General features: G+C 51.3%; 1 protein-coding gene and 2 pseudogenes across 1 annotated transcript; all 3 read left to right on the top strand.

Annotated features, from left to right (window-relative positions):
• Nucleotides 1-2,017, top strand: part of LOC132334742 (zinc finger protein 239-like) — a 2,130-nt pseudogene extending 113 nt beyond the window's left edge.
• A 3,071-nt stretch (nt 2,018-5,088) lies between these two features.
• On the top strand, nt 5,089-20,340 carry LOC132334617 (telomere repeats-binding bouquet formation protein 1-like; annotated as a pseudogene).
• Nucleotides 20,341-22,933: 2,593 nt separating this feature from the next.
• On the top strand, nt 22,934-57,168 carry LOC132334618 (hydrocephalus-inducing protein-like). The gene is made up of 16 exons (XM_059860720.1): nt 22,934-23,405; nt 29,058-29,074; nt 29,572-29,706; nt 31,163-31,362; nt 33,970-34,078; nt 37,174-37,273; nt 37,818-37,936; nt 39,067-39,290; nt 41,186-41,253; nt 43,419-43,651; nt 45,138-45,238; nt 46,483-46,618; nt 47,127-47,257; nt 50,224-50,367; nt 56,907-57,007; nt 57,098-57,168. The coding sequence occupies exons 1-16, from the start codon at nt 22,934-22,936 to the stop codon at nt 57,166-57,168; spliced, it is 2,361 nt and encodes a 786-aa protein (XP_059716703.1).
• The last annotated feature ends 12,499 nt before the right edge of the window (nt 57,169-69,667 follow it).

The following is a 69,667-nucleotide window of genomic DNA, read 5'->3' on the forward strand; positions in this document are numbered from 1 at the left end:
CACTGAGGAGAAGGGGGACCCCCAATCCAAGCATGACCCCGACAGCTGGGACAGGGGGGAAATCCTGAAAGCCACAGGGGAGGGACCAGGGATGGGAACTCCTGGGAGGCTTTTCTGGAGCCCAGATGGCCGGGGACTTGTAGAGATGGACTTGGACAGAGGGACCTTCAAACTCAATGTGTGTTGGGGAAGATGAAACAGGAAAGCATCATAAATATGATTATCTGGCAAAAGATTTTGAGAATATATAAAGTAGAAGCAAGATTGAAATGAAAGCAAGCTTTGAGTTACCTTATTTACTGAACAGCTGGAAAACAATGGTGTGGCCCGACTGAAGGTAATCCCTTTGTGATGAAACAATTCCCTCTGCTTGCAGACAGGTCCAAGGGCCAGAGCAGACCCTGCTAGCTCAGCAGAAGGGGTCCAAAGAGGAGTTTTTAGGCTTTGAAATGTAACACAGTATGGTGATGTAATGATTCCTCTAGGCTGTATGTAAATGCTGTAGGATTTGTATCTTGTACCCTCTCATCCTCTCTCCCACTCTCTTCTCTCGGGCCTGCTCTGAGCTGTGGCTGGCAGCTCCCAGCAGGGCCCCTGCACCCAGGCCCTTTGCAATGAACCCCAAGTTCCACGACCTGGCTGCAGAGATCTCTCGTCTCAGTCCATCCCGACTGTCCTACCCCTCCGACAATCCTACAACAGCTCATCCCTTGTTTTCCCCAAACCAGGATTTCCCATTGCCAACCCCTGGGAGGCTCCAAGGAAGAGGAAGATGCCCCGGGACACTGAGGCAGGTGAGGAGGAAGTCAGTGCCCCTTTCCCCCTCTGTCCTGCTCCATCTCCCAGCCCAGCATGGCCCCCGGCTGCAGGACAGCCCTGGGGGGATCTCCTTCCCCTTGCCTGTGGCACGGAGGCAAATCCCATCCTGTCCTTGTCCTTCCTCCCCCAGAGCAGGAGCTGAGCATGGAGAGCAGGGAGGACAAATCCCCACAGCAGAACCTGGCAGCAGAGGCCATTTTGAGCGGCTCCACGGCGCAGGAACCCAACGGGGAGGAAAAGCCCCGGAGATCCCGCACGAGGAGGGGCTGCAAATGCAGATGGCGGGGATCTGAGGGGGAAAGAGCCAGCCTGGGCCGGGAAGGCGGCCGGAGATGGAGCCAGAGCTCAGAGCTGGTGCTGCATGAGCAGCTCCATGATGGGGAGAAGCCCCACACGTGTGGGGAGTGTGGGAAGAGCTTCAGGTGGAACTCTGAGCTGATCAGGCACCAGAGGACCCACACTGGGGAACGGCCCTACAAGTGTGATCAGTGCAGGAAGAGGTTTCAGACCAGCTCAGATGTCCTCAAGCACCAGCGCACTCACACAGAGGAGAGGCCCTTCCGCTGCCCCGACTGCGGGCAGGGCTTCAGGCGAAATGACCATCTTGTCACGCACCGACGCATCCACACTGGGGAGAGGCCCCACGAGTGTGGAGAATGTGGGAAGAGCTTCAGGCACAGCTCCCACCTGATCAGGCACCAGAGAACCCACACCGGGGAGAGGCCCTGCAAGTGTGGGGAGTGTGGGAAGAGCTTCAGGCACAGCTCCACCCTGATCAGGCACCAGAGAACCCACACCGGGGAGAGGCCCTACAAGTGTGGGGAGTGTGGGAAGAGCTTCAGCCGGCATTCCAACCTGATCCTCCACCAAAAGATCCACACTGGGGAGAGGCCTGCCGAGTGTTCCAAGTGTGGGAAGAGGTTTCGGAGCAACTCCCATCTCCTCCAGCACTATCAGATTCACAGAGAGGAGAGGCCCTTCCAGTGCCCTGACTGCGGGAAGGGATTCAAGCACAACTCCACCCTCATCACCCACCGGCGCATCCACACTGGGGAGAGGCCCTACGAGTGTCCCCAGTGTGGGAAGAGCTTCTCACGGAGCTCTACCTTGACCGGACACCAACGGAGGCACCGGTAAGGGAAGTCCTGCGAGTGCCCCAAGTGTGGGAAGAGCTTCGTGTGCTGCTCCAGCTCCATCCCCCACTGGAGGAGCCACTTTGGGCAGAGCCCTGGTCACCCACATTCCCTGTGATCCATATTGGGAACACACCTGGCTGCTTTTCCTGTTGGTTTGGCCTTAATTTTCTTCTGATTCATCTTCATCCCTTAAAAACAGCACAAACAGGGTTAAATAAATGAAATTGATCAAAGATATCTAAAGTCCCACCATTTCTCAGGTGTTTGAGGGGGAATTTAGGATTTGGGGACACATTCTGTGTGGAGTGCACCTGTTGCTAAAAGGCAGGAATTTGATCTCACCCCTCTTGTGTTGCTAAGATCTCCTCCCCTGGCCCAAACCCAAACTCCACCCCTGGCGTACCCTATAAAAACCCCAAGCCCTGCCTTTGCCCTGTTTTTTGGGGTCAGAAATGAATTCTGGAGCTCTCTGAAACCAGGACCCGTCTCGTTTGTTCCCGGCACCGGCAGCTGCAGCCTCCCTGGGCACCATGAACTCTGGAGACTGGGGGCAGCCAGTGAGGACAGGTCCTGGATTGCAAGATAAGTGTGTGTTGTGTTTGCCATCTGTCAGAGGTGGGGCAGTTATCTTCTGGGCATTGGGCAGTTTATCTCTTCCACAAGCAATCCTCCCTCCAGGAGAGATCTGCTGTTAATGGGCCATTAATTTACAGGAGAGTGAACATGTTTTTCACAGGCAGCTTCACAGAAACTGGAAAACGTGGGGGTTCCCAAGAGGGGGCACCGCTGATCCAGGGCATCGAGGCACTGCCTGCAATTGTCCATAACCGCCCCTAAGGAGCCTCCAGGGCTTCACCCTCCATGAGCTGCAGCAGATGTGTCAGGAAAGGTGACAAGAGCCCGTGGAATGGTCCTTGTTGCAGGCAGATTAGCCACTTGTAGCTCTTCAAAACTCCCTCCTTTAAAAAAACGAAAAAACTTTACCCGTTCCTAAATTTGAAAAACACGTTCACTCTCCTGTGAAAATGTAAAAAGTTTAATAAAGGACAGTGGGAGACCAGGACCATGGAGCAAAGGTTATTATGGCTGGGTGCATCTTGGCACTCAGCCAGGAGCACCCTGTTCCCTTCGGGGATCCCCCTGAAATACCTTTTCCCTTACACCAGCCTGTTGCATATTCATTGACCCTCATGCATATCCATAAACTACTTTACATATTCCAGGAATGATTTTACATGGCCCCTCCTTGGGTCTGCCTTTTCAGAGCATGTGTGTTTCTTGGCTGTGGTTTTGGCTTCTTCTCTTTATCACCTCCAGTTTTGGGCCTTGGTCACTCTGTCTGCAGACAGGGAGTGCTGATAGTTGGCAGATCTGTGCAGGTGTCCTCATCCTGTGTGCATTGGATGTTATCCCATCCCAGCAGGAATTTTAACACAAGCAGCTATTTCATGAAGCTTAATTAACAACAGAAATAAAAGCTGTATCTTTACAACAAAGTTGCTTTAACATCACAGATATAAAATCCATTTTAACATTTGCTAAAAGCCAATATTAGAAGATGTATCTATAACATTGCCCATATCTTTCCTTACCCTTTTGTTCCCAAGAGTGCAGCAAGGAGTGAAAACTGCCAGCATGGCACGGGGTTGCTGCCATCTCTCTGTCACCCCGTGTCCCTTTCCTGTAAGAGCCTGAATGAGAGATGAGGGGCTCCAGGCAGCTCTCCAAAATGCAGTTTATTGTATCCAAGATGTTACAGCAGTCCAGGGTCTGGTGACAGAGCCTGTGCCTCCAGCTGTCAGCTCCAGCTGCAGAGAAGCCTGGAGACCCTTTAGCTTTGGTTACAGTGCATTAAATACTCTGCTTTGCTGAGCATCTTAATACAGTAGAACCAATCTTTACCTTTACTTTTATCTATAGCCTATCATAACTCCTGTAATTACCATATTCATATTACTATTCTTCAGTCACTAAAAGTTAGTACCTTACAGTTAAAGCTAGAAGTTGTTTTTCAGTTTTCTTGCAATGGAAAATTCTGAGACCTTTTTTCTATTTGCAGTATTGACAGTCTTGTTTCCCTGTGGAATCTTTTTGGTTGGGAAAAACATCTTGTTTGAGGTGGGTTTATCCTTTGCTCTAAGCCATAAAAAACCCTTGTAAGTAGCACACCCTTTGCCTTAGTTACCCAGTAAGACTGGCTCAACAATTCTTTTCTTCTTTATCAAAACTTGCTTTCATTTCTATTCCTTCTTCAGATTCTACATTCAAAAATCTTTCTGTCATGCACACATATCTGTTAAAGTTTCTTGTCGAACTTTCATCCTTCCCAACACTCTGTGCCACCCTGTCTCTCTTTTCCTGAGGGCAGAACAAGGGACAGAATCCATCCAGAGGTGACACGGGAGTGCTGCTGTCCTCTCTCCGTCCTGTGTCCTCCTTTCCCCCCCATCTTTCCATGTTCCCCTTCCCTGCCTGTCACTGCTGAGTCAGAAATGACACGGATAAATGAGTGACACACTCCATGCATCTTCAGAAAGCCAAAAATCATCTTTATTAGGAGACGCATTTTTTTATAATCAGTCCTGATTTCGGTGGACCTGATTGGTTATTTTACATTTCACATGATTGGCTAATTAAGAAAACCCCTTGGGGTAAACAATCCATGAGGAAAACAATTGTCACAAACACCACCTGCGAGGTTGTTCAGGATTCTTCATCTCCAGCTCCCTAATGTTTCCCAGACGGATCCATGGGAAATCTGACCTGGATTGTGTATCCACACCTACCCGGGAAGGTGACGGCCGCGCCGTCCCGGGCCCTCCCTCTAGAAATGGCGCTTACCACGCTGTTTAAGGTTCCCCTTTTTCCTGCCCAAGTCCTTCTTTTCCTGTCCCCAACCTCCCCTTCCCCCTGCTGTTGGAACCCAGGGCACAGGGAATGTCTCCCTGCCTGTCCTGAGAAATCCTGATCCCCAGGAGATCACTGCTTTTAACTTTTGTCCATGGAGAAAGCTTCCAAGACTTTGGGATGAATTGGAATCTATGAGTGTGTGAAATAGAGAGTAGTGTAGTTTATCACAGGGTGAAAAACTGAGAGCTTTGGGTGTTTAGTCTGAGGGTGGATAGAAGACAAGATGGAGGATTTTGGGCATTGCCTGATCTCCTTCTTGTTCTTCATCTCCTCCATTTTCTGCTGTGTTGGGAGCACAGGGTGATTGGTTGGGAAGAGCTGCAATGCAGATGCCGAGTGGCAGACAAAGAATTAGTTACTGGTAGAAAGGTAGAAATAAAATGTGTTCTAAGAGTTAATTGGGCAAAATGATATTAAAAGACCTTGAACCTGTGGGTCCTATGACTTCTGGTGCCTTCTCTTTGTATGCTAAGTCTGGTGTGCAGACGGCATGCTGAACTTTTGGTAAGAGAAAAATAAACAACAGCCTGAAGACTGAAAAAACCAAAGGTCTCGTTTTTTTCTCAATCCTGGCACAGAACTTTTTAGGGGTGTCCCCATCAGGGGATCCTCAGGGGGGGTTCACACCTCCCTCCTTCCCCCCCTTCCTGCCCTGCTGCTCAGCCCCACTCCAAGCCCTGCACCCGGGGCCCTTGCCACTTCACAAAAGGAACCAAAATTACCGAAAATCCACCCAAAATTACCTCAGAACCCATCCTGAGGGGCTCTGGGGGAAATTTGAGGGGAGTTTTGAGGGGATTTGGGAAGATTTTGGCTGGGTTTGAATCCTTCACCCGCTTGGGCATCCACAAGGTACTAAAACCACCCAAAATTTCCTCCAAATTAACCCAAAATCCACAAAAAGTCGACCCAACAACCAGGCGGTTGGGGGGAAAATTTGTGGGGTTTTGAGATTTAGGGGGATTTTGTCTGGGTTTGAATCCTACACCAAATTTTGTGTCCAGGAGGTACCAAAATCACCCCAAATCCACCCAGAATTGACCCAAAATTACCTGAAATTCACCCAAAATTATCTCCAAATCCATCCTGAGGAGGTTTGAGGTAGATTTGGAGGGATTTTAGGGGGGCATTTAGAGTGGATTTGAATCCTATGCCCACTTCAGCATCCACAAAGTACCAAAATCCCCCAAATCCATCCAAAATTACCTGAAATGAATGAAAAATTCATCCTGAGGGGGTTGGGGGGAGGTTTGGTGGGGGGGGTTTAGGGGTTTTGGGGGGGATTTAAGGGGGCTTTTTGGCAGTCATCATCAGCCGAGACCAAACCCTAAGGACTGTGCCCCTCGTGAAGAGGAGATCAAAGAACTGCTCCCCTTCTGAGGAGGAGATCAAAAGCCAGAGGAGACTGAGCTATTAACTCATTAGGTTAAAACGTATTCATTTAATCAAGTATCATCATTTCTGTTATTTTATCCTTTGTGATTAAGTCTCAAATGCTTTCCTATTCCTTGTTAATTTAGCTGAATGATATTCATTTTGGTTTTGTAAACTATTAAGTCATATTCTTCATGTTATATATGGGGTCCCATATGTCTAATTCAATAAACCACAAACTTAAAATTTAGCAGCAGTTTTAACTGAGATAAAACAATACAATCAAATAGAATCCAGTAGTTACAAAAAGAAATTTGGCAGTGGTTTGGATAAAGCATAACCAAAACTGCTCAGGGTACGGAGAGGGCTTCCCACCCTGCCTCACGTGCAAAAGGCAAAAGGATCCAAACACAACTTATGTACTGTGGGCTAATACATATTCATCAATGTTTTCCTGTAAATCTCCTTCTGTTTCTGATTATTGAAATCGACATCACCACACTCACAGCGCATGCTCCCACTGTGGCTAAGGGGGCTTCTGGCTCTCTGGGGCTCTCCTCTGAGGAAGGCCAACAGTCTTCCTCACTGTCCTCTGAATAACCTGGCAGGCTGTGCATGTGCCCCAAGTCCTGTGTTGTGTAAGTAAGCACTATGCTCCAATTAAGCCTTATTATTTTATAGATAAGAACACTCTTTTAGACTCCCTGTCTGGAATTGTCCCAACGTTATTCATGTCATGGCCGATCCTGTCCTGGGAGTTGTCTTAACTTCGTCTTGATGCCAATTCTGACTTGGGAGTCTTCCTAACTTTTGTTCATCAAGGCCAATTCCAATCTCCTGTATCCTGTTTCCCACATGTATCATCTACAAAGAAACCCATCTGCTTCATACTATGAATCACATATACCTTTCCAATTTTCTTCCCAAAATATTGATATAATTACAATTTTGTTAGCAAAACCACATCCATTTATCACAATTTCCCCCATCTTCTCTTTGGATAATATTAATTCATGCTTTTTATTAAAGACTGAATTTTGGTATCTTCTACATCCCACAAATCCAGGTTTTCACACTCCCTCATTTTTCTTTTTGATCAAATTTGATACATGGTATTTTACCTATGCAGGAAATAAAACATGGTATAGACCACAATAGAGTCCAGCTGGTATAAACCACCAGATTTTGTTAGCACAAACATATCCATTTATCACAACAGGCCAAAAGCTTGGAAAAGGATGAAAGAAATGCTCCGATGACGACGGTAACAAAAAAAAAACCCAAAATAATTTTTCTTTGACAGCAAATGAACACCCGCCGCCCTCCAGCCCCCTGAGCCTGGCAGGCCGAGCGGTGCCGTTCCCATGGCATGAGGTGCTGGCAGCCTGCGGAGAGAAACCAGAGAGCCACGGTCAGTGGCAGCAGGCTCCTGTCCCCCTGTCCTGCCATGGCCTGTGCCCGGGCCAGACTGCTGGCTGTGCTCAGAGCCCAAACCTCCAGTCCTAGTCTCTGTTTTTAGAGAAGGGCAGCATGGCAGGCCATGTTCCACCTCCTCCGCCTAATCACGGCACAGCAACTCCTCAGCAGCTGCAAGAGCGGGATGCCCGTGTGCCCACTGCCGCCTGCCCAGAGCCCTTCTGCCAGCTGAGCTATGGAGCTGGGTGCCCACCTCTGGAGAGCTGCTGCCAGGAGAGGAGCCGATCACGCACCAGGTCCTCATCCTTCTGGAAGGGGCTGTCCCTGCAGACCGTGGCCCCTGGGGTAGTGCTGCCACTGGACGTGCTCCACAGACGCTGCAGGCGCTTCCCCATCCGGTCTGGGCACCAGGTGTAATCCTCCTGGGAAAAAGAGAGAACAATTGCATGGAAGTCAATTCAAAACAAGACCTGGAAACAAGAAAAAGCACAAAGCCTGTCACCATTCCACAGGCCTGAGGAGGGTCTGACCACTCAATGAAAGAATTAAACCTGCCCAAGGGTGGGGAAAATCCCCACCTTTCCTCCCGTAAACGCACCCCCCATCCACACGGATGGATGCATTTGTCAGGCTGGCTGCCCCTGCCTCAGCCCGTGCCAGCCTGGCTGGCAGAAGCTGTCAGCAAGGCCAGCAGCCGGCTCCCCTTCCACAACTGCAAGCAAGGGATGTTGTTTCATATATAAATTTGTGTATGATTTTAACCTAATCATTGTAGTGCACATTACTAGTCTCCCTAAAATAGTATATAAGTGCTTTTATCCCACAATAAAATCAGATTCTGATCCCTGAGTCAGTCTCCCCGTCTCTCTCCATCGCCGACACTTCCCTGATAAAGAACTGTTATTCCTGCCCCCATGTTGTTACCTGAGAGCCCCCTTTAATTTCAAATTTTTAGCAATTGAGAAGGAAGGGGTTTACATTTTTCCATTTCAAGAAAGGCTCCTGCCTTCCTTAGCAAACACCTGTCTTTCCAAACCAAGACACAGGAGCCACCTGTATTATACATGCAAATACTTCACACGAAAAACCAAGAGCCTCAAAAAGGCAAAACAGCTTGGTAATTTGTAGAAAGTAACTCTGATCAAAAATAAAATGTGTGAATAGATTGGTCTAAAGATGACATTCACAATTTTCCTGGTGACATTGTGCACTGTACTGTAGCAGGGGACAGCCACTGGACATAGCCAGCAGGATAACTGGATATGCTTTTCAAACTTATTCTTAGTATTCATTGAATTATTCATTGAATTCTCATCCTTCTGTACACTTCAGCTCTGTTGTAAACTTCAGAGACATTTTTTCACAAGCTTCTAACAAGTTACTCTGGATCCATAATTCCTGAGACCAAATGGAGTCCAAATGTCAAGTGGGATTACTCTTTTCAAAGCCTGCAGTCACACAGAATGGAGCAGCACTTAAATCATCCTGTGCATCCCATACACATAACAGTCCAGTCACTGACCATCTGCAATAATTTTTTTTACTTTTGCTACAAATTACCTTCAAGAATAAGCTACAAATAATATCTTGATCTGGTTTAAATTCAGGGATTGCACTGCAATTGCCCAAAAAAATTCTAAGGGAACCTAGTGCTGTTGCAGTAATACAAGAGAACTGTAAGTGTGTATTACTAGTTGTTATTCATATTAGGCAAAAATGGCTCAGATCAGCTTTGCAAAGTAAGAAACAAATCATGGAGAGTTGAAATGATGGAGTTGGGACAGTGTAGCCAGTCTGCTTTTTGTGAGAGATGCTCTTAAGCAGTGGCAGTAGTAATGTACTCATCTCCTGTAACTTTGCTCCTTGTGATCTACTTTCCCCCTCTGCAATTTTTTCTGCTCTTTTTTTTTTCTTTATTTTTTTCAGCTGAGTACCAAAAGGAAACACAGAACTGCAATGTTGCTACCAAAATAATAGATTTTTTTTTCAAAATAAAAAATACTAACAGCTTTTAGAAAACACATCAGAAGTGTTGGAAAGTATAAACAATACAAGATATTGAACAGGATTTTTACATAATACTACATCAGCCAAACAAATGGATAGTAAGGCTTGAGGAACAAGGATGTAATTAAAGTTTTATTAAAAGCGCTTCTTTTGTTCTGTGTGTGGTAACTGTCATCACTCTGATGTAAATACTTCACCATCTATTAAAATTTTCCTAGGCTGTATTATTTTGCAATCAGCTATGATTTTTTAAATTTCTCTTGTACCCATCACTGAATTATCTGAGCACAATCTCCAAACAAGACAAATGGTAAAGTAGCAAAGGGCTGCAATAACTGAGCAGCCAACAGGATAAGCCACACTGGCATCTCTTGGCTCTGCCAAATCCTCTGTGAGTGCTTTCGTTTCTTTTCCACTTTGGTTTAAAATGCAACACAATTTCATTACTTCTGATGGCTCACCTCTGAAAGAAAAAGGCAGTAGCTGTTTTTGGCAGGGTAAGTTGCATTTGCAAATTGGCTCACCTCCTTGGCAGCAGAACTGCATTTTTTCTTATCAAAGCTGCTCCTCAGCTTAAATGGGGAGAAGGCGCAAAAGGATGAGAGAGGCTGGTGGAGCTCTGATGGTCTGAGGATCCAATGGTGCAAAGAGCTGGAAGGTGAAATACCTTTTCTTGAGTTCAGGGTCATTAGGGAAAGGGAGTGTGTGCCTGAAAGATCAGTTCTGTCAGCCATATTCACCTAGTAAAAGGCTTTTTTCCTGCACTTGTGTGTGTGGCCAATGCCAAGGGATGGCAGCTCTTTCTGTTGTGGGGGCATTGCAGCCTCCAACTGCAGAGTATGCAAACAGAGCTGCACTGAAATGTGTTCTCCAGGGCTCAGTTTTGGGGCTGGTCCTGGTTAACTTCTTTATTGCCTGGTTAACTTTTTTATTGATGATCTGGAGATGGAGATTGAGAGCACCCTCAGTAAATTTGCAGATGCCCAGTTGGGTGGGAGTGTGGATCTGCTGGAGGACGGGAAGGCTCTGCAGTGAGACTTGGACAGACTCGATCAATGGGCCAAGGACAAGGCCATTGAGGTTCCACAAGACCAAGTGCCACATCCTGCAGGTCACCAGCCGCATCAGTGTGAGCCAGAGTGTGCCCAAGGGGGCAAGAGGCCAATGGCACCTGGCCTGGATCAGCAGCAGTGTGGGCAGCGGGACCAGGGCAGTGCCTGCCCCTCTGTGCTGGGCACTGCTGAGGCCACAGCTCGAGGGCTGTGTCAGCTCTGGGCCCCTTGGGAAAAAGGACATTGAGGGGCTGAGTGTGTCCAGAGAAGGGCAGCAAGGCTCACAAAGGCTCTAGAAAACATGTCCCATGAGGAGTAGCTGAGGGAGCTGGGTTTGTTCAGTCTGGAGAAGAGGCTCAGGAGGGACCTCACCGCTCTCTCCAGCTCCCTGACAGGAGCGTGCACTGAGGGGGGGCTGCTCTCTTCTGCTGGGCCTGCACTGAGAGCCAGAGGAAGTGGCCTCACATTGAGAGGAAATTCAGGTTAGACTTTAGAAAAATATTTCACTGCTCAGGTGTTCAGGCCTGGGAATAGGTTGGCCAGAGGGGTGGTGCAGTTGCCATCCCTGGAGGTGTTAAAGAGACCTCTGGATCTGACACTGGCAAATGGTTTAGTGGTCTGTGTTTGAAGTGTCAGAGCTGGGCTGACGTTGAACTGATGCTCTTCAAGATCTCTTTCACCTCTGACGGTTCTACAATTCCAAGCGCTTCCCGCCTGGCTGAGGGGAAGGCTCAGGGCTGTCCCGAGTCCGAGGGCGGCCGTGCCCTGAGGCGCTGGGGCGGCGTCTCCTGAGGGGCCGGGCCGGGCTCTGCCCTCAGCTCCGCGAGATCCCAGATCAGCCCGGCGGGGCCTCCGCTGTCCTTCAGCCCGCAGATCCCACCCCTCAGCCCGCAGATCCCACCCCTCAGCCCGCAGATCCCACCCCTCAGCCCGCAGATCCCACCCCTCAGCCCGGCAATCCCACCCCTCAGCCCGCAGATCCCACCCCTCAGCCCGCAGTTCCCACCCCTCAGCCGGACAGCGCTCGGCAGCGGGCACCCGCCTCGCCTCGGGGTCTGCCCGGAGACACCCGCGCCACTGGATCACAGGTACCCGAGCCGTGCCCCATTTCCCCCCTCGGCACTCCCCAGCCTTCCCACAGAAGGCTGCTGTTTCATCTTTAGACTGTTGCCTTCCAACCCCCACCCCCCCACCCCGCTCTTATTTTAAATTTGTATATGTTCTTTCCCTTTTATATTTGGGCTGATCTGGAGTGCTTGCTAAGGCTTCAGAGTGGAGCTCTGATAACGAGCTGTAAATCACTCACGGCCCATCTGAGGGAGGAGGGTGCGAGGGAGCTGAAATAGGCCAGGAGAGCCCCAAGTCCTGTTCCACAGCGCAGCGTCCTCACGGCCTCAGCTGCTGCTGTGGGGTTTGGTTTCCACAGGACGCCAACAACCCGCACTTCTCCCCTCTGGGCTTTGCTCCCTGGGTTTCGAAGGATAAGTCCTGCCCAGGCTGGCTGGTCTACTGACCGTGCCAGCCATGTGCTCTGGTGCTGCTGAGCACACACATTGACAGATCTGCACTTCTCCAGGAGTGGTTTCTGAGATTTAAAGCAATGTTACTGGGTTGTTTTCCATAACTGATGGAGAAGAATTTTAGATGTAACATTTGCCAGCTGTTTGTTGAAGCAAATCTAGTTGTTTGTCTTTCCACCTTGCTCTCTGATGCAACAACCGAGGTGAGCTATTTGAATCTAATTAATGTATGCTGGTTTATAAATACTATTTTGCGTACCTCCTGTAGGTTGCAAAAGTCAAAAAGATGCAGGTAAAGGTCAAGATGTGTCCTTGTATACATCCAGTTTTAAACCGCTTGTGCTTCTTATATTGCATAATTGTATAAACATGTATTAAATGAAACTCTTCTGAAAAGCAATTAGCTCCAGAGCAAACTCATTTTTACAGGCTTCCTTTTGTTTGGGTGGGTTGTGTTTTTTCTTAGGCTGGCAGGGTGGTGGCAGTAGGACAAAACGAGGTGAGGAAGGCTGGCAAGCTTTTCCTTGTTGTGGCAGGGTTGGGTGTGCAGGAAATGAAATGCATGTCTGTTATAACTTCTGAAAGGCTGCAGGGAGATGACCTCTCTCAATTCTCGCTGTGTAAGGGAAGCAGCAAAGGAACGGGGCAATCAGTAACTCCCAAGAGAAAGCAGGGCTGGCTGCTTTCAATGGATGGATGCACAGTGATGACAAGGATTCTGCTTTGAGCCTTTGCTCCACTTGGAGAAGGAAAATGAATCCATTCTTAAGCTGCATTTGCCACTGATTTAAAGTTTCTACCTGAGCTAAGTAATTTTTGGAGAAATTGTAAGAGGTTACTGTGATGCTTGCATCAACCTTCTCTGTTTGGGACTTGGGGCATGTTTGAGGGAGCATCTTTGTGCCTCCAAAGCTGAATGTCACTCTGCTGCTCTGCTCTCAGAGGCTGCCCCGTGGGGTTTGAGAAGAAGCAATGCTGTGGGGTTTGGTGGGTTGCATGGTTCATGTAATGTGGCAATGTCTTTGGGGAATTTCAGTGGGTTCTCCCTGTAAGGAACATGTCTCTGTGCTCACTGCCCTTGGTTTGATCAGTGCTGCCAGAACAATGCTGATGGTTTGGTGGCTCCTTGAGCAGCAGGAGGCCGAATGTTTTAGAGTGTTCACCCCCTAAGTAACATGACTTGGTCTTAGTGCCAGTTGTTGGCTGATGGCAAAGGTGGCCACTCTTGTAAGGAAAGTTGGATCAGCTTTGTTGTGATCAGTGACACAGAGCAGGGGATGTTCTTTACTGACAGTGCCCCTCAGGGGTAACATGGAATGACCTGATTTCTGCAGAATGTCCACTCTCAAAAGATGATCACCTGGGAGTTACAAATGCAGGGCTGTCATAAAAGACTGTATTTCCAAAGGAAAACTCTGCCATGTAAGAACGCATTCAACTGTGTGTGTGTGAGATGACAAAGTAAAAGCAGAAAACTGGGAAAAGTGCATTTTAGAAAAATGATGTTGTTTCTACTGCATATATTATAAACACTGCTAATCTGAACAGAACTGAAAAAACCTTTTCCTTGCTGTTGTAGAACAAGAACAGAGATTTAAAAAAAAGGAACACTCAAAAGGTGCAGATAAGTCAGTGTGGTAAGATATCTAATATAATTTGTCATTATAATCTGCATCAATTTTACAAAGTTTTAGTAGACTGTGATAGGCCTGTTGTGGGGTGGTGAGCAGTTGGGAGAACATGTTTTTTCCTAATTTCCACATTTTGGATACTGTATTGGATATGCAAAGGGTAAATCCAATGTCAAACCTGCACACATAGTAAAACACACCAGCACGAAGTCACGTTTTTTGGTTTTAATTTGCTAATATTTATCCACATTTTTATTGTATTTTAACTTCTTTAAGAACCCTCAGACCTTGTAAGGGTTTACTGTTAACAATACCTTCTGTCACTGTTAGAAATAATTATCATCTAAGTCTTTTAATGATACCCCAAAGACTAAGAAGCAGATTTTCCAAGTCTGTTTTCCCACCTAGGGTTGTGTGTAGGTGCCCAGAGAATATTTTGTGTTCTGTTTCCAACCACGTGACTGAGGGCTCTGCTGCTGTGCTGCATGGTTTATGTCTCCTGTACCTCAGTACCACGGAGCAGCTTTGTGCTCTTGGACTCTTTCCTTACTACTCCACAGATTTTCACCTGCACTCTGAATTTTATTTGCACTCTGAATACTTTAATGGCTCTGTATTATTTACACTTAATGCACCTTGAAGCTGTGAATTTATTATTTAGTGGTTTACATCAGACTTACTAAGAATTTCTAGTAATTAAAGGCCAGAAATATTAAAAGGAGGCTGTTACTCTGACAGGAACTCATGCTCAAATAACAAAGGATGGACAGAAATATTTCTAGGTTTGTTGTTTGTGGCTGAATAGAAGTGATGTAGCTCCATTTTGGCTCACTTCCCCCCCTTTTTTAAAATACACCTACATACTGCATTTTGACAGGTTTATTCTAATACTGACTAGATTAATAGAAAAGATAACAATTTTAATGAAGCTTTTTGTGTTTACTCCTAGATATGAAAACAGATCTGACCTTACTGCTGGAATGCCTTAAATCTCAGTTGGACTGCCCTCTGTCTCAGCAGGAGGCTGTGGTCACTGTCTATTCCATTTGCCAACAAAACAGTAAGAAAGGCTTTTCCTTAGAAACAATGCAGGCATTTATGTTCACCATATATGCCAAGGAACTGGTGGGCACTGTAAAAATGTCTAAAGGACATAAGGCTTGAGATGTTGGAAAATCATAGAAGCCTTTCATTTTGCAGAGAAACAGAAGCAAAAGTTTTTCCTCTTGTAGGTGAAGCGAGCGAATACTTTGGAGGAATTGGTGGTTTGATGTTTAGAAATGACCTTGCCAAGTCGAGTGCTCATTGCATCGTAAAGGAAGCAGCTTTATTTACATTGGGGATTATTCTAGAAAGTAATGGCAATAAAAATAACACTGTTTGTATTTCTGAGTGTGCTATGGCCCCCTGTCATTACTTGTGCTCCTGCTTTGTCTCCATTTTCTTTTGGTCTCACAAAATGAGACTACAAGATTGTCAGTTGGAGCAAGGGCAGGGAAGGGGCCCCAGTTGCCCTGTCCATCCCCAGATTTGATCTGTGCCTTGCTGACTTGTGCACACAGGGTGTCTTTAAGTTACCAGACAGCTGCACTCCCCCTGTCCCTCAGCAGCAAGTGTTCAGTGACTCCTGGATTGTTCCAAAGCTTGCCAGGGTCCTGCTTGGTGTAGAACTCACTGCAGGGGGAAGCCCTCAGGCACTTCATAGTCCTGCCCTGTCTCTGCTCCCCACATAGTGGCCACAATTGAAACTTAATAATTTAGGATGATGAGTAGCTTACTTGAGGTTTTCACTTTTTGTTTTCAGTGTCTTGTCAACAGACACTGTTGACAAGTACACTGTCTTGTGTACTTCTGAGTTTCTTGAAGAACTCATTTTATTTTGAATTAAAAAGGATTCTGATGTGAACTTGAAAAGAATGTCTGTTTCTGTCATCTTAGTACTGGTGTCAAATAATGGTAAGTTGGTTTTTTTTTCTGTGTTATGATAACTCTCCTTTTCTATTTGCCAATCTGCAGTCCAAACTTTGGAACATGCAATAAGCAATGTTGTGGTGAAGTGAATTTATAAAGATGAATGTTTGCATGTAACCGAACCTGAATTGTCGAAGTAGGTCATTGCTCACTGGGATTTCCTTAAACAGCAGAACGTGGTTTAGTTCTAAGAGAGTTTGCAAATGCAAACCCATAGTTTATGAGAGTGTCTAGAAAGAGAGAGACATGGAAAGGTTATTTACCAATATGTTGATATGATTTTGTATTTCCTTGTGGGGAGGATATGTGCTTAGGAAAGGGAATGTATGTATGTAAATTCAACTTGCTGTTAAGATTTTGTCTGCAGTTGCATTTGTCTCTGGAGTCTTGTGTGTGTTCTCTTTTAGAAAATGGGCAAACCCATGTCAGAGACACAGGCTGCATCAGCCTGCTGCTGCAGTTGTTCAGGTGAACAGGGCTGCAATTCAAACAGGCAAATAGTAGGCTGGTTAGCAGCTATGTTTCCTTGACTGTCTGGGCCTTGCTTGCATTTCCTTAACAGAACAACTCTCTCCACATCTGAGAAGAATCTGTCAGCTGAAAACACTGATCCCTGCTATCAGCTCTGGTCCTCAGTGTGCAGCACTCTCTGTGCCTGTGTCAACAACCCCCAGAACGGGACATGTTGCTCTGAAAACTGTGGAAGAAGTCCAAAGATATTCTCCTAATCGGTAACACTTTGGTTTCATTTTAACTGTTCAGCTGAAGTTGATTTCATTGCGTTTTGATTTGGGGTAATTTGTTTTTACTTTTCTAGAAGATAATCAGAACATTTGCTGTGGGGTTTTTCCCTATGCCAAAGGGTGGCTCGAGAGTTGCACAGAGCCTGGGATAGTTCGTCCCATCTGTTCATTTCTTGGTCTCACAGTTGCAAACAACTGGAAGTGCAGCTCAACCTTTACACAGCTTCGAATTTGATAAAAGGAAGTTTAATTCAAGAGGTAAATGGGTTTTTCTTTCTTGTCAATCTCTACAAAGTCATTTGCTGTTCTTCCCACTTTTACTCTGACCACTGTACTCCACCATCTTTACTTACACTGTGCTGTGCTCAAGTCCACAAATAGCCACAGTCTGCTTACATTTGATAGGGTCAGTAAAACTGCTGGGAGCTGTTCTGATTAAAAGTGTGTCTAAATTAAAGTCCTTGTGACATGGCTGAAAACAATGACTTAGGTAGAACTCAGGCATGATGTTTGCCATTTGTGTGCACATATCAGGGTCATGTTTTCCTGGAACTATTTTATATGCAGTTACTGCATTTCTTGAGATTAATGTATCTCCAGCTTCTGTTGTATAAGAAATGTAATGACTGACACATGCACAGAAAAACTCTGATGGACTTACTTGGTGAAAAGCTAAAAGAATTTGCAGACTCTGTTGTTTAAATCACATTTTTTTCTTTTTTCCACTGAGCAGATGTGCAGAAATCTTTTGTTTCTATTGGAGGATTGGATACATTAGCCAAAGTTCTCCTTGAACTTATGCCTGATTCCTGTTTGTGTCACTCCAGCATGAGACTTGCAGTGGTAGTAACAAAGACTCTGAATGCCTGTAATGCTACTAACTGTGAGTGGAAAGACATTTTTGATCTATGGCAATTTTAAAATGCTATTTTTAAAGTCTTGTGCTGGTGGAAAAGTTGCAGAAATGAATGCTTAAAGGCAGTTAAGTTCTCCACATCCCAGTGAATGTTGCGATGCTTTTTAAAACTCAGAGGTGTAAGTGGGGAGTGATTCAGTTCATCTGAGGTGGATTACTGTCCCATTGTTGCTCAAATGAATGCAGTGAAATTTAAACCCAACTGAAAATTAAAATTGAGATGCTCCAGCCCTTGCTGGGTAAGTAAAGCTGAGCTCTGGGCCTGGATTTGACCAGTCAGTTTGGATCCTGGAGTTATGCCTGTGGCTGAATAATAAATTGTGTAGCTTTAGGAAGCTTTAGTCATTTAGAGGTGGAGCTGAATGGACGTGGTGTTTGTGCACAGCACACTCTGCTCTGGTTTGCTGGCCGGGTACTGCTCTCCTGATGAGGTTTTGTGTTTTCCACAGAAGGTTTGCAGAAACCTGTGATCCTGACGAGCCTGTGCTGTGGCCATGGTTGCTGTATCTCACACTTCTGCCATAAGAGCTTCAAATGGAAGTTCCCAGAAGTTGAAAAGCATCAGCCTGCACTAGTTGTGAGGGTAGTTTCAGCTCAGTTGGGTGTGACAGGACTGGGCCTCAGCGTGGATGCTCTAGCAGTGGTGTTGCCAGTGCCAGGAAGGGCTTGCCCCCTGCTCTTTTTATGGCAGATACTCTGCGTGTCAAAGCTTATTCAACTCTCTCTGGCTCCATGCTGGAGCTGATCAAGGACATGGAGAAACTCAGCAGGGATCTCCAGAAGCTGCATAGTGCAAAGCCCTCCTCATTCATCAGATCTTCTGCCTCCTCTCCGTGGAGCACAGGCTGGGAGGATGGGCAGGACTGGATTTGGGAGCAGCACAGGAGGGGTGGGGTAATCTGAGCTGTTCAAGGTGGAGCAGGGCAGGGCTGAGCAGGCCCAAGGCTTTGAGGGCTCTGTACAGTTCCCTCCAAACCCAGCATTTGATCCTTGGATAATTCCTGTACACTCACAATCGACTTTCTTTTCCTTCCAATCATTTTAACCAACAGCTGCCATGAGTGTTGTCTTGGCAAAGTATCCCACTGTGTCAGAGCTGCTGAAGCTGCTGTCCAATGAGACACTGAGCACAGGAGAAAAAAATCAGTATTATTCTAACAATTGGACACTGTACTGAAGTTTGTGGTAAGATTTGCTTTTTCTTTTTCCTGTCTGTCAGCTTCTCCTAAATTCTCATCCACTGACTCCTCCTGTGGTGTCACTTCATCAAGACTGGAACACGAGAGAGAGTTCAGTTAAATAATACAATGTCAGTATTTGGACAAAAAGTTTTCTAGAATGTTCCATCTTTAAATTTTAAAGCTTGTTAGCAGGAAGTGTCTTAAGTAGCTTTGAAAAGTAGACTCAATATGCAAGAATTCAGAGCTGGGCTTAGGTGTCTCAAGGAATAATTAATCCAGACTTGACAGCTACTACAATCCAGACCTAGCAAATGGGTTGTCTTGAGCACCCTTTTCATGGTCCTTGGCACATACAGCTTCTCTCCACTGCTTACAAGGCCGGGAATATTTGTAAAAGCCATGTAAGAGCATTGGTTTCAAGACACAGAAGCAGTTGGTAGCCCTGAAATGGTTTTGTCATGTTCCTCAGGGCTTGCCCAAGCATATCTGGTACAAATACAGCACTTCAGTTGGTATTTTGTGGTAGTGCAAGCCAAGAGAAAGGGAAATTCATTTGTACTTCTGGTTTTTCTCATGTATGTTTAGAGAAACAAGAAAAAGGCCTTTTGTTCAAAAAGGTTGATTTTTATCCTCTGAGTGCCAATAACATGTTCAATAACTAGCTCAAGAGGTCATAAATTTATTTTAACAGACATTTTTTCATGAAGAATTAGTGAAACAATAAATAATGGAAAATGTCTTTTGAATAGAAAAATTATTAAAAAATTATTTCAACAGAAAAAAGGTTTCTCTTCAAATGCCAACACTGTCAAAATAAAAATGTTAAAAGTTTTTATTTCCTTTTTTTAATTAAGTTTAAAGAAGAAAGAACTATGTTTGCAAGTTACCAGTTATATGATTCCATATGGGAATGAGATCACAATAAAAATTCAGCCAATGGCATAAGAAATGAGAAGGAACAGATTGGCTAGACCAGGGTTAAGCTACTAATTTTATTTTGCTAAATAGAAACCTTGAGATTTTGATATTTCTGCATCCCAGGCCTCACAGAAATGTTGCATATCTACTCCAAGAGCAGGTCATGGAAGAGAAGAAATACAGGAGTCATTATTCAAATGTTTTAGGCCACAATTAAATGAGCTTGGAACTCCATCGAATAAGTGGCCTCAGTCCTTCAGTTTTCTTACAGCAACCTGAGTTCTGGTCAAATCATCCTGTGGGATGTAAAGCTCTCCTGCTGTCACTGCAGCAGGCTCGGGTCTGGAATGAAAATCTCTCTTTCTGCAGAAACTTGCAGAGAGTTGCCAGTATTGGCCCCTACAGTGACTGTAAGGTGAAGGTGTGTGGGGCTGAAACCAAACCTTTCCTTTACCATGTCCTGTTCTAGAAGAGAACCAGTGTGAGCTGCCTCAGAACAATGGTCTGCCACTCATGATTCAGGTATTGACAGAATCTCAGGATGAGGAGCTCGTCAAAGCTGCTACTTTTGTGCTGCAGAGCTGCAAACAAATGAGTAAGCTTGCTGTGACTGCTTTAAAAAGGAGAGGGATTGTTTCCATCTCTGTGTTCTGCTGATTCCCCAAGTGATTTTAACTTCTGTGGCAGCTTTTTTTGTAATTCTGTATACTCCAAAAGATGTTTGTTTTCTGCACAGAAAGTTGCCTATTTGTCTTTAAGAACTGACTTAGGCAGAAAAAAAAAGAAGTAAAAATTCCAAGAGTGTTGCAAAAATGCATTTGTGAAACCTCTCCATGCAGGGCCAGTTCTTAAAGCTTTCCCATCTCTAAATTGTGTGGAAAAGATCAACATTGTCATTTATCACCCAGGGGATACTTTCTTCCTGGGGGTGTACCACTAGAGGGAGGGAATAAACCAGGAGATAATCAAGCCTGAAATCACTGTGTCTGCACTGATTTCCAATCTGAAGAAATCTTGATCTTTTTTTTCTAAAGTAGGATGTATTTTTGGGCCCCCTGTTTCAGTTTTTTATAAATTATCTGTACAATCCCTCCCATGAAGCAGAGAGACCTTGTCCTCTAATCTCTAGAGCGTGGAGGGTGTGCAGTTGCTAATTAGGAAAAAACAAACCTGTATCTCCATTTCTGTGCTGCAAGCACAACAGAGAGGTTTGTGTCAGATTGAGGTGTGGAGATTTGTCGTGTCCATTACTGTGGAGTTGTTTTTTTAAAAAAGCAGTGACTCGTACTGGTGAAGAACCCAGAGTTAATTCAATGAAAAAGCTTTTTTTTCGTTCACAGCATCATTGTGGAAACAGTTTGTAGGAACTCTAATTGCAAGTTCACCTTTTGTAACAGCAGCTTATATTTCAAGTGTGTTAACATTTATGTAGAAATCTTAGTTTTATAAAAATTGTAATTTTGCATTAAATTATTGGGGCTGTCCCTTAGCATACAAAAATGTAATAAATGCTTCTTAAATGTTGTGTTTACATGATAAAATTTTATTTATTAATGTTGTTTTATATTTTATAAAGCCGAACAGTTGCTCTGAAATGATATGATAACTCATTAAATGTGAACAGTGCAGAAGAATTGGATATGCAAGTCAGAAAAAGATGTCTGCAAGATAGCTGGAAGAAAGCAAAAGTAATTTTACACAGAATAAACTCAATTGAAAAACAGCATGATGAGGTTGGCCTACTTACTGAAATGGGATAAAACTAATCCCATCTTTCCAGAGTTTAAGGAGCAAGCAAAAGTAAAGCCTTAAGATAAGTTCAATGTGAGCAAAAAACCCAGGAAAAAACGTCGAATTTGTGTGAAACGACAACCTGCAACATTTATCAGTATTGTAGATCAGCCTGAGTTACAGATGTGCAAAGAATGGAGGCATCTGTATTGTAGGAAGTATTCTAGTTTCCTGTAAACCCAGATTTTCTATAAGCTAGAAAAAGAAGTTGAAGTAATTTGTAATTGCTAGACATTCAAACCTGTAATTTTAATATTTGGGTGCATGAAATGCTCAGGATTGTATGGCTGTGGGAACTGATTTACTGATCTACCCCAAATGGTGGATATTTTTTATATATATATATATATATAACCTCCCCTCTCCTAGAGAATGTGTTAGTAGTAGAGGTAGGTAATGACTGAAGGAGGCGTGCAATGACATGGATTTTTTTCCCCTTCTTTTCAAATTAATACATACTGCATAAAATAAAGTATCTTACTCTGCTGCCAGGTTGGTATGCTCTCATTTCATCCACTGACAGTCTGGTTTCCTTTCCAACCTGAAAGATCATTTCCTTTTTTATGTCTTTCAGGACATGATTGAGACTGGTGGAACAATGAAAGCTCTGCTTTCCAAAATAAAAGACAAGAAACCAAGGGATGGTAAGAGGTAGATCCTTGTAAGGTACAAGGATAAAGCCACTAACTAACATCTTCAAATCATTTGGGTCAATAGGCAGTGTATGCTGACAGGTGCTTGTTTGGCTTGAAGTTTGGAATGGGAGGAAGCAAATGCAGGAAGTAATCCTTATCCAGCTGCTGAAAAATTAACTGTTTCTTCAGCTGGGAAAGGGACCAGGGCACTGCCATCTTCACTGCTCAGATAATTTATGGCTCTTGCCATGCAGTCATCAAGTCTGATGGATTCCCTGTTTCTTACTTTATGTTTGAAGGAAATTAAGCTCTTTCCATAGCTTTTCTAACACCACCTCAGTTGCCTCCATACTAGAATGACAACACTCAGAATATTTCTTCATACTGTCAACCATAGAGGTTTTCAGAATCTGAGAGTCTGTCAGCCCTGGGAAGATGACTTCAAGTAGCATTCTAGATCTGCTTTTAGTAGATCTCAAAAGAAATTGTGTGGAATATCTCTGTGTCTGTCAAGTAACCACAATGCTCTGTAAAAACAGTTGCTTTAAGCATCAGGTATTCAGACAGTCTTTCTAGAGACTGTCCAGGAGGTTCTCGGGTTCTTCTGAAGTGCACAGGAAAAGCAAGAATAGATATGATTTTGCAGAAGAAATTGTCCTTTTCTCCCTTCCCCCGACTAAAATCATTACCAGCCACTTGGACATGCTTCCCCCTCTGTGCTATTCTAGTGTGCATTGCTGCATGGAAGGGCAAAGATCTGAGACACGGGATTGAAGGGAACTGAATACAAAGTCGAGCCACTTGGACAGACAGATCAGAGCCTTTGCTTCTCCCTCCACTTCAAGGCTGAACACTCCTTCTTTCTGTGCAATCATCTCACTGTTTTAATTGAAGTGCATGATTTTAGACACTTATGGGAAGTGTCGAGAGCCTGGGTTCCCCCCCCGGCTCCGCCTTCCTTGTGCAGGAGCAGCCCGGAGCTGGGGCCGAGGCCCCGGCGATATCGAGCGCTGCCGCTGTGGCCCGTCACGTTCCGGGCCCCGGAGCGGATTCCTCCCCCTCCGGCCGGGGACCGAGGGGGCAGCAGGGCTGGAAGGAGCGGGGACCGAGGCCCGCCCGGCGTCACCGCCCCCGGCCCGGCCCCGACAATCGGGTGCTGCGGTTGCCGGGGAACCGCGGGCGCGGCCACAGCGGCTGTGACGGCGCCGCCGCCTCAGTTGCCGCAGAGCGCGCTCCGGGCTGGTTGTTCGCAGCCTGGGCTCGTGCAACGGCTGCACTCAGCGATTCACTGAGGGTCTTGTGCACAGAGATTGTCTCTGCCAGCGAGCCCTGGACTCGCAGAGCTTTGGTCTCTGCCAGCGAGGAGTCCTCAATTTCATTTGAAGGTAAAGATTGATTGTGCTTTTTTGTTTTGTCCCATCTGTGCTCTGAAAGAGAATTCCAAAAGGAAACAGAGGATGGGATAATGTGCAGCTGAATAGATGAACGATATATGGTCTACTGATGGTGCTTTTTTTTCCACTGAAGAAATGCAGAATTTCCTAAATGTAGTAGTCTATAGGCATTTTTTTTCCCTATAGTGATGACTTAAACTGCTTAAAGGTGAATGGGTTCTACTCAGGTGTCTGTGGGTTGTTATGGTCTGGTTCTTAAAATTATTAGGGAGATGCTCCTGAATTAAGGTGCAAACAGGACCATATGCCAAAGTCAATTGTCTGGATTTGATGTAACAGCAAATGTGAGGAAGAGAGAGAGAGAAATAGAGAAGGGAGTTGGGGAGGGGGAGAGAAAGAGAGTGACCAATTAAATAGAAAGTAGAAAGTATCACCATTGCATGGATCTCACTGGCATACCATGAAATCCTCTTCTGGTCTTCTCTGTGGTGAGGTGTCACAAAACATGAGACTCCAATGGATTCATGCAGATTTGGGCAAGGTGGGACTGCCCAGGTTCCTGCCTGGGGTGGGGCAAGTTGGACTCTGTCTCTTGCTACTTTCAAATAAGATAAAATCTTTAGCACCAGTATATCCTTTTGAGCCTGCTGTGAATTGGGTTGTGCATTTTCAGATCTGTTGTGTTCCTTTGCATGCCATGCAGTCACCTGGTGCAAGGCCTCAGGAATGGGTCTGGGGGCACTCTGGAGGTCTTTGATGGGTTCTGACACCCCGTCAGCTGCCCCTGATGGGAATGTCCCCTGGATGTGGCCTTCTGGGGCTGGGGGGTTTTAGAGCTGAGCCAGTTTGTCTGAGGGAGGATGGGTGTCCACTGCCCCTTACCAGAGGTTGTGCCACAAGCCCAAAATTTCCTCTTTCCCCCTATGTTGATGGGAGGTTTGTGTGCAAAGCTGGCCTCAGCAGATGAGTCTGTAGCTATGACTTCCCCAGCCTGAAGGCAGAGAGAGCTGATTTTCAGGACAGCTGCTGGGTTTGGCCTGGTTTTGGATACATTTTTCTCAATTAGCCTTGTTTAGTTCTCCCCAGACCTGAGCTAGCAGGACAATAGTGTCTCCTTGATCTTGTCTCAAGTTCCCTTAGGTGGCTTAACTCACAGTCCCAAGTTTGAATAAGGAGGCATTTTCAGGGAGGGGTGGGCTTCAGTGGTGGCAGCTTCTTGATTCAGTTTTGTCAGAATGGGCAAAAAGTCCTTCCTAACAAGATTTAAGCCATTAGCCATTAAATTTCAGTCTCTCCCAAGTCCTGTGAGAAGCAGCTGAGAGAGCAGGGGTGCTTTAGCCTAAAGAAGAGGAGGCCCACTCTAGCTATTTTTAAGTAATATTTAAGCTACAGCTTTGTCTGTTCCAACTATTCTTAATATTCATCTTCTGAGCTCCAGGTTTCAGTACAATCCATATTTAAATTGCACAAGGCAGCCATATAGCTCAAATAAAGTCCAACTAGAGGCCTAACAATACTAGCTACTTATGCCAAACAAGCACTCAGCTACTTTCAAATCATATCAAATTGTTTAGCACCAGTATATGCCTTGAAACTGCCATGGATTGGGTTGTGGATTGTCAGAGTTCTGTTGTTGCTCCTTCCAGTTTTGTTGAGGCACTGTCTCCCTCTGTGACATCATCCCTTGGAGATGGCGTCTGGATTGCCCAAGAAGACACCACCACCTCGTCTTTTGCTGAGGGAAAGGCTGAAGCCAAACACTGTGAGTGGCCACTGGGGCTGTGTTAAGGCTGGCACCTGCCCTGGTGTCCCTGCTCTCCCTGGCCCTGTTGTCCAGCAGCGCTGTGAAGCTGCAGAGCCCCTCCCCAGCCCTCTGTGCCGTGCTCCTGTTGCTGGGGGCTGTCCTGGTGCAGCAGGGAACACTGTGGGATGCTTCAGTTGTGTCTTGCCTGGCTGTGCCAGTGGAGCCAAGTGAAACCAATGTACAGCTGAAGCCCTGAGCAGGTGTTCTGTCCCTTTCCCTTTGCCACAGGAATTCCTTCTGTCAGACTGGGCACTCACCTGTGCTGCTCTGACCATCCTGCCCTTTGGCACCCAGGCATGTCGGGGAGGAAACCTCAAACTCTGCCCAAAGCCTTGGGAGCCATGGCTGGTCCCAGCTGGAAGAGCTTCCAAAGCAGCTGTTCTCTCCCAGCTGCTGTGTGGGCACAGATCCAGCCCTGGAGGCAGCACTGGAGCCAGGGCCACAAAGGTCCCTTGCTGTCTGGAGCTCCCTTGGCTGAAGATGCCCCAGTGCTGAGGCTCTGTCAAGGAGATCCCTCTGTTTTCTCCTGTGGAGGGCTCTGTCAGCCCAGACAGAGAAAGCAATTTAACAGGGAGAACCAAAACCTGGACACATTCCTGTGCACCTCCCTCTTGGTACAGCTTTGTTTTCTTGCATCTGTTGGACTCAGCCAGCAGCGATATCTCCTTGCTGTGAGTTCTGAGTGTTGTGCAGGGATGGAGTTCAGGCAGTTCTGAGAGCTCCTTTCCATTCTCTGGAAAGGTCACTGCCTCAATCCAAGGAAATGTAAGAGGAAACAAATGCCCAAAGAGCAGAAATCCCCAACCATGTCCCATCCTGTCCTGGAGAAGCCAATGGGACGGAGCCATGTGGCTGGAGTGTGTGTATTGCACTCTGTATTATTAATTTACTGATGCTAAGGATTTCAGCAGGAAACTTCCAGGGCTCCCAGGACTGTCCTAGTGGCTGTGATCACAAGTTATTCACCAGTGCCACTTGTTCAAGAAAAGCCTTTCTGAACAAGCCATCTCTGAGGCTCTAGCTGGTGTATTTTTGCCTTTCAGCTGCTTCCCTCTAAGTTCCAGAGGGAGAAGACTCCCAGCAGGAAGAAGGAGGCCAGCACTGGGGGGAGTATTCTGCCCAGAATTGGCCCATTTCCAGACAGGAGTGAGACTGGTCCAAAGGTAGCCTTTTCCTGCTCTTTTCCTTTCTGTTGAACATGAAGTTTGAAGGGGGTGTGTGCTTGTGACAGGCTTGCCTCCAGCAAAACAGCTCAGTGTCCAGGTGCTGTTGTCATTGCAAACTGCTGGAAGGGGTGGACTGGGAGTCCTGGTGTGCACTAAGTTACACAAATAACCTCTGCTGAAGCTGCTGGGCTGTGCTGGAGTGTAGCTGCCATTGCTAATGGGGGAAGGCTGGGGACACAAAGGCACAACATTGCCATTTGCCATTCTCCTGCTGAGAGAGCCTCCTCTAGCTTTGGTGTGGTCACTATCAAATGCTTGGGGTCACAGGATTCCCTCCAGAGTGGCAGTGTTGGCCTTTGAAGGCCAAGGATGTGCAGGAATTACTTCAGATTTAGCAAAACAAATTGCATTCCTGCTTTGGGCTGGAACAATGTGTTGGACCCTGATGGGGTGTTAGATTATGCAGGCTGCCAGATGTGCAGGGGACTGGCCCTGGGCAGAGGGGAATGGATGTGCTTTATCAGGATCAGTGCCTACTTAGAGGTGTGTTTAAAGCTGCTTTTCTGGCAGGATGGGCTCAGTAGAAAGCACAGTCCAAAGGGGTAGGTGACCAAGGTGGGCTGTTGAGCAGGAAATTGGCAGCAGGAGACATGGAACAAAGTGGTTAAGGATTGTCCTGGAGAGGGGCATTGGGAACACCTCAGGGAAGGACACAACTAAGGGACAGTGTGCTGCAGCCATTCCCTTCAGCAGAGTGTGTCTGCTGTGAAGTCCCATAGGAGACCTGCTTTTGACCTCCTCTGGTCCTGTGCTCTTCTTCTGATGTTTAAGGTCTAGAGCAAAAAAGATATTTGCAGTTGTGTGGGCCTGGGTTTCCCTGTCTCAGAATAAAGGACATCCCAGAATTGTTTCCCATTGAGTCTCCTGTAAATCCATGGGTTTGACTTACTCCATGAATGCTCAGTCAGTGCCCCAGAGCTCTGTGACCACATGGGCACAGGGCTGTGCTTAAGGGAAGTGCTGCCTGGCATTGTGGAGAAAGAAACCTGGAGAAATAGATGCCAAAAGAGCAGCTTGGCTTGAGCCTGCTCTGTGTGGCCCAGCAGCTCTGGATCACTCAGAGCAGAGGTGGGTGAGCCACTGTTTGCCCAGTGTGGGCTGGGCAGACGTGCTCGCCCAGAGTCTGTAGTTCCCTGGGGATCAGTGGAAGATTCTCCTTCATGAACCTTCCTCCCAGCAGCTGAAGCTCTCCCTGCTCTCTCTCGCCTCTCCAGCTGCCGTCAGCTGCCCCGAAACAGAGCTGTTTTGGGGTTTCCCCACCAGAGCTGGTATTTCAGAACTTCGTCGCTCGGGAGGTCTCTGAGATGGAGCTGTCTCTCATTAATAAGGACAAGGTAAGTGCTGGCACCTGGAGCTTTGACACTGTGCTGGAAGAGGAGAGTGCTGTCATTCCCCAGTGTACAGCAAAGCAAATTGTCTGCTGCAGCACATGCAGAAGAAAATGTCTCAGCACCTTGTTCTGCAAGATGCTGGAAATCTTCCTGTGCTGGGAATTGTCCCCTGATTTTGGCCCTGCATTGATGGTGTCTATCCCAAAGGAGTTTCCTTCTCTTGCAAGCTCTGCATTGACAGGAATGTTGAGGGCTGTACAGTTCTTTCCTGCTCTCATGCTGTGCCTTGAGTCTATCCCACACCCTGTGTCTCCTTGGTTAATCTTGGCTCCTGGTAGGAATCTCTGCCTCTCTCAGCCAGTTTGGCTCCCTTTGTGCAGCTGACAGTCAAAGCTCAGGGGCTGAGTCTTCTGCACTTTGTGCTGGAATCACTTCTCATCAATGGCATTGGCACTGCAGGAAACGTGTTCTGAAAGAGCCCTGCAATCAGGCTGATGGAGCAGAAGCAGTGAGAGGCCTTTAGGTGCCACTTCAGGCTCCTGCTCAGCTTCATCCAGTTCTGCTCAGCTTTTCCAAAAGGAACAGAGTGCTCTGCTTTCCCTTTGGAGAACCACAGCAGATCCAAAGCCATGTGCTCCTGGAGGTTTCCAGCTTCACTTGAAGAAATTGGGATTGTTTTGCATTTTGCCAAGAGAGCTGAGAGGGGGGAAAAGTTGAAAAATGTCAGCAGTTGTGTTCCAGCGTAAAGAGGAAAACTTGAGACCATTGGAATTTCAGTCAGGGAATTATTTTCTCAAGGGGGGCTTGTGCCAAGTGTGGGCTGGTGGGAGGAGACAGGAGGGAATCCAAATCATCTGGTTTAGACTTTTGGAGAGCATTTTGGTGCTCAGGGGTTGATGCTCTCAGTGTGCCAGAAAATGCATGTTTGCTGTGTCTGTGAATGCCAGAGGGCAGAACCTGGCCTGCTGGCTGCAGGCAGGAATGCCCAGCAGCCCAGCCTGCCTGCACAGGCAGCAAGAAGGCCTGGAGAGCCAAGACTGGCTTTTCATCCTGGAACCACACTGTCAGTCAGTGCTGGTCATGTTTCTCCAGGCAGAAAAGGCCTTTGAAGCCCACAGTCAACAGGCAAAGCCTGTCTGTGTTTCTGTCACTTTTGGCAAGCTGATTGCTCTCATGGTTTAATGATTCTTCCTTGCTGCTTTACTGCCCATTGCAATTCTCTTTGCCATCTCCTTGTTTTAGGGGTTGTCTTGCTGTGTTCCTTCCTTCTTTTGCTTTTAAGGTTTGCTTTTCTTCCCAGTAAGGCCACAGGGCTTGGTCTCCTCTCTTGCTGCTCTGCCTGCCTGACTGTATCCCCACAACATCCTTACCCAAAGCTAGATTTGCTAGAAGGGAATTTCTTCCTTCCCCCAGGACAATGTGCTGGTTTGCTTTCAGGGAGCACATTCCCCTCTGGAACATGACAACTGCATGGCTGTGTGCAGGCAGAAGCCAGCAGGTTTTTTGGCCTTGTTGAATAGGCAGATGACTTGGTTCAGGTGCTCTGTCTCCATCCTCCTGGTGCTGACCTGCTCAGCCCTTCCTTGCCAGCAGGCACTGCCCTACTGGCCCTGGCCAAAATGCTGGAGGCAGACAGAAGGGATTCCAGTTCACCCTTGTGAAGGATGTGCCTGTGCCTGCAGAGCTGAAAGTGCTTTGGGAAGGGGCCAAGGAGGGATGTCAGCAGGGCACGGACAGGGCTCCTCTGGTCCTGTTGGCACAAGTGGCACAATCATCATTTGGTGTCTTTGCTGCAGATTCCTTGGCTGGTGAAGGTGTCCATGGAGAGCTGCCCTTATTTCCAGCTGGCGTGCCCCAGGGATGTGTACCATGTGGTGCCAGCAGGCTCCTCTGCCCCTGTGCGCATCCGCTTCAGCCCCGCCGAGAACAAGGTGAGAGTGGAGGAGCCAAAGCACAGAATGATCTGCACAGCCATTGTTTTCCCTGCACTCTGGCTCCAGCCCATTGCATGCTGTGAGCTTGGCTTCAGGCCATGGGCAGGCAGCCTGCAGCCAGTCACACCTTGGCCCCTGCTGGCAGGCACTGCAGCCAGGCCTGACAGGCTCTGCTTCCCCTCCCTGCACATCCCTGAGCATTCCCAGGGGAAGATGCAGAGGGAACAGGATGGAAATGGCAGAGGGCTGTTGATAGATGTTGGGCCATCTCTAGGTCTAGGGGAAGGGGTTTCATTATGATGGAAAACACCAGAGGAACCAAGAGGTCAGAGAGCTTTCCTCCTGCTGACTGGCACCAGCTTCCCTGCCTGCCCCTGGGCTGGAGCAAAGACGGTGCTTTTTCACCCCCTCTGCTCTCCAGCCTTGCAGCTGTGCTGTCCCAGAGCACAAGTGAGCATGGTACAGCTGCAGGGCCAGGGCAGAGGATGTGCTGTTCCCGTGAGCCCAGCCTGGCACAGGCACACTGGGCTCTGGGTGCCCTTGGTCAGCAGGAGGTTGCTGAGCTGCAGGGGACTGGGACACCTGCCTGAAGGAGCTCGTGCAGGGCAGGTACAAGCTGCAGGCAGAGCTGTGAGCCCAGAGCCCGTGGCAGTGACACTACTGGGGCTCTGTCTTCATGCCTGTCCCTGTGCTTGCTCAGTCAGCTGGCACCCATCCCGTGCCAAAGGTGCTTTTGTGGGGAGGTTTGAACAGCAGTGCTGAGGCCCTGGCAAGTCTGATCTCAGTGCTGGGATCTGGAGGGTTCATGTTCTGATCTGGAGGCTTGTTCATAGGGAAGGGTTTAGGACATGGCATGGAAGGGAGGAAACCTTGCAGGGAAACAAAGAGAGGCCCTTTCCAACAGCATCCTGCTACCTCTTGGCACTGTTCTTCTCCTGGCTTGGTAGGAGAGGCAAAGTTAGAGAGGAGTTCTGAGCCAACTGATGTTTCTACAGCAGGCCAGAGGTGCAGGATCTCTTTGGGTGCAGCTGTTTTCTCATCTTCCTTTTGCTGCTTAGAGCCAGTTGAAGACTTTGTCCTATTCTCAGACAGTTGGAATATAGAAACCTAGAGGAATGTCCTGTGTTCCCAAGCACCATGTTCTTTAGAATGAACTTAGGAATTGTTTAACAATCATTAAAATTTAGAGTAAAATTGTGGTGGCCTAGGGTATGGGTATGACCTAGTGATACAAGAGCTGAATGCCACAGAGATAGGTTTTGCAAAAGTGCCCCGGTGCCTTTAAAATGTGACATATTAGTAGAACTTAGTGCTCATTTTAGGGTGCAATAGGTAAATCGATGCCCTTGGAGCATCAATTTACCTATTGCACCCTAAAATGAACAATAAGTTTTTCTTCTGCCATGGGGATGGCACTAAATGCCCTGTGCTGAGGCAGTTTCTTTTCCTGCAGGATTATTGCCACCAGCTGGTCTGCATGACTGCAAGGGAAAGGATCGTTGTGCCAATTCGGGCCATTGGTGCCCGAGCTGTCCTGGACTTCCCTGCCCAGCTGGATTTCTCCAAGTGTGCAGTCCAGGGCAGCACCCAGAAGACTCTGCTGGTGCGCAATGTCGGTACCCAGGCAGCTCGTTACCAGCTGAGCACCCAGAGGTGAGGCAGCTCATCTGTCCTTGTGCAAAACACCTTTGGGGGACAGCAGAGCTGGGAAAGAGCAGCAAAAGGAACCAGAGCATTGCAGCTGCTGCCCTGCAGCCTGGCTGGAAGGGAGCAGGATGGATGGCATCTGCTCTTGCTTTCTGTGGCCTTGGAGCTTTCTCTGTCCCAGATTTGCTGGAGGCTGCTGGAACATGTTGGTAGCTGGCTTGCACCCTCCTGAGCACAAGCAGCTTCTGAAATGCTTCCTCAGCACTGTCAGCCAAATAGACCCATTCCCTGAGAGGCCACAGGCACGTGGCTTTCCAGTGGTCCTGGAGGGGACCTCTGGCAATCATCTGAGCAAACACACTGCTCAAAGCAAGAGCAGAGTCTGGGGACTGCAAGGTGCCATTGGGAGATCTGGACCTGGCTTTAGATGCCATAGAAGGGAACAAACATATCAATGGACCTAGCTAAAAAGCAGAAGAAAACAACGTGTTTTTCAAGAAAACCCCCTCCGTCCCTTATCTTTTCTGCCTGTCAGTTGCAGTAGTGATTCATTGAGAGGATGGATCTAACAGGGTGAGAAGTGTCTTAAGGAGCAGCTCACAATGAACAGAGAAAAGGCCAAAACTGAGCTTGCCAGCCCCATCTCTTGGCAGTGGTTTTCATTTGGTTATTACAGTGTCAGGGATGTCTCCTGCACAGCTCTTCTATCTGTGGGCTCAGGGAACAGCTTAGTGCTGTTGGCTGAAATTCAGAAGAGTTGAGAGATGACTGCTACAGCAGGAACAGAAGAGTCTGGTGGGTCCAGCCCAGGGTGGGATGTAGCAGGTGAAGGGGCTGAATTGCACTCAGTTTTTTCGGCCTGAAACTGAGTCCTGGACTTGGCTGGATCCTCTTCTCCTGATAATTTGAAAAAAAGAAGACACCTTCTTTCTCAGGCAAGCCCTGAAGTCACCTCCAGGAATGTTCTTCCCATCCTGCCATCTGAGGGCAGGAGCATGTAACATGGGGCAGGAGTGGGAAGGGAATGGAATGGAAGGGAGTGCTGAAGCCTGGCCAGGGATTCCCCTAACTGGCAACTTCTCTGTTCTGATGAAATTTCTGGCAAAAGACTAAGGGAAGAATCCTGTGCCTTGCCCCCAGCAGGCACTGATCCCCCGAGCCCCAGCAGAGAGCTGCAGCAGGGCTGGCATCAGCCCCGGGGCAGATGCAGGAGCACGTGCACTGATCTGGCTCTGGGGCTGCTGGGGCCTTGTCTTTCCTCCCCTCCCTCCAAAGTCTCACGTCCAGCCCATAAACATTGCTGGCCCAAGGCTTCTCCACCAGCCAGCAGTGATGTTCTCCCCAGTGGCAATGGGAACAGCTCAGCCCATCATTGCAGCAAGAGGTCCTTCATGAGCAGAACCTGAAGCAAGTTCATCAGCTGTCACTGCTGACATGAGCAAAGCTCAGCTTGCCAGATGTTCCCTTTGTTTTTGTGTGTGATGCATTCATCACCAAAGTCCCCAGAAGACACTTTGAAGTGACAGATTGACCAGCAGCAAAGCACCAAGGCCAGGAACTTTTGTTTGCTCAGTGGGGCTGTAGAAGAGCACAAAGCCCAGCAGCTGCTGGGCAGAAGCACTTTTCCCCTGGGCTGTCCCTGAGCATCAAAGCACAGAGTCTTGTGTTTGTCAGGCAAGAGCTCTTTACCTGGTGATCAATGCTGATTGCTCCTGGTAAATCCAAAGTGCACCAACACAGTTGCATAATTATTTCCAACACATTGCACAGAGTTTGTCTGGTGGGCCAAGCAAGCAGTTACCAGCCTGCATGACAACCCAGAGTCCCAGACTGCATTGCTGGTAAATACACAGAAACCTCCTGTTCTGCTTCCTTGATGTGCTCCTGCTGATGGTGCTTCATTGAGCTGGGATTGGACCCTTCGGACTGTAAATGGCATCCTCCTTTTGGGTCTTGTTTCCAGGTCACTGTATTGCTCTAATCTGCAGTTGCACTCTTTCAGAGTTTTGATTGCTCCTTTTCTTAGAAAAGGAAGCTCTCATTGAAATGCTGATAAAATGTGTCTTTTTGGCTAAATCAGGATGTTTTCAATGGAAAAGAAACCAAAGAACCACACTGCAACAGTAACTATTCCTTGGTCTTCAGGGAATAGTTCCTTCTCCCTGTCTGATTGCTAGGCTGTAATCTGCCAGGACAGGGAGTGCCCTAACGTTTGCATCTCCTGAGATGAGGTTCATAGGCAGCAGGAAAAGAGAAATTCCTGAGGCAGTCAGTGTCAAGTTGTCATGCAGATAGCTCTGAACCCTCTCTGTGCTCTTCAGAAACCATTCTCTGATGGGATTGGTGGCAGTGGGACCCTTGAGCCTCATTGCAGAGAGCTGGATGTAGAGTATGGGGGAGCTGAGGTCATTTTAGCCCCAGGATCTGGTGAGGGCTGGATCTCCTCAGCAGTGGCTCAGTGGCTGTTTCTGATGCTGTCTGTTCTGGCTGTCTTCTGCTGCCTGTGCTTGGTTTGCTCCCTGCTTGCCCCAGGGAGCTGCAGTGAGCTGCAGTGCAGAAGGAATCTCCTGGCCAGGTGTCCCCCCAGCCCTGCTCCCTCTCTCTGTGTTGCAGTCCTTTCTCCGTGGTGCCGGCCACAGGAGCTCTGGGCGCTGGTGACACCGTGCAGGTGACAGTGGGATTTCACCCGCGGGCCAGCGGTGACCATTGGGGCTCCCTGGCAGTGAGCTGCAGCACAGGTGAGTGCTGGGCCCTGCACGGGCACAGGACAGTTCTGCACCATGGCTCCCTGCTGTCCCATCCCCTGCATTCCCTCCAGAGGTACCTCCCCTGCTCAGCTTCACCCCAAAGCAAACTGAGAACTCCTTGGTCTTTAGGGGCTTGAGAAAGTGAATCCCCTCTAACAGGCAGAGATTTTGGACTCCTGTTGTGCTGGGAGTTGCTGAGTGGAGGAAGGAGGATCCCTGATTCTCCACTCCCATGTGGTTATGCCTGGCTGAAGTTTTATTTGATTCCTGGGCAGTGCTGTAGGTGAGGTCTCCATCAGACTCTCTCCAATGCAGTGGATTTCTTGCACACCTCTGTCCCATGTGTGTCTTCTCCCCTGGCTTGCCACAGACCCTTTTTCTCTGTGGCCCTTAGACATAGATGTAGTTTCTGTCTAACAACATTTTCAGGTGCTCTAGTTCTTTTTTTTGTGACAAACCCAAACAAATTTTTCCCTGTCCCCATTTCCCAGGCTGTTCCTGCTGTTGCAAACCTCTCACATCTGTCTCCCATTTGATTTCTAGACTGAGGAATCCCATTCAGTCTTAATGGAGAAGCTGCTCTGTACTTACTCATCTTTCCTTTGTCCCTTTTTTATTTCATTTGCAATGCTCCAGCTTGGTTTTTCAGATCAGAACAATATCAAATATTTCAAGACTGATGAGGCTTTGGCTTTGGCCAGGGAGATGATGATGATGATGATGATGATGATTTTCATGGTGTTCATTTTGCAGTGGTTTGTCACATTGCAGAGCCAGGCTGGTTGTGTTTCCTCCCCTGTGTCCCCTCCTGCTGGGGGCTGTCACTTCACTTGTTCCTCTGGGCCTCCTTTTGCTGCCCACCTGCCCCCAGGCATATTTGCTGGTCAGCAACAAGGGATCCAAGGGATCAGGAGAGACAGAGTCTGGTGGGATGCCCAGGGAGAGTCTGGGCAAGGCAGGACTGAGCAGGGCTCCTCAGCCCTGTCACCTGAAGGACTTGGATGCAGAAATTCTGGTGATCTGAGTGGTCACCGGAGCACATGGACCAATCTCCCTGTCCATACTGTCACCTTGGGGCCAAATCTCCACAAACACCCTCAGAAATAAGGTGTTTAAGGAGCTGCTCAGGACATCCCCACATTCTACACACAGAGCTGTCAGGATGGGATAAATGGACTGATCCACAGAACTCCTCATTCAGCTCAAAACTGGGACACTTTCTTCTGTGCCCTGTGGTTTGCTCCGTTCCTTGTGCTTCCATCAGGCAGTGAGCTGAGCAAAGACTCCCCTTTGCTTTGTTCCAGGGGAAGAAATTATCCACACAAAGCTCCACGGAGAAGCTGTGGATGTCAACGTTGGGCTGAGCACAAGTTCCGTGGAGCTTGACAAGACTTTCATCTCCATGTCAAGCCACAGAACTGTGTTCATTGAGAACAGGAGTAACATCACAGCCCACTTCCAGTGGAAGGCTTTTCCTAGTGAGGAAGAAGAGAATGAAGAGAAGAGGAGGTTGGTTTGAAAGATGCATTTCAGTGAGATCCATGGCCCAAGACTGAAGCTAATGTTTGGCCTCTGGGGGGTGTTGGTACTTTTGAATGTTTTAGGCCAAGTAAACCATCCCTGGCACTGGGGTGTGTGTCCCTGGCCTTCAGGAGCTCAGCACTCAGTATTCCAGTTCCATTGATACTCCAGCCAGGGATGGCATTTTGGGAAGGAAAGGTCGATTGCAATGACTGGATTTCCTCAGGTTCTCATTGGGCTCTTGTCTCTCTAATCTTCTTCCTACATGACCTGGCAACATCCCTAAACATTTCCTGAATTGCCAGCCCCTCTTTCCAAAGGTGATACACCCTCTTCTTTCCCTTAGTTCCTTCAAAAGCATGGTCCAGGAGAAGATGGCAAAGGTGCCAGAAGACCCCATGCTGTTCTCCCATGACATTTTTTCCATCGAACCAATGGTAAGTGATAGCTGAGAACCTCATTTTCCTCCTCCTCCTCCTCTTCCACTTGCTCCTCCCAAGCACCCTGCCCCCATCCCCCTTCCCCCGGCTGCAGTCACTGGGCAGATCCTCAGCTGGCCCCATGTGGTGGGAGGGAGGACATGGAGTTTCTGGAGTGGCTGCAGAGCTCCCTGCTCAAAGCATTTGTGCCCTGCAGGCTCAAGGCAGGGCTGGGAGCCTGACAAAGCCGAGCTCTGCTGCCAGGCTCGAGCTGCTCAAGGCACTGTGTGCGTGTCCCTGCAGTGTCACAGGGAGCAGTTATTGCAGGCAGGGGCTCCCCCAACACGTGGGGTTCAGCAGAGGCTGTTGGAGCACTGCCAGCTCACACACTGACCTGAAGCTTGCCACGGTTCCCTGGCAAAAGGAGGCCAAATTCAGCCCAAGGGTAATGCCAGAAATGCCAATCCCCTCCTGTAAGCATGCCTTGCACTATTTCTGAGTCTGCCTTCCAGTGTCATCTGTGAGCCTGGACACCAGGGTGCAAGGCTGAAATGGGCCTTTGGAGCTCTCCTGCACACAGGGACACAAAACCTTTTCCTTTTCTGGTGATGCAAGCAAACTGCCACGTGCTCCCATCAAGCAGAGCCCTGATTCTGAGTGCTGGCATTGTGAGAGATGATGAGTACCTGGTGTGTGCACAGTGCAAAATCCCTTCTCATCTTGGAGTAAAGCCCAGAATAATCCCAACCTCTGCTTTCTTTCAAAACAGCTTAACTAATATTTGCATTTCAAGGAAGGGCATCATGTTCTCTTCTTGATCACTCCTATGGCCCATCTAAGGCCAAGAGCCACCAGTGCACAGGGGCAGTTGCATCCCACTGTGGCTGCCAGCAGCATGATGTGAGCAAGAGCTTGTGTCAGAGCAGCAGGAATCTTGTGGAGAGTGGGAGCTGATCAGCTGAGCATTGAGAGCTTCCAGCGCTGGGTTGAGCTGGGTTTGGAGGGTTTCCTTGGCTCCTTGGGTTGTTCACTCATCACTGATGCTCTAAACAAAGGCTTACAGGAGTGTGGTTGCAAACAAGCAGTGTGAAGTGTGCAGAGCAATGTTTTGCTGTCTCTCTCTGTTGTAGGAAGGAGAAATCGGGCCGAATTGTTCGGCCGAAATCAAGGTGACCTTCAAACCCCTGGAAGCACTGGAGTATGGAAGTGTGGCTTACTGCAGCATCTCAGGTGCAGCTCCTTTGCCCTGCTTCTCTGCCCCTCAGTGAAGCCATGGTGCAAGCCTGAGCCCACTGGGCTCCCATGGAACTGCTGGGAAGAGTCCCTGGTCAGCAGGGACACCTCCCCCTAGACCAGGAAGCTCCAAGCCCCATCCAGCCTAGCTTGGAGCACTTGCAGGGCTGGAACCCCCACAGCTTCCCTGGGGAACCTGCTCCAATCACTCACAGTAAAAAATTCCTTCCCTGATATCTAACCTCAATTTCCTTTCTTTCAATTTCTACCCATTACTCCTTGGCCTGCCACTCCAGGACACCAGAGATGTTTTAAACTCAGCAAAGTGGTGGCTCAAATTGGAAAGCAGCCTGAGGAATGGGTTAGAAATTAGAAGTCAGCCCCAAGGGACATCTCCTGAGGGGAGCGAAGGGTCCAGATCTTCTCCTGCAGCATCAGGAGCTGGTTGCATCCAGCTCATTCAGGCACTACCACTGAGGCAGCCTGGAAAATGCAGTGTAACAGAGGGAATGATTGCACTGCAATGGACATCTCTCCCCAGGCCGTGAGAGCAGGCTGCCCCTGCAGCTCCGAGGGGAAGGCCAAGGACCCTTGGTTGAACTCAGCTCTCAGACTCTGGACCTTGGGAACGTTTTTGTCAACACCCCCCACGTCTATGAGGTGAGCAGCAGGACTTGGGATGGATCCTGATGGCTCCTGAGGCAGCAGCAAGCATGCTGGAGCTGTGGAATTCCTGCCACCCTGGGCAGTTGTGAGCAGGGAATATTTGATGTCCTGCTCAAATCTGGGGGGGGTCAGGAAGGTGTGTCTGTTGTTCCTGAAGCCCCAGTCCCTGCTTTTGGGCAGCCTTCCTTAGGGATCAGCTGGGAGGCTTCCTGCACCACAACCCCTTGGCCCATGAACCCAGCACTGGCTCCAAAAGCTGCATGTTCAGAGGCTTTTGTGGCAGTGCAGACACAAGGTTCCTTTGGCCTGGGCTCTGCAGAAGCAGCTGACACAAACTTGCTGCCTTTGAGCTTCAGCCCACTGCAACAGCTTCCAGGCAAGTGTCTCCTGCTGATTGCTGCAAGGCACAGGAAAGCCTTGGGAGTTCTCTCCCTTGCTGACCAGTCCCTCAGCACACTTCAGCCTTGGTGCATCTCTGGCTCTAGAAAGAGAAAAGTGTCCCTGGGAATAAAGCAAAGCATTTTTCTACCTGTTTGCCTCCCCCACAATAGTATCAAGCTTGCCAAAAAAAACCATGAGAGATCAACTGAAGGGGTAGAAAGTGAGGCACTGCATCATGCCAGACATTTTCAAAAGCTTGGCTGGGGAAGAGAAAGACACCCTGAGTTTTCTTACCAAAAGATGGTGCTATCTGTACATTTTGATGCTGATGCCTCATTCCCAATGTATTGTTTTCATGGTGTGGGGAAAGGTGAATGAGCAGATGGTGCTGGTGGAGCTGTGCTAACTGGGGCAGCAGCAGCTCTGGGGTGATTCCTTAGGCAGCTGCAATCAGCTCACGTTGCTCTCAGGGCCAGCTCTCAGTGAGCTTGGTGATGCTGAGCAGAGGTGCACAGCTCTGTGTCCATGGGATCACCCCAGGGTGAGTGCAGTTCTGTGGAGTTACCTCTGCTCTGCAGGAAAACCCAAAGGCAGAACTTGTCTTGTTGTATCTTTTGACTTCTGCCACTCAGCAGCACAAAGCATCTTCTGCCTTTTCTGGCTGTTCTTGGCATCATGAGACAATAACTCCCAAGAAGGGAAGGTTCCACATGTATTTCCACTTTGCTTTCTTGCTGCTGCAGGTGAAACTGATGAACCAAGGAGCTCTTGATGCTCCCTTCACCTGTATCCCTTCAGCCACCAAGGTGGGCTCCTGCTTCAAGTTTGCACCCGAGGAGGGCATCATTGCAGCAGGAGGGAGCCAGACTGTGCAGATCTCCTTCAGTGCCACCGTGTTGGGCAGCTTTGAGGAAGAGTTCCAGCTCAGAGTGGCTGGATCTCCTACGCCTGCCATCCTGACCATCAAGTAAGGACCCTAGGAGCTGGGTGGGCACATCTGTAGCTGTCTCTGGGACATCCCCCACCTACCTCATGTTGGGCTGGAGCAGAGAAAAAAGGTGTTTCCTGAGGTCTGAATCTGTGCTCTGATGCTGGCACTGCTTTAGTGTGAGGATGCCTCCTGCCCTTGGTGGTGCCTGGGAGCTGGAATGACTCCTCCCTGCAGAGATCTCCCTGTGCCTTGGGCCATGGCAGGCAGTGGGATGGATCAGACTTGGGCAGCAGCTGCTCTGGGATGTCCCACCTGAATGGGCCAGCCAGGCTGATTCTGCAGCAGCAGCAGTGTTTGTAAAAACTTGTGTTAATAATCCATGGCAGGTGGGCAGCAGCAGCCTCAGCTCACCTCTGCCAGCCCTGCTGGGAGGGACAAGCTGTGCTCCCAGCTGCTGTGCACAGAGTGCTCTGGTGCCTCCTTGGCACAGCCAGGAAAGGGCTGAGGTGGGAGTCAGGGAACTGCAGCAGGAACTGTCCCAAGGACTTGGGCATCCTCCCGTGGGCTGGGGCCATGGCAAGAGATAATCCTGGCCCAGCACAAGGGAGAAGGGCTGATCACAGGGGAAGCAGAGCTCAGTCCTCAGAAGCACAGCAGCGTGAGGCCTTGTCCCTGCCAGCCTGAGCCATGTGCTGCTGGGATAATGTAGTGGGAGCAGGAGAGCTGTTCTGGCTGCTCTGCAGCTTTGGAGCTGGGCTGCTGCTGTTGGCAGGCACTGGCTCAAGGCAGTAAAGAAATGGAAGCAATCTGCACTGGATTACACCAATAAGATAAGGGAGAGGGATAAAAAAGAGCAAGGAAGTTCTTACCTAGCAAGAGAAAAGTGGCAAGTAGGTGTGCCCACAGTGGAGAAACAATGATGCTGGCTTTGTTTTTGGAGGAAAAGTGCTGCTTTTGTATTTTGGAAATCAAGAGGGAACCTTTCACCATCAAAGAATTGATTCTCCTCTGTCCCTCCCCAAAAGTGATCAGGGGTGTTTCTGCATAAGCAGCTTTCTCCTTGGGCAAGGGCAGGTGTCTCTTGTTGAGATGTGCAGAGCAGAGCCAGGGGCAGTCCTGTGAACACAACACAAGGCCCAGGTCACTGCTCCTTGAGTTTGAACCAAAAGGCAGAGTGGGCATTGATTGGCATCCACCATGAAATCAACTGGTGAGTGTTGTGCAGCTTCAAGTGCTGATTTCAGTGGATGTTGGTGACTTTTGGAGTTTGTCTGCTGAGTTCAAGAACAGCTGAGGTGCTGTGCTGGATTCAGGACACCCTGGTTTGGTTGCTGAAGCTGTTGCTCTTGGCTGTGCCAGCTGGTGCACTGCTGACAAGCTGGTCCTTTCCTCTGGGATCCATCTGTCCCCGGCTAGAACTGTTGCTGCTCCTTTCAGAGGATGATTGGGCATGGCCTGGATTGATGTCTCAGAATTCTGTCTGTAATGATTGTGTGGGTCAAACTCTGCTGAGAAAGCTCCTCCATGGGAACAGCAGTTCCAGCTAAGAAGGAGCAAAGCAGGGAACCTGTGGCTGCAAGGGCTGCTTACAGAAGTGTGTGGGGACACCTTTATGTCCATCCCCTTGCAGACGGGGAAACTGAGGCACAGAGCCATGTCTGGGTGTGTGTTCAGGGTCCTTCATGGGACCAGCAACAACCTGGGGGCTTCTCCTGCCTGCCCTGTGCCCAGAGCCCATCAGTGGCTGTTGGCTGCTGGCCACTTGGCTTTAGCTGCCTCCTGTGCACGGGGCCCTGTGCTGAGCACATGGGGCTGTGTTGGTTGGAAACCCAGGGTGCCCTGAGCCCAGGTTTTGTGCCCCCGAGCCAGGACAGCCGGACCTTTGCAATTTCTTTAACCGAGCCATTTCCTCCTCTGTCCTCGCCCTCCAGGGGCAGCGTCAGTGCACTGAGTTTACACTTCGACCTCCCTGAGCTCGACTTCGGGGACATCTCCTTTGGTGAGTGTTCCCTGGGCTGGGACACAGCCTCAGGAATCTGTGCCTTCCAACAGAACAGCATCCCTCACTCACGCTCTGCCCCAGCAGCCTCTCCAGGCTGTGAACTGCAGGGCTGCTGCTGCCTCAGGTGGCATTTTGCCATTGGGAGATCCAACAGAAGCAAGGAATATAAAGTCAGTGTTTTCTGGTGTCTCTGTGCTGCTTTGAAAGACAGATGTCTGTCAAGGAAGGTGGGAATCTTCCTGCAATGGAAAGATGAGCCCATCCCTCCAAATAATTCTACCTTTGAAATGAGAGGGCTCCCAGGCAAAACTATGGGAAAAGAAATAACAGTTCTTTCCTAGACTCGATCAGGAGAGCACAGATAAGAAGGCAAGAACAGACGTTTCCCAGGCGCCAAGTCCCGTTTTTCCCCTTGAGTGGAGTTCGGGTCCCAGCAGGAGGAGCTGTGGGATCCGGCAGGGCAGTGATCCCCTCCCAGCCGGTGCAGGGAGGGAAGGAGGGAAGGGAAGGGAGGAAGGAAGGAAATGCTCCTTTTGCAAACTGCCAAAGGGCAGGGGGATGTCGGCAGTGCGGAGCAGCAGCAGGCAGGAGCAGGGCAGGCAGGCAGGGTCGATGGCAGCGCTGAGCTGCAGCCAGGGCAGTCCCGGGGCCAAGCACACAACCTCCCGCAGCAGCAGCGGCCGAGCTTCGATCCCCGAGCGGGAGGAAGGGAAGCTCCGCTCCCTGCCCGAGCTCAGCTCCGACTGCACAGCCGCCCCCAGTATCACGCCCGAAATCCCAAAAAACCCCGAAGGGAAAAGCCCAGCCCCAGGGCCAAAACACCCCAAAACCCCTCTGCCCCTTCCCAGACCAAGGGCAACATTCACTGCCAAGCCTAAACCCAGAACAATGAAGTTCCTGAACTTTGGAAGGAAACTCATTGCCTTTCCTGAGCTGCTTCTTCCCCAGCCTGCATCGGCATGGAGGCACTTGTCAAGTTGCCTTGTGAAGAAATGAAACAAGCAAGGCAACAGATAGAAATATGGTTCTGAACCAGGAGATTGATCCTGCTGAATCCAATTTCATTCCTAAGGTCTCTCCAGCTGAAGGCAGCTGTTGTATCTTTGCTTCTTTGTGACTGTTGACTGTTGTCTGCATGTGCTGAGCTCAGTCTCATTTGAGGTTTTGACATCTGGGTTTGTCCTTTTTGTGCCTCTCCTACCTCCCTGCTGGAGTCACTGCTGGAGCTGGCAGTGGTCATTTGGATGGGCCCAGAGAAGCTCTGGGCTGCACCTGCAGTCCCCATCTGTGTTCCAGGGCTTCTTGGTGAGCAGGCCTGGGGAGAAGTCTCCTCCCCACAGAGCTGGCCAGCCCAGCCAGGTGTGCCCTGCAGAGCAGGTTGTGGCTGCTCTGCGGGCTCGGCAGGACATCCCCACCATGAGTGGCTGTATCTCTGGCTTTCCAGGATGGAAAGCAAATCTCAGAGCTAAAGTGGGCTAAACCCTTGCAGGCAGCAATCCCAGTGAGCAGCATGGCTGTGATGTCCCTGTTTGTTGGGTGAGGTGGGACCTGATTCCTAATTGCTAATCTCAAAGCAAGGCTTGGGTGTGCCCCCAGCTGAGTGGGCTCTGAGCTGTCCCGTGCTCAGTCTGTTTGGCCCAAACCAAGAGATGCCTCAAGGATGCTGCAGAGAGAAGCTGCATTAGGGTGCTTTGCCTCACGTTCTAGTTCCTGATTCCATCCTCACTTTCTTTTGCTGTAGCTTCTTCTCAATGACGACTCCCTGTTTATATCTCTTGAAAACAGTGGGAGTGTTGGCAGGCTTCCCAGGGAATTTGACAGCTTGAATTCTCAGAGTAAATGCTGGGTCTGGATGCACACCCATCACTGAGAGATAAGTGGTGCTGGTTTGGGGCAGGTGAGGGAGCTCCTCCCCATCCCAAAGAGAGAAGCTTGCAGTGTTGAGCAGGGCTAGGAGTGGGCATTTTCAGGGCTGCAGTCTGGAATCTGGAAACTGTGTCAAAGGGAACTAAGTGACAATTAATTCCTCACGCACCTTCTCGGTGAGCTGTAGTTCAGATAATAAAGAGCTGAACTCCAATCCCACTTTGATCCTGCCAGGATATTCACCCCAGGATCATGCCATCATGGGTGCCTGACTGGATATTTGTGTCCTTTGCCAGGCTTTCCCTACACCCAGCGCTGTCGCCTCACCAACAGCTCCGCGGTGCCGCTGACGTTCCAGCTCTGCATGTCGGACGATGGCACGCAGCCGGCTGTTGACAGCGTGGATCAGATCCGCAGGCACAGCGACCCAGCCTGGAGGAAGGGAATCCATTTCTATGTTGAGCCCAGGGAGTTCACCATGAATCCCAGCCGAGGGACCATCCTCCCCCAGGGACACCAGGACATCGAGGTACAGCCAGAGTCCAGCCACAGACGCTGCAGCACCAGGGCTGAAGCTGCACTGGAGTGTGGGAGGGCTTTAGCTCTGGTGCCAGCTTTGAGCATGGTGGGAGGGAGAGATCTGCACTGCTGGGAGGCCTCTGCTAGCTGGCTTACTCGGGATGTTCCTCCAGGAGCACTGTTTGGTTTCCAAAATCATCTGCTGAGGTCACATACCTTATGGTCAAGGCCTGAAGCCATTCTTGTGTTTTTGAGAGCAATTGATTTGATTGCAAGTGGGCAGAGCAAGGATGATGGCAGAAGGTGGCTGTTAGAGAGATGTCATTGTATAAAGCAGTTGGCTTTTCTTCTTGGTCTCATTTCCCCCCTCCTGGGGAGCAGAATGATTTGTGTTCACTGCAGGAATCTCTAGAGGGGACAGAAAACTTTGCAGCCATGTGTAGTGGTTCAAATTTATTTTATTGATTTCTTCTTAAGTGGTTTGTTCTGTTGTACCCCCATGTTCTCCCCGAGTTGGTTTACCCCTGGGTTTCACCCTCCCTCAAAGCTGTCCCTCATGCCATTCCTTGCCCCTTGTTCCAGCTCTTTCCCTGCCTTTCAAGGCAACCCACCCCCTTTTGTTCCCCAGCCTTCTTTGCCAATTTGACCTCGAGCCATTCCCTGTCTGCAACACTCCTTTGGAATTCCCCTATTCCTGGAGGTCCCATTGGCCCTTGTGAGCCATCCTCTCCACCCTCCTACCCCAAGTGGCCCCAGATGTACACTTGATGTAATCCCCTCCCTGCTCCCCTGAGGATTCCCTAATGGTTTGCTGTTTGTACCCCCCCCCCCCCCCCCCCCCCCCCGATTTGTGTCTGTACAAAAGCCATTTCACAGGAGTGCCCAGGGCTCTTTTGCCTCTGATCCCCTTGCTTGGAATAAACCCTTCCTTGTGGAACTTCAAGACAGGGAGCCTCCTCCTTTCTTCTCTGCCTGCTCCCTGTCGTGGCTTGTCTCTTGCACCATAGAGCAAGTGGCTCTGAGGGTTCTGCCTCTGGTAAGTGCCCATCCTGAGGCAGTTCCCCACTCCTGGCATGGGGCCAGAGTTCTGAGAGCCAGCCCGGGCTCCGGGTCCCACGGCAGCCATGAAGTGCCCAGCACCTGCTGGGCCACACTTTGCCCTCAGCTTGCTGCTGTAAAGCTGAACTCATTTTGTTCAAGTCAGATTTCCTCTGCATGGATGTCATTGTAGTCAGATGAGAAATTGGACCCCTAATTTGAATTCAGTATTGCAAAGAGCTTTAGTCTAATGTCTGAATGTAGCTGACCTATGCCCTGATAGCAAGGTGTGTTTAACAAATCTGGTATTGCCAGAAGGCTTTTGTTCCTCTGAGACTGTGCTCTACACATGGAGCTGTAGAAGAATGAAGGCCAAATCCTCCTCAAGAACTGGAGGATATCACAGGTGGGTAATGAGCTTTTGTAAGGAAGAATTTCCTGTTCTTCTCTTCGACCAGGTGACCCTGTGTTCCAACACGGTGATGGAGTTCCGCCGGAGGATGCTGGTGGACGTGGAGGGCATTGGCAAGGGAGTGACAAAACTGTTCATCACAGCCAGGTACCAGCCCTTGCCTGGCCTCCCCCAGGCACTGCCTTGCACAGGCTTTGCTGGCTGCAGCTGCCAAGGAGAAGTGCTGCTTAATGGCCTCATGTTGTGCCAGCTGGACATGAGAACAGCAGGGCTTGGGCAGCAGCCTGTGGTGAAAAGCAGCCCTGCTCACAGCCCAGCACGGTCCTGGGCCCTCTTCTAAAGGGACCAGGAATGATATCATTTCTTGGCCTGGGTTTTGGTGCTTGAGGTGGAACAAATTTCCCGAGGGCCTCCTCTCCTTCTTGCTGCAAGAGGTGGAGTTGTGCTGGTTGTGACCAGCGTGCATTGGTTTGGGCCACAGCAAGCAGCCTGCTGAGAGTCAGGCTCTGCTTCTGTTCATGAGGGCACCTGGCAGGGGGGAAGTGGCTCTCAGCAAGAGTGGCGAGGGCAAGGTCTTAGGAGGGGAAAGCAGCCCTGGATGTGGCAGCTCAGTCCAGTTTTTCTCCTTCCCTCTCCTTCCCATTTTGAGCTTTAATATTCTCAGAGTTGAGACTAAAGGCCGTTGTTGCTGCAGCAGAATTCCATCCTGCAGTGCTGCTGTGGGTGCCAGTTGAATGCCCAGAGGGATGCAGCTCCCTGGTGCTGTTCCCTGTCCCAGGCAGAGCCATCCAGTCAGTGCCTGGGCTGCCATTCTGTAAAGCAGGTGGAGCTGGGGCCATTCAGTGCCTGGAGCTGTGCAGGGAAGGAGGGAGGGAGCTGCAGGGCCTGGGAGGGGGTGATCAGCCACTCTGGAGGGCAGCTGGTGTCTCGTGCCCTCCAGGGCTGGGGCAAAGAGCTGAGTTCTCAGGCAGGGCAACAGCACCATGGCAGAGAAGGGAGTCATTTTTCCTGAGACACTGGAGCTGTGTGTTCCTTGAGCCTTAGTGAGCCCTGATCCTTGTTGGGAAGGCTCCCCCAGAGCTCGTGGATCACTGGGACTGTGACAGGAGTCCTTGCAAGGCTTCTTGGGCAAAGGAGGGGCTGAGGCAGCTGTGGCACAAAGTGCTCTGCCTGGGGCACTTGGCAGCCTCTGGGTGCTGCCTCAGGGTTTGCCCCTCCTTGACAGGACCTGTTTGAGTGGGAAGAGGCAGAAGGCAATTTATCCCTGTAGGGCTGTTAAATGTCCATTTGACAGTGACCAATGTGTTCTGCTCCGTTGCACAATCTTTGGGGGTAAACGTTCTCCATTCTCTCAGTATCTCTGATTCCCCTGGGGTCATCTCTTTGCCCAGATGTCTCGTTCCTGAGCTCCAAGTGTCCCCCTATGTGCTCCAGTATGATGAGTGCCACCTGAAGGTGCCCTATGAGAAGAAGCTCGTCATCAGGAATCCCAGCCACCTCCCTGGCTGCTACGGGCTTATTCCCCAGGTTTGGCATCACATCCACCTCCTCCTGTCAAATATTATTGAGGAGATTCTTAGGGGAAAAAAAGGGTTTAGATAAGACTTTGCTGCTTTCTATTCAGTCTTAAAGATCTGCTGAGAACAGGATCCTACCCGAATGTAAACTTGAGGAGGCAGTGTAAGCTGCTGAGGGAACAGTTGATGTTCTAGTCTTCAGGGTGTTTACTTGTGGGAGATCTTAGAGGGTTGTGAAAAGCTGCTGCATCCAGAGACACCAGTGCCTGTGCTGGCAGCCTCCTTGCAGGATCCCCTGCGAATGTTAAGCCTCCAATTCTTGCATCTTGTTTGTGCCTTTTACCTTTGTCCTGGGGAGTTTTAAACGTGTGTGTAAGTTGCTGTTGCGGTGGATGTTAAGGAGTCTAAAGTTTCTTCAGAGGTGCCTCTGAAGCTGCATTTCATTCTGTCCCTTCCAGAAACGCAAGGAGGACTCTGCTGTGTTCTACTGCAGCCCCCAGCCCTGTGGGATTGTCCAGCCCCAGAGCACAGCAGAGATCCCAGTTGTGGTGGAGGTGCAGGCGCTGGGCGAGCATCGCACCAACGTTCTCATCGGCGTGTTCGGGGATGAGAGAAACCCCCTGGTGAGGGCAAGGGGAGCAGTGTGCCTGTGGGCAACTGCTCCTGGCAGGGGCACAGGGACAGGGATTCTTCTGGGGAAAACAGGCACAGGCTGCTGTGGAGAAGGACAGGAGGGATGGGTGGCACAAACAGTTCGTGCCTTAGAGGTGGGAATCTCAGTGTCTGACACAGAATGGAGTTGGGCTAAGCTGGGATCCAGGGTCATTTTAGTTCATTGTTCTTTAAAATGCTGTTCACTTTGGAAACATCTGGTTTAAATGCCATCTCTCTGAGCACAAAAGAGGAGGTCAGAAGACTTCTAAGAACCTTGAGCTTTCTATAAAAGAAAGGAAAGCTGGCATTTGAAGTGTGGATGCAAAGATTGAAACTTATCTTAAGACATATGGAAATGGTGATGCCAAATTCCCTGGATGGCAGCAAACATCTGAACCTGGGCCATTGTGGCACTGCCTGTAAATCAGTGAACAGGAAGGACAGGCAGTGCAGGCTGTGCCAGGGAGCCTGAAGTTTGACAAAACAGTTGCTTTCAACTCTCAGGCTGCTTCCCTTAAAGAGGAGGGTTTCTCCCCACCAGAAGAACCAGTTGTTTAACTGTCAGCATGGTCTTAACTAGAGATTTCTGGCAAATCTTTTACCTTTGGGCCAATAATTTGTACTTTGAAAGGTTCTCTTACCTTAATCCTTTTCAATTTGGAGGTGAACATGTAATTTTCTTTTTCCCCAAAAGCCCAGCATTTCAGCTGGAGAGTGCTAGGTGTCCCTAAAGAAATAACGTGAGCAGGGTTGAGCTGTTGAAGGTTTTTTAGGTTTCCCTGTTGTAGTTTGGTTTGGGTTTTTTTAAAAATCTTTCTTGCTTGCTTCCTGGCACAGAGAGCACAATTACGGAGCTCAGGACGGCTGGCAGAAACCTCCCTAAGCCCAAGGGTGACAGAGCTTGGCAGGATCCCAGCACCACAGCCTGTGTATGTATGGATGGGGAATGTGACCTGAGTCACCTGGGAGTGCTGGAAAATGTCAACCAAGGCCCCAGCAGTGTCAGGGGAACATTCCTGATAAATCCCTGTTGGAGCTGCAGAGTTTCTGGCCTTGGGCACTGGGGGGGGCTGTGCTGGCTGGGCACTAGCTGGGTCTGCCCCTGGGTGCCTCAGATCTCACCTTTTTGCTTGCCTTCTCTGTCCTTTCCTCTCCCACTGTGCTTTTGGCATCCCCACAAGGTGTTCATGCCTGTCCTCTGGAGCTGCTCAGTGCAAGCAGTTGCAGCTGCTGCAGCAGCTCAGTGTCATCCCTGGGCTGCCTTTAGAGCAGAGCTGCTCCAGCCTGGATTGGGAAGGGCTGGATCAAACCATTTCTCAGTTCAAGGTGCCAGCACCCAACCAGGGGCTGCATCCTGACCAGGAGCTGCTGGTGCAGGTGTCCCTCCCTCCCACTGCAGGTCCCTGTTCATAGTTCTCTTATTTTCCAGAGATGAGCTTCACCCACCTAAGTTCAAGCCCCAACCACCAAAGGAGAAGAGAACCGGCTTGGACTCCTCAGCATCTCGATGGCGGAACTTCAAGATCAGAAGGGAGGAGCCAGTCCCAGCCCTGAGAGAAGTGCAGGATCTTGCCCAGTCTTCAGGAGCAGAGGTAGATTTTCTTGTCCACCCAGTGCTTGTGTTGCCTCCCCAGCCTGCCAGCACCAAGTCATGCTCGTGCTGACCTCCCTTTTTGCTGCCCTGCTGTCCTGTGCCCTGGCAGTGGGCTGGGCAGCAGGGCCAGTGGCTGGACATGGGGTGAGTGGGAGGGAGAAAGAGGAGAGTTTTCCTTGGAGAAGCTGACTCAGATCCTACAGGCCTGTGATGACTGTGGGATGTTTTGCCTTGTTTCCTTCCCAATGTAAGATGAGGCTTTTATCTGCATCATCATGCTCAGAGCTCCAGCTTCCTTCCCAGAGCAAGCTGGGATGAGTCCTGATCTCCATGGAGCCTCTTCCCAAGCCAGTCAGACTCCCTGTGTGCAGGGCTCTGCTTTCACCCCAGAGCTGCTGTTGCACTGCTGGCCCTGAAGCTCTCTTACAAAGGGAGACTTTGCAGAGTGGCTGTCTCTTCCTCCCAGCACAGAAAATGGCTTGTTTTTCAGGTGCCAGCACAAACTCCTGAAAACCCTCCCCTCCCACGAGGCTTGGAGGGATTCAGGTGCTCCCTGGACGTAGTGCACACTCCCCTGGAAGGCAAGAGGGAATCTGTCTCACTTGCCCATTGTCAGTGTGGCCAGCAGGGCTGGAGCTCCCAGTGCCACTGGGGGCCCTCAGCATTGGCCACAGAGGGGCCTCCCCTCCCTCCAGGCCCAGCACAAAGTGCTGCTGAAGCAGCTGCTTGTTGGAGAGGCCGTGCAGGACACGTTGTGGGGCTGCCCAAGGACGCTGTGCAGCACCTGTGGAGGGCACTGCTCCCCCTGGAACTCCTCAGGTGGTCCACAGGAAATTTTTGCAGGAGCTTTTGCTGTAGCACCTTGAGAAAGCAGCATTTCAATCAGAGAGAGAGGGGAAGAGCCTCAGGAGTCAGATGAGCTGGGCTGGACTCCTTCCCTCAGCTGCAAGAGCTTTCACTCTGAGTCTTCTCCTTCTCTAAAAGCAGGAAGTTTTTAAACTTTTTCAAGGCAAGTTGTGCATCAGAGAGAATTTCTACTGCCAGGAGACATCCCAGTTCCCTTTCATGTAATGTACTAATTAATGCATTGACCTGTGAGCATGGGAGAAGATTTTCCCCATGGTCCCTGCCCTGGTCAGTGGCATGGATGCAGGATGAGGTGAGGGTGATTCTGGCAGTGTTTGGAGAATAGGCCCCTCCAGGTCCAGCTGCACTTTGCTCCAAGATGCTCTTCTGCATCCATTTCCATGCTCAACACCTCAATCTCTCCTGTCTTCCATCCAGGCTTTCAGTGTCCTGCCACTCTCAGGTGTGCTGCAGCCAGGACAGAGCCAGCAGGTCTCCTCCACCTTCTCTGGCCACCTCAGCAGCACCTCCAATGTCACGGAGCTGTGCCACGTGGAGGGAGGCCCCACCTGCGAGGTGCTGGTGACCGGGGAGGCCTCAGGTGTCAGCTCCTCCCTGAGCCCCCGGGAGATCAACTGTGGCTCTCAGGCACCTCTCAGGGACAGGTGAGTGAGCCTTGCATGGGTTACTGCTCTGCCATGGGTTCTTGTCCCTGCAGGGCTTCCCTGCTCCAAGGACTCTGAGCTCAGAGGTGCTGCATAGCAAAGGCCAGAAGCAGCACAGGGATGGCCACTCTGAGCTCCCTGGCTCCCAAGAGAGGAAGGACCTTCTTCTGTTGAGACAGAACATCATCTGCTCTATTGGAGTGCTGAGCCCTCCTGGCTTAGCTGCTGCCTGCAGGGAGCTGGGCTCTGGGCTTGCCTTGGCACTGCCTCTGGAGGTGTCTTGAAGTCCAGGATGTTGAGTGGCATCTTCTTCTTCATCTCCCTTCTTCACCAAAGCAGTGGGATTGTGGGATGGGCAGGCATGGGGCACAGACCAAACCTTGCTTTGGGTCCTGCTCCTGCCCCAGATGAAGTCCTTGCAATGCTGATCTGCCAGGTTCTCCTTGTGGTGGGACAGCACCCAGAAAAGCTCATGTCCTTGAGGCTCCCCTTCAGCTGCAGCAGTAGGCAAGCACAGGAGAAGCTCAGCTCCAGCAAGGCAGCCCAGCTCAGGACACACAGGCCAAGTGTGGAGCTGGGAGGGGAGGCTGCTCAAAGCAAGCCTGTGCATCAGGACTTCTTCAGGCCAGGCTGAAGTTGGTTTCATGGGGAGGAGATGGATGAGGCTGCTTCCAATGGTTTCCACGGCAGCCAGCCCTGGTTTGCTTGGTCACAGCTGGGTTCCAGCAGGAAATCTGGCTGCCAAGAGCCTGTCTGGCAGGAGAGGAATTCTTGCAGCCTTTGCTTTCTGACTGACAGGATTGTTCTCATTAAGGAGCAGGCTAGGAGTCCTTAAAACCGAAGATGAGGGACAGAGACTCTCTAACTAATTAAAGTCAGACAGTGGTGTGTTTATTAACACCGGCGGGCGGCACCAGAGCCGTCCCTAAAAGGCGTGACCGCGCTGCCCAAGGTTCTTTGCCCTCTCTTTATTTCCCAAGATCTTACATACAATACATCTGCACAGCCCCAGCACCTCCCATCCCTGCTCTGTATTCAAATGTGGTCATTGATCCTTCACACCTGTGCAGTTCTTTTCCTGAATTGGGTCCGTGGTCTTAAGGGATGAAGTCAGGAATGTCTTCATCAGGTCTCTGTGACCCTCTGGCATGATCCAAGGTCCCCTGCTTAGTGATTGATTGACATCAAGTCCAGGTGCTAACCCATTGTTCTACTGGTTTCAATTTGTTCTTCTAACAGTTCACTTACTCCACTTCCTTCTAGAAAGAAGCTCCTAATGGTAAACAATGGAACAATCAGCTCCAGCTTAAGCATCTCATAATCATTAACCTATGGTCTGCCTATCTACCTTACATCCTGATCCATGGGAATTGCTTCTAACCCTCAGCTGAAATCTTAACCCTTTAAAATCATGCTTCAGCTGTGCCCAGGGAGAAGGGGCTGAATGAGCTGAGTAAGAATGGTAGGAGAGAGAAGCAGATGTGAGCAGTCTGTGCTCTGGTCTAACCTGGGGAGCCAAGAGACAAAGGGCGTTTTCAGCACCAGCACAGAGAGCTGGTGGATCAGCCTTTGGCACTGGGCTGGAGGGCTCTGGCTGAGCCTTAAGAGGGAGCTTGCACAGTCAAGAGCTGATGATGGCAAAGCTCAGGTTTGGCTGGTCCTGGAGGTCCCCTTCCACCAGTGCCCTCACTTGGGATGTTCCCAGCCTCTGTGGGTTGAGGAGAATTCACGGAAATGGCCTCAGGGTGAAGGAATGAAGTGCAGGGCCAGCCAGGACTGGTGAGCCCAAGTTTCTGGTGGGACTCTCAGCCATGTTTTCTGTTTTGTCTGCAGAAGGGAACTGAAGCAGCCCGCTCAAAAGCTTCAGGAGGAGGCCAAAGCCTTAGAGGAAGAAAAGAGGCAGAAGGAGGAAGAGAGGTGGAAGAAGGGAAAGAAGGGAGTTTGTGTGGGGAAGCAGCCTCCAAAAGCAGAGAAGGGGAAAAGCAAACCACCAGAGATGAAGGAAACCAAAATCCCAAAAAAAGAAACAAAATCCCCTGAGAAGAAGGAAAAGAAAGGCCCAGAGAAGAAAGAAACCAACGCCCCAGAGAAGAAGGTCACCAAAGCCCCACAGAAGGGGAAAGCCAAAGTCCAAAAGAAGGGGGGGAACTGAAATCCCAGAAAAACCACATGGGATGGAGAAGGACTCCTAATTTTTTTATTCACACAACTAATTATACTCAGTTTATTAGACATCTTGTTTAATTTTAGCTAGTTAACAAATTTCTTAGCAGTTTTTCTATTATTGTTTAATAAATAGATTTTAGTTGTGCATCAAATCTCTCTACTGTATTGTTTTTCTGTTCTCTTCACTGATTCTCATGGCACAAATCCCTTGTTCTTGCAGGTGCATTTGTTTCTCACCCTCAGAATAGATTGTTCACAAAGTCTCATTCTCAAAATCGCTTCACATGGGAACTTGTAACTGCTTAGCTGCACTCAGAGGAGATGACAGGCCAGCTGTTAATAGAGCAGAGCAAGGCCTGATTTCATAGGGCCTTTCTTTTATCATTATTCTACCTGTCTATGGCATCTCCCCCTTTTTGTTCATTTAAAAAAGGCTCCTGTGTTCTGATGTTGAAACTGCTCACTCTTGTGAGGGTATTATCTCATCAAGGTTATCACTGGTTATCTATTAGATATGGGATAAGGTAGATAAAAGAGCAATTACAATCAACAAAACTTACCAAATTCTATCAAGTCATTGACACAGGGTTTTGCAGCATGAGAAAACAGAAGAATAATGTCCAATGTCTCTTGGGGAAATGGAAAGAAAGGACCATTGTTTCCAATTAGTTGAGAAGGATGAGAAAGTCCATTAGCTGGAAATGTTGATCTTTGCCATCCCTGAATGTCCTCCTGGGAGCTGGAACAGGGAATAACTGGAGAAGGTCAGTAGGAGCACTGTACCATGAGGGTGCCATGAGGCTTTTGTTGGCAAAGTGCCTCTGTCAGTTTCCAGACCCAGCCATGTCTTGGCAGTCCTCCTCCTGCTCCTGCTCTGGCCACAGAGGCTGCAAGGTGATGAGGTTATTTCTCTTTGCCCTGGGCCTCATTTTTTCAGAGCTGATCAGTGTCTGATGGAATGAACAGGTGACAGCTTTGAGCTGCTGATGATAAAACACAGGCACGTCTTCTCCTGAAGGTAATGAATCAATTGGGCTTCACTGTGGTGCACTCAGTTGGGATTTAGATGTGATGATCTTTTTTCCAAATTTTTCATGTAAATACTGCATCATTCAGAATGATTAGTTGTCCAAATTTCTCATGTACAATTTGCATTATCTGAACGTTCTTAAGGTGTTATTTCCTCTTCTTTTTGGTTTTTTAAGAATGAGATGCATGTCTTTTGTTATGAGTGTGAAGCAACATCATAGTAAATTAATACATGCAGTGGACAAGAAACTTACAGCAATTAGGAATAATTTGGATACAACAATCAGGAATATTTCAAATAGCAGGCAAAGCTAACAACATAGGTGGAATTAGGTAAATAGCAATCTCTGAAATAATGTACCATCATCCCAGAGTCTGCAAACAGCTGACAAACCTCCATGCAGGGGGGACTTGGATCATTATTTCCAGACAATAATTCCCAAGCTCCCTTTAAAAATAGTTCAACAGTCATGTCTAGAGGGTCAGATTGCCAAGTGCAAGCCACTCAAATCTAGTTTTGATGCAGAAAACATCTGGCTCTGTTGGCAAATTCCTGTCCAGGCAGGGCTGAGGCCTGGCCACCACCCAAGCTCTAAGTGGGAGAGAATTCCCTAAAGGTAATTTAAAACAAGGCTCTTGAGAATGGCACTTAGGAGTGAAGGTCTGGGGGTGACAGACTAATGAACCATCCAATAGTTGTCTCCTCCAAAATTCCCCCAGCACAGAGATGCTTTAAACCCAGCAAAATGTTGGAGTGGTTCTGTAATAATAATTGGGGCTGCATCTGATTCCTTAGAGGAGATGTCACAACGCCATCAGTTTAGAGGAGGCTTCCCACAGAGCTGAGAGATCATTTCTTGGAACTCTGAAAAATCCTTAAAAATGCTGAGACAGCCCTGGGTCAAACCATGGAGGATTTTGGTGGGATTTGGGGCAGATTGTTTGGTGTGTGTCCAGAGTGACTTTGGGCAGATTTGGGGCCTGCTTGGGGCAGGTTTGGGGCAGGTTTGTTGCTGATGTTGGGGTTTTTCTCCCGTTTGCCCAGCTGTGGGCAAAGCCCTGAAGCACATCCTGTTCCTGCCCCAGCTCCTGAGGAGCCCAAGGAGCTGATGCTCTCCATGCTCTGCCCCCAGGGAGATCTGTTTGGTGGGTATTCTGGTGCTATTTGGGATTTATTTTGGGTTTTTTGGTGGGGATTTTTCTTGGGGTATTCCAGCGTGATCTGGGATTTATTTTGGGATATTTTTTGTGATTTATTTTGGGATTTTTTGGGATTTTTCCGGCATTATTTGGGATTTTTTTGGGGTTTTTTTAGGGATTTTTTTTTTGGTGTTCTGGCACATTTTGGGATTTAGTGTGGGATTTCTTTTGGGATTTTTTTGGGTTGTTCCAGATTTTTTTGGGATTTGTTTTGGCATTTTTTGATTGATTTTTTTTTGGCGGTGTTCTGGCACTTTCTGGGATTTATTTTGGGATTTTTTTGGGGATTTTTTCTGAGGTGTTCCAGCATTATTTGAAAATCCCAAATAATGGGATTTTTATTTTGGGAATTCTTTGGGGCTGTTCCTGCGCTTTTTGGCATGTTCTGGGGATGGCGGCAGCTGCGGGGGAGGCACTGGGGGGTCCCAAACCCTTTGGGGTTCCTGGCTGGGCTCGGCTCTGGGGTTACTTGAAATGAAGTTTCGGGGTGGATCAAGGAGCGGTAGAATTTTTTCCCACGTCTCAAGGCAATAGGAATAATTAATTAAAGAATTAATTAACATGTAATCAAACTGTAGATACTCCTAGGACAGGAAATCTATGCCGATAATTTTATTTTTTATCATTTTCCCTTTCTCTCTGTGTTGTTTTTCACCCTTTTCCCTCTTTTTCTTTCCACCCATGTTTCAATTTTTTTTTTTAGGATTCCTAAAAATTGCAAGTTTGGATCCTCCCCTCCGGTTTTGGTTTTGTTTTTTGTTTTTTTTTTTTGTTCTGTTGTTGTTTATTTTTAATTTGTATTTTATTCTGAGTTGGGCTGTGTTATTATTCCCGATACCTTTAAAATATTGTGGGTGTTTTAATAAATTTTATATTTATTTTTTGCACTCAACACCAGGCTCGGCTGCAATTCCTGAGGGATTGGGGTTTTGGGATGGGAGTTTTTGGGGTTGGGGGGGTCTGGGAGTGGGAATTTGGGACAGGATTGGGGTTTTTGTGGTTGGGGTTTTTGGAGTTGGGATTTTTAGGATTGGGGGACTGGTAGTGGGAATTGGGGGCAGGATTGGGGTTTTGGGATTGGGATTTTTGGGGTATTTGGGATTGGGGTTTGTGGGGTTTTTGGGGTTGGGGATTTTGGGGTTGGGGTTTTTAGGATTGGGGGTCTGGTAGTGGGAATTTGAGGCAGGATTGGGGTTTTGGGATTGGGATTTTTGGGGTTTTTGGGATAAGGATTTGTGGGGTTTTTGGGGTTGGGGTTTTTTGGACTGGGGGGTCTGGATGGAGTTCTGGGCATGGGAATTGGGGGTCCTTTGGGGGGGAGATCAGGATGAGGGCCCATCTATGGGATGAGAGGGGGGATGGGATCATTTTGGGATCCTTTTGGGGGTCGGGATGGGACCCTGGATATGGGAATGGAGTGGGGGGAGGATGGAACTTTTGTGGGGTCAGGAGGGGAACCTTTATGGGGGCAGGAGGGGACCCTTGGTGGGGACCCTTTGGGGGGCGTCGGGGGGCGGGGGGGGGGGGTGGGGGGGCTCTCCTGGTCCTCCGAACCACCAGGGGGCGCTCGTGGGGTGCAGCGCTGGCCCCGCCCCTTTTGTCACCGGCGCGCTCTGATTGGCTGAGCCGGAGGTGACCCCGGCGCGCCCCCGGGATGGCGGCGGCGGGGCTGAGGCGGGGCCCGGTGAGTGTCCGTCAGTCCCCTGTCCCTCTGTCCTTGTCCCCGTGTCCCTCCCCCTGCTCGTGCTGCCCTCCCGGCCCGTTTCCCCCTGTGTCCCCCCGGTGCCGGTAACCGCGGCCCGCGCTCCCTCCCGGTGTCCGTCCCCGGGCCCCGTTCCCCACCGTCTCCCGGTGTTCCCCCGTTCCTTGTACCGCTCCCGGTGCTGCCGCTCCTCACAATGTCCCCCCGGCACAGGTAACCCCCCCGCCCCTCCGCAGGCCCCGTTCCCACCGCCCGATCCTCCGGTGATGGCAGCTCCCGTTCCCACCCCTCCTTCTCCCGGTTCGCCCGCATCTCCCGGGGTTCCGCAGCTTCTTGTGCCCCCCTCCGGTGCCGGCAGCTTCTATTTCCCTTTCCCCTCCCCTCCGCTCCCGGGGCTGTTTTTAGGGGTCCCCCCGGGGCTCTCAGGGCCGTTTCCCCCCAGCTGTTCCTGCGCTGCCGCTCCTGGCGGGGAGTCGCGCCTGGCGCGGCTGCTGCGGGAGAAATTCCCGCGGGCTTCGGCCATCAAGGTGGTGGGCATCTCAGGTAGGGACCCGCTCCTGCTGGGCCTAAACCCGCTCTTGGTTACCCCAAACCCAGTTTTTTTTAAACCCAGTCAGTCTCCATCCCCCCCAGGCTGCGGGGACCCCCAGACAGGGCAGGAGTGTGAGGGTGCTCAAGCCTTGACTTGTACTGACTTTAATTGATTTTAATTGACGTTAATTGGTGTTAATTGTCCCGGGTTCCCAGGAGGCTGCGGTGACATATATGAGATCCACGTGGAGTCGGAGTTGTTCCGGGAGAAGCGCCCGGTGCAGCAGCACAGGATGGTGACCCAGGTGTGGGGAAGGGGGAGAGGGAATGGGAGAGAACAGGGGAGAGAGGATGAAGAGAGGGAAAGGGAACAGCTGGAATTGGGGAGAGGGAATGGGGAGAGGGGATGGGAAAGAGGGAACGGGGGAGAGGGAATGGGAGAGGGAGCAGAGGAGAGGGAATGGGTGTGAGGGAATGGGACAGAGGGCATGGGAACAGCTGGAATGGGTGTGAGGGAATGGGAGAGAGGGGCTGAGGGTGCAGCAGCCCTGGCTGTGGGGCTGTGGCTGCCGGCTGAGGCTGCTCCAAGGCCAGAGCCGGCCCTGAACCGCGCTTGCCCCGCAGACGCTGAGCGAGGAGATCACGCACATGCCCGGCCTGCGCATCTTCACCTCGGCCCCCAAGGGCTGAGCCTGCCCCGAGCTCCAGGAGGGGCCCAGGGCTGCACTCCTGGGCGTGAACCCCACCCCGTGCTGTGTGCTCAGTCCTGGGGATGGTTGTTGTTATTATTATTATTAGCCTTGGAGCCCAAAAGGGCCCTTGAAGGAGGGTTTTGGAGCCCATGTTCTCAGAAGGGTCCTTGCAGAGGGCTTTATTCCCCAGCGGGAAGGGCTGAGGGGAGTGGAGAGACCTGAGGGAAAGGACTGAGGGGACCATACAGGGCTGAGGGAACGGGAAGGAATAAGGGAGAGGACTGAGGGAGCGGGGAGGGCTGAGGGGAGCAGGAGATTGAGGGAACGGACTGAGGGAGCAGGGAGGGCTGAGGGGAGCAGGAGATTGAGGGAGCGGGGAGGGCTGAGGGGAGCGCGGCCAGGCCGAGCCGGGCTGCTCTGAGGGAGCCCCACCCGCGCCGCCAAGTCTCGCGAGAGCTGCGGGAAATGGCGGGAATTTTGTGAAGGGGCGTGGCCCTGTATTGGGCGTTGCTGCACTGCCACGCCCACTCGGGGGCGGGGCAAGAAATGAGCGCGGGAACCCCAAAAGTGGGAGTGGGACCCCAAAAAAATGAGCCCAGGCAGACCAGAAGTGGGGCTGAGACCCCCAGGGACCCCTCCCCATGGGCCTGGGACCCCCAAAAGTGGGGCTGGCTTAGGGTTAACCCCGACCTCAAACCCAGCCCCAACTGCAGCCCCTTCCTAAACCCACAGCCCTAAACCAAACCCCACCTTTAAGCCTGACCTTACATTCAGCCCCCAATTTTTATTATTATTAGCCATTAAACAAAATCCATAATAAATGTCACATTTTTATATAAGGAATAGTAATTAATATAAATAGTATATATCATGTATATAAAGTTAATATAAATTATAAATACTATAAAAATAATAAATGATATAATAAATTGTAATAAATAATCAGTCCACGCCTGGTTTGTGCTGTCAGATTTTACTGAATTTTATTTATTTCAGAGCCTGGGGGCACTCGAGAGGTCTCCATCCATGTCACACTGGGGGCACTGAGAGGGACTGGGGGGGGCCTGTGCCTCTAAATCCACAGAACAATTAAATAATTAAATAATTAATCACTTGGAAAGCCCCTGGGTGTGACAGGGATGGAATCTCTGGCTGCCCTGTGCTCCCAAGCCCAGGGGTTTGGGATTTGTTTGCATTTTTATCTCAAGTGCTACTTGGGAGAGCAAATAGCAGCTAAATAAGTAGCTAAAGTATCAGCCAAACTAACAGTCAGCCAGATAAACAGCCAAATAATCAATCAGCCAAAATATAAATCAAATTATCAGCCAAATTACGAGCTGTTAGAATTCATTTCTGCCCATTTTCCTTTGCCTGGTGCCCCCAGACGCTCCAGGTCCATCCCCTCTGCCTCTGGGGGGGTCGGAGGGGGCCCGGGGGGTTCCCCTCCCTAAATTCACTTTTCATTTCTGTCCCCTCCCTTAAGTAGGGGGGGGGTCCAATGGTCCCCCAGTTCAGGGGTGGGGACCCCCAGCAGCCCCCAGGTGTGACAAGGATGGGCACAGCCCCGGGGTGGGGGCTGGGGCTTTGTGATTTGTTCGTGTTTTCACCTCAAGTGACTCCTTGGGGGAGTCAATATCAGCCAAAACTTCCCACAACTTGTAAAATTTGATTTTTGTAAAATTGGATTTTTTTTTCCATGCGTTGTAAAATTGATTTTTGTAAATTCTAGTTTGGTTTTTTTTTCCCCATCTGTTGTAAAATTTGATTTCTGTAAATTCTGGTTTCCATTGCCCAGAGCCTGGGGGATGCTCAGGGGCTCTCTCTGGGCCCAGGGCTGCCTGGAGGGGCTCTGGGGATGCTGCCCTGCTCCTCTCACCCCGCAGGATGCTCGGGAGGGTCTCCACCCTTCTCACCCTTGAAGGACACCGGGGGGGGGGGGGTCTCCGTCCTCCCGCCATTTACGGGGGGTGGGGGTCTCTGGCTGTCTTTTTTGGGGTCTCCATTTCTACATTTAGGGGCACTGGGGGTCTCAGCCCTCCTCACCTCCCTCAGGTGGGACAGGCTTGTCTCTGGCTCCGGTCTCAGTCCTCTCCCGTTGAGGAGAGCCCGGTGGGCTTGGTCCTCCCCCATGATGGAGGGCCCGGTGGTCCCGGTTCTCCTCTGTTAAGGAAGGGCCCGGTTGGTCTCGGTTGTCCCCCGTTTAGGAGGGCCTGGTTCGGGGTTCAGCTCCACCCCGGTCCCGTGCGGGGATGAACGGGGGGGTCAGATCATCTCCGTCCTTCCCCATTACCGGGAGGGGCCGGCTCGTCTCAGTTTGTGTTTAATTTAATGAGGGGGGGGAAGGGGGGAAGGGGGGTGGGGGTCTCCGCAGCCCCGCTGCTCCCCAGTTCCCGGGACTGTCTGTGCCCACTGTGGAGATAAGAGGGAGTCAGGTTATATCCAGCCGCTTCCCGTTACCGGGAGGGGGCCGGATCCTCTCCGTTTGTGCTTACCGTGATGTGATGTGGGCGGGGGGTGGTCTCTGGAGCGGAGTGTCCGGTGGGGTCCCCGCACCCTTATCGCTCCTCCGCTGTTGGGGGATGGGGTGGGTGTCAGATCATTTCCGTCCTCCTTCCCTTACCGGGAGGGAGTCGGATCCTCTCCGCTCGTGTTTACCGTAATGTGTGCGGAGGTGGTCTCTGGAGCGGAGTGCCCGGTGGGGTCTCCGGACCCTTGCTGCTCCTCCGCTGTGGGGGGCCGGGACCGTCTTCACCTGAGCAGGGGGGTGAGTCAGATCATCTCCGTCCTCCTTCCCGTTACCGGGAGGGGGCGGATCGGCTCCGTTCGTGCTTACCGTAATGTGCGCGGGGGCGGTCTGTGGACCAGTGTTCATCGCTGTGGTTCCCCGACGTCCAACGCCGCGATCCTCCGGTGTCCGGCCGCCCCAGTGTCCACCGCTGCGATCCTCTGGTGTCCGGCCGCCCCGGTCCTGGGGCTCTGGCCGTTCCAGTGTCCACCGCTGGGATCATCCAGGCTCTGGCCACTGCAGTGTCCACCGCTGGGATCCTCCAGGCTCCGGCCACTGCAGTGTCCACCGCTGGGATCCTCCGCTGTCCAGCTGCCCTGCTCCGGGGGTCTCCGCCCACTCCGGTCCGCCGCCGATCCTGATCCCGAACTCAGCCCCCTGCTCCCGCCACCCGCTTTATATACCCAGCCTGAGCCACGCCCCCGCACAGGACAGCCAATGGGAATTGAGAAAACAGCATGGGGGCGGAGCAACCAACAGTCCACATTGTGAGCAAACAGAGGGGAGGCGTGACCAAAATGCAGACGAGCGATCTGATTGGTCAAGAGGCAGAGGGTTCCAGAGGGGCGTGGCCCAGGGGCAGGGGTGAGGGCGGGGTGGGGGTGGGGCCACACTAAATTCGGGATTTTGGGAGCATTTCCTGCTTGTTAATAAAAGATATTGGTATTTTTTCGCTTTCAGATCTTCATTTCTTCCCGATGGAAAGTGGAATTATTGGAAACTGGAATTGGTTTATTGGAAATTGGGATAACCGGAATCCTAAAGGAGGATTCCAGGACATTAAATTCAATTTTTAAATTTCTCTGACACCTGAATGAGGACAGATTCCATTAATTCCATAAAATTCCAATAAATTCTTTACTTCTTTTTTCTACATGTTGCGTCCCTGCTTGTTAATAAAAGACTGTTATTTTTTCACTTTCATCTCTTCATTTCTTCCCAGTGGAAATTGGAATTGGGAAATTGGGATTATTGGAAGTTGGAATTGGATCCTTGGAAATGGGGATTATTGGAATCCTAGCGGAGGGTAACTCACGCCATTAAGTCCAATTTTCATTTCAATTTTCTCTGACACCAGGACGAGGACAGACTCCATAAATTCCATGACGTCACAGCACCAGGAATGACGAAACCGAGGCTCTATTGTGACACGGCAGGCGTTCCACACCTGGTGGCACCCAGGGCAGAGTTGTGACAACGGAACCTCATGGGACTGAGGGGTCCCAGCCCCATGGGAAGGGTCTCTGGGGGTCCCAGCCCCATTTTGGGGGAGCTTGGGTTTATGAGGAGGAGTCTCTGGGGGTCCCTCTCCCATTTCTGGTGATCCCAGGCCCACAGGGAGGGGTCTTTGGGGGTCCCAGCCCCATTTCTGGGGTGCCCAGGTTTATGGGGAGGGGTCTATGAGTGTCCCATGCCCACAGGGAGGGGTCTCTGGGGATCCCAAGCCCATTTTTGGGGTGGTTGGGTTTATGGGGTGGGGGTCTTTGGTGGTTGCTACCCCATTTCTGGTGGTCCCAGGCCCACGGGGAGGGGTCTCTGAGGGTCCCAGCCCCACTCTTGGGGGTCCAAGCCCCACTTCTGGGGGCGCTGTGTGATTTGTGCGAGTGGCGAGTGACGCATGGAGCTATCAAAGAACAGCCACAGCACGTAATGTGATTTTTGCCAACTTTATTTTGTCCCTTACCTTTGGCAGGCCGGGGTGGTGGCCAGACCCCTCCGGTTTGGGGGGCCCGGCGTGGTCCCTCGGTGCCCCGGGTTGTCGGTCCTTACCTTTGCTGAGCCGGGGTTGCTGTCTGACCCCCCCCAGTTTGGGGGGGCTGCCGCGTTCTCCATCCCCTTACCTTGGGCAGGCCGGGGCGGTGGCCGAGCCCCCGATCTGGGAGCCCGGCGTGGTCCCTCGGTGCCCCGGCGGTTCTCGGCCCTTACCTTTGCTGAGCCGGGGGTGGTGCCGCTGCTGGTGCCGCTCCCGTTCGGAGGGGCTGGTACCGAGAAGGCGGCAGTGAGAAGAGGCGCAAGGACGGCGAGAGCGGCGCATCGGTGGATCCCCGTCCCTCCCAGCCTCCCCCCAACGACCACCCCGTGCTGGGGCTCCGGGCTGGCAACGCCGAGGGTCCAGCCAGTGCCGGGGCTCCGGGGCTGCTGGTTCTGCGGGCTCGGCCGGTGCTGCGGCTCTGGTGTTGGCAGCTCCGCTCTCCTCTGCCTCCTCTGCTTCCTCTGCTCCGCTGCCTCCGCTGGACCTGAACTGATCGCACAGCACCTGCTCCTGCTTTATATAGGCAGGTTTAGCTCCGCCCCCTTGCCCGCAGCCAATGGGAGCAGAGTGCAAACAATGGGGGGCGGGGAATAGAGCAGGACAGAGCAATGTGATTGGCTAAGAGGGTCCCGGGAGGGGCAGGGCCTGGGTGCACTGGGCCTGGTCACCAGGAGCCTTCACATTGCCCCGGGGCGGGGCCAGGCCGGGACATCTCGGCCCTCCTGGCCCCGGGGGATGCTCCGGCTGGTGCCCTCCTTCCCCAGGGTCCGGCGCGGAGTGGCCATGGCTGCTAGTGTCCGTTGTCGTTGTCCTGGGGGATGATCCGGCCAGTGTCTGTCCCTCCTCCTTCCCTGAGCTGGGCCCCACGGTCAGGGCACCCGGCTGGCTCTCTCCTTCCACATCCCACCGTGATCCAGGACCAGGCACAGAGGAGCCCGTGCTGCTCCCACCTCCCTCACAGCCACACTCCCCAGGGGTGTCCCCGTCCTGCCCAGGGGACTGGGGCTGGCACTCGGGTGGGGGCTGATGACGCCGTTGGGATTAAGGCAGGAATTGGGGCTGAGTTTGGGAGCTGGAGCTGAACCTAGGCTGGAGTTAGGGCTGAATTTGGGATCAGGGCTGGGGTTAGAGCGTCCATGCCCTCCCCGAGCCACCAGAGACAGGGACGATGCTTTGGTGCTGCTTGGACACGGCTTTGTTCAGGAGGGAACATCCATGGGCAGCTCCCCCAGCGTTCCGGATGGGACAATCCCCTCCTGGCTGCAGAATGCACCGAGGACATCCAGAGCAGCTCGGGAGGGGGGTTCAGAGCCAGGAAATCGGGGAGCCGGGCAGCTCCTCCTCAGCGCTCCGTCAGGGGAGGCTTCGTGCCCGGCTGCTCCTTGGCCGGCAGGAGCTGGCGTGGGTCAGCCACCTTCACCTTGAGGGTGCCCTGCAGGGGGACACGGGGCAGTCAGGGCATGTTCAGGGGTGCCAGCGGGGTATTTGTGGGGCAGTGCTGACCGGGAAGAAGGAATGGAGCAGCAGGAGCAGCAGGAGTGCCGCCAGCCCCAGGCCGAGCCACAGCAGGTAGCGCCAGCGGACGCCGTGGCAGACAAGGCTCAGTGGAGATGTCAGCCACAGGAACGAGGACTTGGGGTGCCTGCAGGGACACCGGGCTCAGCCACCGCCTGTCCCCGGCCCACCAGCCCCTCCTGGCTCGCCCCGGGCTCACCTGGGCTCAGGCAGGGTCGGGTGCTTTTTGGGCTCCTCCCGGCCCTTCCCCACCGGCCGCTCCTCGGCCTCCTGCGCCAACAGCAGCTCCAGGCTGAGCTCCAGCTTCCCCTGCGGGGCGGTTGGATCTGTCCCTGCTGTCCCCCAGCCCCGTGTGGGTGTCCCCAATCCGTTCCCAACCTACCAAGAGCCGCTGGCCACCATCCTTGTGCACGGTGCAGGGCCACCAGCCCCGCGCCCTCCTTCTGCGGAACAGGTTCAGGGGCGAGCGCTGCCGCGCCAGGGCACGGCACCAGCACCGGGAGAGCCAGGCCAGGGGGAGCCAGAGCCAGGAGAAGCGGGCCAGGGAGAGCCAGGCCTGGGAAAGCTGGGCCCAGAAGAACCGGGGCAGGGAGAGCCAGGCCCAGGAGAACCAGGGCAGGTCCTGCAGTGTGGCCCGGCACAGGCGGGCGCTGCAGGCCGGGTGGGGCAGCTGCGTCAGCTCCAGCTCCAGGATCCCTGCAGGACAGGGCAGGGGACAGCTCTGTCACTGGGGGGAGCTCCTTGTCACCTGGGGGAGCTCCTTATCACCAATGGGTGCTTCCTGTCCCCACTGGCTGTCCCCTGTCCCCTGCGGTGTCCCCCCGGTGGTGACATGGGCTCTCACCCAGCAGATCGTCCGCCTTGAACTTGTCATTGTCCCACACCTGCAGGATGAGCTTGGGCAGCACCTTCAGCAGCATCTCGTCCAAACTCCACACGTGCTCCTGCCCGAGGACACGGCAAGGTCGCACGTGTCCCTGGGCTGTGTCCCCACTCTGTCCCCTCTCTGGCTGTCTTTGACCTTGCGGCGGATGGCGCAGAGCTTCTCGGCCGCCAGGAACTCGAAGGGGAACACGAAGCGCCAGTTGAAGGCACCGCGGCCGTTCAGGGAGCGATAGTGGATGTCAGTGTGCTGCTGCTGCTCGGAGAGCCCATCCAGCCACCTGCAGGGACACCGCTGTCACCTCTGTGCCACCCCCCAGGGGACACTGCTGTCACCACTGTGCCCACATGGATGGGGACACCCTGGGGTGACAGGGACCCTGGGGATGGCTGATAGGGACCCTCTGGTGACAAAGGACCTGCAAGGGGCTCTGGAGTGAGCAGGACAGAAGCTGGGGGGTGACAGGGGACACGATGGGGACACACCCGGACACGTAGATGTCACTCATGCGCTGGCCCAGCAGGTTGATGTCCCCAGGATCCATGTCCCGCACGTTCCACACCACGCAGTGCAGCTCGTACCTCAGGAGGGGACAGGGACGGGTCACCTTCCACCCGGGGTGGCCCTGTCCCCACGGGGGGTGGCCCTGTCCCCACAGGGGTGTCCTGTCCCTCACTCACCCCTTCGCCTTGTGGGGGTCGATGTTCACAGGGGGCCCAGGGGGGCCAAGGTTGGTGGGGAAAATGTCCACCCACATCTGCACCTTGCCCTGGGGACAGCAGGACAGGGTGGCACCAGCCCCATGTCCCCGGGTGTCCCCCAGTTTCCCCTCTCTGTCCCCACGGCCCCAGGCTCCTCATCACTGCGGGGTTCCTTTGTCCCCCCAGCACCTGTCCTTGTCACCCCCTGGCCCCATCACCCACTCCTGGGGTCCCTGGCATCCACCCCAGCGTCGCTGTCCCTGCGATGTTCCCATCCCCACGTTCTCTGTCACCCCAATGTCCCCATCACCCCTCCCCGCCAGGTGTCGCTGTCACCCCCAGCCCGGTGTCTCTGTCCCCGGCGTCGCTGTCACCTGCTCCAGGCCGGGCTGGGCGCGGCTCTGCAGCCCACGGGTCTCCAAGTGCTCCGGGACGAGCTCGCACAGGTTCAGCACGTGCAGGGCCAGGCGCTCCCGGGGGGCCCGGCGTGTCACGGCGGGGGGTGGCCCCGCTCAGTGACACCGACCCACCTGTCACCCACCCGACAGCCACCTCACAGACCCCCCCCAACACCCCCAAATTACCCCAGACACCCCAGACCCACCCAGATACCCCAAACCCCCCCCCGATCCCTGGAAAACACCCCAGACCCCCCCCAAACCCCCCCAAACCCCCACCAGACCCACCCCACATGCTCCCAAACCCCACCAGATCCCCCCAAAACCCCCCACACCCCCCCCAAGCTCCCCCAGTCCCTCCCCTCACCCAAGTGGCGCAGCTCGAAGCGCTGCCCGCTCAGGCTCAGGGCGGTGCCCCCGCGGCTGAAGCGGGGCCCGGGCAGCCCCCGGGTGCCCGCCAGGAGCTCCAGGGCCCGGCTGGGGCACAGCTGGTCCCGCCAGCACGCGGGGCCCGTGCTGGGGACAGGGCAGTGGCACCTCTGCTGGGAGTTACCCCTGTGCCCGCCCCTGGCCCTCTGTGCCATCTTCCTGTGCCCCCCAAACCCTCCTGTGCCCTCCAAACCTTCCTGTGCCCCCCATCCTGCCCCTCCTCGTGTCCCAATTCCCCCTCTGTGCCCGCTCCGTGCCATCCTCCTGTGCCCACCATGTCCCCTCCTGGCCCCCCTCCCAGCCCCCCGTGTCCCCTCCCTGTCCCTCAGGACAGGGAATGGTTCAGCTGGTGGCACAGGGAGTGGGACAGGTGAGGACACAGGGACATGGCAGGACAGGGAGTGGGACAGGTGGTGGCACAGGGAATGGCACAGGGATCTGGTGGCACAACAGCACTGGGAATGGTGACCTGGTGAGCGCCCCCAGTGCCCCCTGGAGGTGACAGTGACACGGGCCACCCGCCCCGGGGGTGACAGTGCCGCACCTGCCAAAGATGGGCTCCAGGGTGTTGGGCACGTACTGGTCCCGCTGTCCCAGCGTCTTCTTGCCCAGCGCCACCCGCACGTAGCGATCGCTCTGGGGCACGGAGGGGACACCGCGGTGACACGGCCGCCCCGCCCCGCCCCGCCCGGCCCCGCGGGCGTCCCCGCTGTCCTCACCAGCCCGGTGACATCGCGGGGGGACAGGTCGAAGGCTCGCACGACGTAGACGCGCAGCAGGCACGGCTGCGGCTGGCGGGGCGGCAGGCGCTGGAAGCAGCGCGGCGCGGGGGCGGCTCCGCCCTCCTGGGGCACGGGGTAGATGCGGAACAGCCCCTGAGAGACCCTCGGTGCCCTCCGGGGGTCCCGCCCCGCGGCCACGGCGTCCCACGGGGAGGGGGGCTTCACCCACCTTGAAGCTGACCACGGGCTCGGGGGCACGGCCGGGTTTGGAGAGGGGGAAGGTCTGGCAGAAATCCTGCAGCCCCTCGAACTCGGGCACCGCCTCCAGCTCGCAGCCGTAGATCTGCAGGGCAGGGCTGGCCTTGGATCAGACCCGGGGCTGCTCCCCACTGCGGGCCCGGCCCTTTCTTCATCCTTGTCCCATTCCCTCCTCATCCTCATCCTTGTCCCCTCCCCACCTTCATCCCTATCCCTGTCCTCACCCACTCCCTTTATCCTCCCTGTCCCTGTCCCCAGCCCTGTCCTGTCCCTGTCTCTGTCCCCATCCCTGTCCCCAGCTGTCCCTGTCCCAGTGCAGGTCCCAGGCTCTGGCTCACATTCAGTCTGTCCTCGTTGGTTCCCCACGGGAATTTGGGGTCCTTGTCCTCCATGGACGCATAGAATTTGCTCCACCAGTCCTCCTCCATGTCCTCATTCTGATGAAATTTCTGGCAAAAGACTAAGGAAAGAATCCTGTGCCTTGCCCCCAGCAGGCACTGATCCCCCGAGCCCCAGCAGAGAGCTGCAGCAGGGCTGGCATCAGCCCCGGGGCAGATGCAGGAGCACGTGCACTGATCTGGCTCTGGGGCTGCTGGGGCCTTGTCTTTCCTCCCCTCCCTCCAAAGTCTCACGTCCAGCCCATAAACATTGCTGGCCCAAGGCTTCTCCACCAGCCAGCAGTGATGTTCTCCCCAGTGGCAATGGGAACAGCTCAGCCCATCATTGCAGCCAGAGGTCCTTCATGAGCACAACCTGAAGCAAGTTCATCAGCTGTCACTGCTGACATGAACAAAGCTCAGCTTGCCAGATGTTCTCTTTGTTTTTGTGTGTGATGCATTCATCACCAAAGTCCCCAGAAGACACTTTGAAGTAACAGATTGACCAGCAGCAAAGCACCAAGGCCAGGAACTTTTGTTTGCTCAGTGGGGCTGTAGAAGAGCACAAAGCCCAGCAGCTGCTGGGCAGAAGCACTTTTCCTCTGGGCTGTCCCTGAGCACCAAAGCACAGAGTCTTGTGTCTGTCAGGCAAGAACTCTTTACCTGGTGACCAATCCTGATTGCTCCTGTTGAATCCAAAGTGTGCCCAAACACAGCTGCATAATTATTTCCAGCACATTGCACAGAGTTTGTCTGCTGGGCCAAGCAAGCAGTTACCAGCCTGCATGACAACCCAGAGTCCCAGACTGCATTGCTGGTAAATACACAGAAACCTCCTGTTCTGCTTCCTTGATGTGCTCCTGCTGATGGTGCTTCATTGAGCTGGGATTGGACCCTTCAGACTGTAAATGGCATCCTCCTTTTGGGTCTTGTTTCCAGGTCACTGTATTGCTCTAATCTGCAGTTGCACTCTTTCAGAATTTTAATTGCTCCTTTTCTTAGAGCAGCTCTCATTGAAATGCTAATGAAATGTGTCCTTTTTGGGCTAAATCAGGATGTTTTCAATGGAAAAGAAACTGAAGAACCACACAGCAAATTCAACAGTAACTATTCCTTGGTCTTCAAGAACTGCTCATTCAGCTCAAAACTGTGACATTTTCTTCTGTGCCCTGTGGTTTGCTCCGTTCCTTGTGCTTCCATCAGGCAGTGAGCTGAGCAAAGACTCCCCTTTGCTTTGTTCCAGGGGAAGAAATTATCCACACAAAGCTCCACGGAGAAGCTGTGGATGTCAACGTTGGGCTGAGCACAAGTTCCGTGGAGCTTGACAAGACTTTCATCTCCATGTCAAGCCACAGAACTGTGTTCATTGAGAACAGGAGTAACATCACAGCCCACTTCCAGTGGAAGGCTTTTCCTAGTGAGGAAGAAGAGAATGAAGAGAAGATGAGGTTGGTTTGAAAGATGCATTTCAGTGAGATCCATGGCCCAAGAGTGAAACTAATGTTTGGCCTCAGGGGGGTGTTGGTGCTTTTGAAGGGTTTAAGCCAAGCAAACCATCCCTGGCACTGGGGTGTGTGTCCCTGGCCTTCAGGAGCTCAGCACTCAGTATTCCAGCTCCATTGATACTCCAGCCAGGGATAGCATTTTGGGAAGGAAAGGTCGATTGTGATGACTGGATTTCCTCAGGTTCTCATTGGGCTCTTGTCTCTCTAATCTTCTTCCTACATGACCTGGCAACATCCCTAAACATTTCCTGAATTGCCAGCCCCTCTTTCCAAAGGTGATACACCCTCTTCTTTCCCTTAGTTCCTTCAAAAGCATGGTCCAGGAGAAGGTGGCAAAGGTGCCAGAAGACCCCATGCTGTTCTCCCATGACATTTTTTCCATCGAGCCAATGGTAAGTGATAGCTGAGAACCTCATTTTCCTCCTCCTCCTCCTCTTCCACTTGCTCCTCCCAAGCACCCTGCCCCCGTCCCCCTTCCCCTGGATGCAGTCACTGGGCAGATCCTCAGCTGGCCCCATGTGGTGGGAGGGAGGACATGGAGTTTCTGGAGTGGCTGCAGAGCTCCCTGCTCAAAGCATTTGTGCCCTGCAGGCTCAAGGCAGGGCTGGGAGCCTGACAAAGCCGAGCTCTGCTGCCAGGCTCGAGCTGCTCAAG

This window comes from Haemorhous mexicanus, chromosome 16, assembly GCF_027477595.1.
Source record: "Haemorhous mexicanus isolate bHaeMex1 chromosome 16, bHaeMex1.pri, whole genome shotgun sequence".
NCBI classification, from domain to species: domain Eukaryota; kingdom Metazoa; phylum Chordata; class Aves; order Passeriformes; family Fringillidae; genus Haemorhous; species Haemorhous mexicanus.

What these genes read in the sequence shown, in the direction of transcription:
- LOC132334618 (XM_059860720.1), top strand. Translation starts at nt 22,934, where the DNA reads ATGGGAAGTGTCGAGAGCCTGGGTTCCCCCCCCGGCTCCGCCTTCCTT. An exon ending in CCTGCCATCCTGACCATCAA is followed by an intron (nt 39,291 to 41,185) that starts GTAAGGACCCTA and finishes CTCGCCCTCCAG; the next exon opens with GGGCAGCGTCAGTGCACTGA. An exon ending in CAAGGTGGTGGGCATCTCAG is followed by an intron (nt 57,008 to 57,097) that starts GTAGGGACCCGC and finishes CATCCCCCCCAG; the next exon opens with GCTGCGGGGACCCCCAGACA.